This window comes from Amia ocellicauda, unplaced genomic scaffold (assembly GCF_036373705.1).
Source record: "Amia ocellicauda isolate fAmiCal2 unplaced genomic scaffold, fAmiCal2.hap1 HAP1_SCAFFOLD_38, whole genome shotgun sequence".
Lineage (NCBI taxonomy): Eukaryota > Metazoa > Chordata > Actinopteri > Amiiformes > Amiidae > Amia > Amia ocellicauda.
The window spans coordinates 204,987-275,738 of record NW_027102952.1 but is presented as its reverse complement, the minus strand read 5'-3'; the positions used below and the strand labels follow the sequence as shown (position 1 = coordinate 275,738).

The window sequence follows — 70,752 nt, the reverse complement described above, 5'->3', positions numbered from 1 at the left end:
CTCAAGAAAGCACATGTAGAGGCCCGTCTGAAGTTTGCCAATGAACATCTGAATGATTCAGAGGAGAACTGGGTGAAAGTGTTGTGGTCAGATGAGATCAAAATCGAGCTCTTTGGCATCAACTCAACTCGCCGTGTTTGGAGGAGGAGGAATGCTGCCTATGACCCCAAGAACACCATCCCCACCGTCAAACATGGAGGTGGAAACATTATGCTTTGGGGGTGTTTTTCTGCTAAGGGGACAGGACAACTGCACCACATCAAAGGGACGATTGACGGGGCCATGTAGCGTCAAATCTTGGGTGAGAACCTCCTTCCCTCAGCCAGGGCATTGAAAATGGGTCATGGATGGGTATTCCAGCATGACAATGACCCAAAACACACAACCAAGGCAACAAAGGAGTGGCTCAAGAAGAAGCACATTAAGGTCCTGGAGTGGTCTAGCCAGTCTCCAGACCTTAATCCCATAGAAAATCTGTGGAGGGAGCTGAAGGTTCGAGTTGCCAAACGTCAGCCTCGAAACCTTAATGACTTGGAGAGGATGTGCAAAGAGGAGTGGGACAAAATCCCTCCTGAGATGTGTGCAAACCTGGTGGCCAACTACAAGAAACGTCTGACCTCTGTGATTGCCAACAAGGGTTTTGCCACCAAGTACTAAGTCGAAGGGGTCAAATACTTATTTCCCTCATTAACATGCAAATCAATGTATAACTTTTTTGAAATGCGTTTTTCTTGATTTTTTTGTTGTTATTCTGTCTCTCACTGTTAAAATACACCTACCATTACAATTATAGACTGATCATTTCTTTGTGAGTGGGCAAACATACTAAATCAGCAGGGGATCAAATACTTTTTTCCCTCACTGTATATATATATATGTGATTTGATGTGTATTCTTATTTGATTTCCTCCCTCCTCAGGAATCACTGATAAAACATTGTTATTTGAAGGAGAACCTGACCACTTAATTCCCTCCATATCGGAAGTCCTGCAATGATCCATGTGCTGCTTGGAGGTGCACCAGAAACGGCCAGTCTTGATATTTATGATTGTCCAGATATTGATGTCCGTGAAACAATCAAATTAGTAAGTATTTCAATGGTTGAAACTTGTGTTTGCTCTGTATTCTAAGTTTCTGTGCCTTAGGGAACCTTTGTGACATACTAAAAGGACATACTGGTAAGATGTTGGGCACTTTTCAAACAACAAAAATGGCATTTGGTTAGTTATAAGGGACATTTATACCAGTCTGTGCAAATATCTATGCATATTCCAATGTTTGCTGCAGGACTTACAGATTGAGTGAGGGGGTCAATATGTTTGATTCAGAACTAACCACTGCTTCTTCAATTTTGTTTTAAACATAATTTAAAAGAAAAGTGGGCTATACATTGGTCTTGATAAAAGGAGCAGTGGTCCCTGAAGCAATTATTTTAGTTTTTTGGTCACAATTCCTAAAACCCATTTTCTGTAAAATATGTTATCAACTTGCATTAATATATTATCCAAAGTACAATCATACTAATCATGAAGATGTTCGTATTATTATATTCTAAGGGTTCTAGTCTATTGTGTATTGTGTTTATTATTAGGCCCTTCTCTTATGTTTTACAGTTGTTATTATTATTCCATACAATCCCACGATTAAATTAAGTATTTTAACCACAAACTTGAAGACAAAGTCTTTGAGGAAAGCAGGGCCCTGTTCGTTCCAAGGGTCAAGTTTCTTAAGACTCAAATAGCTATTTAAATGACTTTCGTATTCAGTCGACTTAGTCAATTGTCCAGCTGGATGGCTGGGCACAGGCGGGCAGCGCAGTCTGTAAAGTTCTTTATTTAATAAAGTCCTTTAAAAGAATTCTTCCTACGGCTCAATCTCCTTCTCCCAGTTTAACCCTTCTGTTGCTGGCAAAGACTTAGTTGGTTTCTGGTTCCGGTTCTGGCAACAGAGATACAAGTTGAGCTGTGGCAGCGAGTTACTGGTTTAGGTGAGAGAGAGAGAGAGATGCCGTGCGTTACCCTTTATACGCCTGTCAGATCAATAGGTGATTGGTTCTTTAGTTTGTGAGATTGGATTTCGGTTTCAGCCCCCAGTGTCCTATTGGAGGGGGGCTTGATTTATGACTGATGTCAATCCATGCCATCTTTTGGAAATGCCGGTTGGCACGGGTTCGTAGCTCTGTGTCGGGATTTCGGCTCTCGTCCATTTCAAAGAGTTTTTATTTCCTACAGGCCCCCTTCCCCAGACATCTCACAGCAGGGATTCCAAGCTATTTGGCCCATTCTCGGTGCCATCCTCCCAAGACTGTCACTTTGATGTAAACCAGTTCACATGCTGATGAGTTAAGGAAATCTGATAAATTTGGGGGGGAGAGGTCTTCTTTAGATCAGTGCTTCAGCTCAGAGCTAAAATGCTCTTATCAGAATACACCCAACATAACGCTACACTGGTTAATTCTGTTCTGGGAAAACCACAATCCTGCAGGTTTAATAAGTCTCTCTACACATCAGTCCCTGAGTACCTTCAACCAATGGTCATTTTGACCAATTAAGCCCAAGAATTGAGTCAATTAAGTTGTCATGGACTACCCAGTGAAGACGTGAACTCACGACTAGGTCACACTGTGAGCTCACCAGAGCAGACATTACACTGAGCTCACTGTGAGCTCACTTAGCGCTTTTCCAGCGACATGGTGCCGGTGCTGGAGCCGGAGCTGCTGCTCGGCCTGGGATCCAGCTGATCTTTTTTGAACCGGCCCGCTTTTCCACCGGTTTTGACGTCACTGGATGTGGGCGTTCCCAAGCATGGAGTAGAAGTGGAGAAACACAGCAATAGTAATCAGCACCGAGGCGACTGCGTCTTTAAACCCCATTTAACATCACAATCAAACTCATTCCGCGTCTATGGCAAATCGTAACCCTAATGTTACAAATGTTCCCTAAATATGTGTTTTGCAGAATACACAAGCAAACGTTATGGAATATCAGCATTTTATCGACACACATGATAGAACTTATTGTTCTTTAACATTGATGAGAATAATTAACATGAATAAACTTACTGCTGAAGATGTAACCCTTACCCAGTGGCTAACCCTAACTATGTTACAAATGTTCCCTAAACACTTATTTTGCAGGATCAATAAAAAATTGTTAGGATTTTTTAAACTTTTACTGACACACATAGTTAATAGCAATGTGTTATAACTTTACCGAAAATAATAATCTGTATATCTTTAATTGTTTAGACGTTATTAAGATATAATGCATCTTTCACATAGGGAACATTTGTAACATGTTAGGAAAAACAAACAAATGATTTGAAAATATTCATAATTACAGCATACAATTTGTCAGGCTTCATAAGAATGGTATTTATAACATACTCTGTAAAAATCAAGCAAATAGCATTTGTGGTTCACGAGAAAATATATATATATAATCAAAGCTATCAGACTATAGCAGCCGGTGTATGAAGACACATACGATTATACAGCATTATTTGGCAGCTTCGCAAGACCTAATTTTAAACGTTGTTGGTAAGTTAGATAATTAGTGGGGACCCGCTATTTGCAGTTCTTCCCCTCCATAATTGCTAAAATAAAGTTTTACTGACATTTTATTGACCCTACCACTGCATAGGGCACATCTGTAACATGAACGCTACTGAATGGCACATACATTGAAAACTACGGAGAACTGAGACAAATCCACTTTACACTTCATAAATAATCTTAAAACGTTTCCAACCAAGGCAACACCCACTTGAAATACGTTCATTCTCATTTTTGGTAAACAAAAAGAGAGATTGTTACATATGTTCCCTATGATGCATCTACAGAGAGAGAGAGACAGACAGACACTAACTCTCTCTCTCTCTCTCTCTCTCTCAGCTGGGAGTGTGTGGGAGGGGTCTGCAGTGAGCGGGAGTGCTGCTGAGAGCTCTGTCCTTTGGCTGCGTTTTTTTGTTGCTTTACTTTTTTCAGTTTGTTTATTTTGTCTTCTGTTTTCAGTGCTTTTCTTATTGTGGGGGAACAGGGGAGGGGAGGGGGGAGTACCGGTAGTTCTTCCCGGGTCGGGGGGTCGGACCCCCTGAATGCGTCTTTTGAAAAACTGACCCGACGCCATGGAGTCAAGATCGCTCCGGTGCAGTTCTGCCCCCTAGAGCAGTGTGTGTTAGCGGTTGGGGAGGTAGCAGGGTGTGAAAATATCAAGTCTGCTGCCATTGTTATCTTCTTAAAAACCACTGATCTGCTCAATCAGCTAGTGGCTAATGGCACAGTGTTAGACGACACTTTCACCCCGGTGTTGCCGCTCGCTGCTCCTGCCCGGAAGGTAACGCTGTCTAACGTCCCTCCGTTCATCCGCACCGGCTCGGGCAGCTGATGTCCGGCATTAAGAGGGTCCCGCTGGGCTGCAAAGCCCCGCAACTGAAACACGTCGTGTCCTTCCGAAGGCAGCTGTATATGATCCTCAATAACATCAATGAGGATCTTAATGTCATTTTTAAATTTAAGATCGACAATACCGACTACGTCGTGTTCGCTACTTCGGAGTCCATGAAGTGTTTCAGGTGTGGGAGCGAGGGGCATGTCGTGAGGAACTGTCCCGAGCAGGACAGGGAGCGGGAGGAGGAGCGGGGCGACGCGGGGAGGAATAGAGACACCGGCCCGCAGCCACAGATGCAGCGGGCAGACAGAGATCGAGCCCCGGCGGAGGAGACAGTCGCCGGTCGGACCGATGGTACCACTGATGCCGTGACGGGGGAAGAGCTGCCCGGAGGCGATGACGCACAGCTGGGGGACGGGGTCGAGGCAGCGGGGGATAGTGACGACCGAGACGCCGGGGGGAGATGGTGTTGAGGCGGTGCACGGGGCGCTGGTTAGTGACGAGGAACAACCTCGGCAGCCAGCAGACGGGCGGACAGACACACAGGGTGTAGCCGAGGAGGAGGCAGGGCCAGGCTCGGCGGTACAAGCCGAGGCGCCGGGTGGAAAAAACGCACTAAGAAGGTGCTGGGAGGGAGCACGGACGGTGTTGGTAAATAGTGGCAGTAAAAGAAGTGGTGGCACAGTAGTGAAGCTGGGGTAGCGAGCGGCTTGGTGGGGAAAGGTCCGGCTACACGCTGGAGCATCGCGGCTCGGAGTGACAGTGAGGGCGGCTTCACGGATTCCTCTCTCGCCTCCTCGTCCTCGGTGAGTCAGAGCTGCAGTGAAGGATATCAGGAGGTTTTTAGAGAAAACGAAGGGAAAGAGGTCTGTTGTAGTGGAGCAGTTTTTCCCAGATCGTGCACGCCTGCTGGCCTCTATTAAGTTTTTACAGAAACCCTGACCTATCAATTTGTACAACACTCACTGAAAACCATGGTTGGGGTCAATTCCTGTTTTTCAATTCCAATTCCTCCTACAAATCAATTCAAAATTGCAATTACTTTTTGCATTCACATAATATTCTTTATTGGAATTGAATTGAAAAGGGAATTAAAAATTTAATTGGAATTGACCCCAACCCTGTTGAAAACAAAACAAAAAATACAGATCTGGTTCTTCAAATCTTCACTCTGGTTTCATTCTGTGTCGTAGTTCATTTATCTTGCTGTTAATTGCACCACCAATTACACTCTTTGGGGTACTGGGCAATTTTTTCAAGGTAGCCCCTAAAAAACATGTATCACATAGATTTAATGACTTGCACATAGATATATAAAAATCTTTTAATAAACATACCACATATCTTTGAGAAGGGTTCATTAGTTACATATTGCCACAGTAAATCAACATTTTTGTGTGTGGGTGTATTTAAACGTTTTGGTGTATGCTCTTAAACTTGTCTTACACTAGTTCATAGTAAAATCTGTACTTGGCGAAGCAGCTATGCAAAGGCAGTCTTTTCTCCATTAATACCTTGCTTAAGCATTACATTGATGTGGCACAACTGGACTGAAATGTGAAGTATTTGCTCAAAAGTCAAATTTAAATGAGACATGAAAGTTTATATTGTCAAGGATCCCATGGCACTATTCATTATTATTATGTATTAATATGTCTGAAGCATTAATCCAAGGTGATTTACAAGGTGTTGTTGAAAGAGTGACGTGGCTGAATTCTAAGTCAGGCTTCCCTCAATCAGGTCTAACAAATTTGTTACGACTCCACCTTTACTGCTGTGTAGTAATCTGCTGGTACAAAATGGCTGCACCCCAGAGGGTGGTGGGTGAAGTGAGTCTGTAGAGCACTTTGGGATCTTTCCAGCTGCTACATGTAAGGTATTATTATTTATTAATAAATTAACTCTAGTCTCTGAAACTAAAACAAAGGCCAAAGGAACATTTCAAATGCTAACCCTTTGTGTTCTATACAGTTAAAAAGGAGAGTTAGAAATTTTGTACAACAGCATTTACATACCATATATGGCTTCCACCTTTAAGCGATCCAGAGGTGTCTTTTTCTCCGAAGTTGGATCTCTCTTGCTGCCACCACCACGAAGATTGCTCTTTAATAATGTTGGAAAGTCAAAGACAGCAACCGTCAGGGTTCTTGCATATGACGTATTCGTGCTGCACCTCTCTGCAAGGATCCAGGACAGTTTGTCAATGTAAACTCCAGTGCCTGGGAATATTTCCACCTAAAAGACAATGGTAAATAAAAAACAAGTTTATCCCCAAACTATTCTTATATTATGTTAAGTGGAATACATTATCAGTAAGGCTGTGATTTTGTTACAGAAATGTGTTATTAAAGACCACAGTATGTCTCAATTCTAAGTTTATTAATTTACAGACATAATAAAGTCAGTGAATCTGTGACACCCATAATTCAATTACATTCTTATTATCAACTATAACTATGAATATAACTGATAATGTAGCATCATTAGATTGTTTACAACCAATATTTGTTTTCAATATATATATTTTTACCTTGTCTTTGTAATATTGTAGACCAAGAGTGTTATACCTGTTTTGGTGATTCTTTGTCAGATTCAGAACAATTTGCTGTGGGGCTGTCAGAACCACTTGATGGTGACACACTTTTGTCTTCATCGCTGATAAATGTGGCTTTTGTTAAAAAAATTTTCAGATTATCCAAAAGGTCTGGAATCTCTGGAGAAAAAAACCTTAGTATTAAATGATAATCATTTCTAGTCATATATTTAATACAAAGTGAAAACAAAACCATCAATGCCTGCAATTATACTTGAGAGACTTGCTCTATGTTATTGGCAAACTGACCTTTTTGTGGGTCATTAACATTAGCTACGAAAAAAATAAAAAAGATAAAATACAAGAATTACCAGGTCTAATGTAATGCATATAGTCATTAATGTAGGATTAAGAAGTTATGTTGAAAAACTTTATTTAATAATCAGTATTATTATACTATTAGACAGTGCACATTAAGAGTCTGTATTGTGGTTCTAGATTACTTCAGTATGATCAACTATAATACATTACTCTGGAATCTAAATTACTGAAGAATAACATTTATCAAGGTAAGGAATTATTTGCTATAAATAAAAAAACTTACCATCAACCATACGGTTTCGAAGACATTGGTTTTCATTTTTAAGTCTTGTGTTTTCCTTTTCGAGCTGCTTAACTTTTTGCTGTAGCTCAACTTCACTGGACTCTTTAAATGTCTGTAGAATATGACGGGATCTAATTCTTGAAGCTCCATCGGTTTTCTTTCTTATTTTGTGCTGTATTCAGAGAGGAAAAGAGTTTAAAATGAAAATATATATATATATGAATATGATTAAAAAAAAACAATCCTGCAATACATTTATTTAATATTTGCAGTAATTATCTCACCGGTAACTGTGGTTCATCAAGGTCACTATCATCTGAAATTTGAAGTTTTTTGTTTGGTTTAGGTACTCTCTTCATTTTAGGACAGGGCATTTTTGTTAGGTCATTAAGTTTTCTTCTTAGTTCGCCTTCTTTTCCTAAAATAAAAATAAAATAAATAAAACCCTGCATTATGTCCACAGATATTTGGGGATTATATTTATGTGTCATAAAAATACTGTGCTTTGATCATACAAATTAAGATGAACAGCCAACACTGAATCAAAACTGAAGTTAAATTATATCTGGTTTAATTTATTTTGTGATTTGGGGGATTTTATTGTAAAGCACAACACACAATAAATCGTTCTTACAAATGCCAGTCAAGTATGACGAGTTTTTAGCGCCCTCACCACCACCTACCATGTTATAAGAGTATGTTAGAAGTACAACACATTAATAACTTAAACATTCATTTCAAATATACTGTGATTGTATATATCAAATAGCATGTAAAGACTTTAATGTTTTTTTTTTTTAAATAAACATTGTTACCAGTCATAATGATCTGCGCTTCATGGACAGGCCATCCACCTTTTGGAGGTTTGTTCGTGTCTCTCCACTCTGCTCTGAAGTTTCGAGTCGTCTCTTCGTCATCATCAGCAATGCTGAATAAATCAAAATTGCGAAAGCAAGCAGTGGGAATCACGCTGTAAGAGTCTTTGTCGACCCCGCTTTCCCACTTCACCAACGCGTGCATCACCGCCATACTACCTTCACCTTCTCGTCCGTTTTTTCTGCGCCTTTTTCCCCCGACAAGTCACGGCACAAAAAACAGTCCCGCTCTGCATTCTGGTACTTGGCATTCTTAATAACACCAACAGGGTGTAATCGCATAGACCACTCGAGTATAAAGTACTACATATCCCATCAGTTACAGGTTTTTTTCATCTTCTGAAACTGCAATTTAGCACTTTCAACTGTTTCTTAGTGATTCCTAGAATTACTAACCGGTATTGTAGTCAATGTGTTTATAACCTTTTTTGTTTAACGATTTGTGTGTTATCCTATGGGATCCCATGGTCTTTGATTTGGTCACGGAAGTGATTTGTCTTTGATTTGTTGATCTAGAGTTGAATTTTAATTAGTTTTTCCCTTTTGTATAATTAGTGTAGTGCTACATTTAGTCTTTGTTTTTAAATAAATTTGACAATTTATATCTTTGGAATTGGTGTCTGCGTCCAATTATTACAGAAATTGAGTTCTACAAGACTCCAGGATTCGTGATAAGGTGATACTATGAATTCACTTCTTTAATTGAAATGTATAAGTGTACCTTACGCTACATATATGTATGTATGTATGTATGTATGTCCAATTGCTTTGACAATACAAATGAATTGAATTGAGAGGGAGAGAGAGAGAGAGAGAGAGAGAGAGAGAGAGACAGACAGACAGACTGACAAACAGAAAAACAGACAGACACAGACACACACACACACAGAGCCAGCCAGCCAGCCAGCTCAGCGATGACATCACGAGCCTCTCTCAGCTGACTGCTATGACATCACAGAGCACGTACATTCCGTTGCTTGCCGTCTGTCAACCACTCAGTCACTGCCAGCCAGACTGGCTGGCTGGCTGGATGGGGGGGCTGCTTGCTGCTGCTGCGTACCTTAGCAAGCTTATTTGCTTGACCGGCCTTCCTACTCCTCTGCCCACATGCCCACCTATGCCCGATCTGCTGTTCACCTGGATCACAGCTCCGCCCCAACAAGGCAGAGCCCCCCAAGAATGGTACAAACTCACCCACGATCCCCTCCACGGAAAGCTTTAGCAAAAGGCAAAAGCGTTATACGTAATGAAGAGGAACCCGAGTCCAAGACGCATCCGACCAGCCATACATATTTGTGTGTATTAAAGATCACATTTTCTTACATTTAGTTTTTCTGTACTTTATTACATCTTATTGTGATTTATAAAAGTATTGTTTCTTTTCCATATGTATGTATGTATGTGTGTGTGTGTGTGTGTGTGTCTGTCTCTGTGTGAAAGTTAGTGTGTGTGTCTGTACGTGTGTGTGCCTGTCTCTGTGTGAAAGTGTGTGTGTGTGTGTGTGTGTGTGTGTATATGTCTCTCTGTGAAAGTGTGTGTGTGGGTGTGACAGTGTGTGTGAGTGTCTGTCTGTCTGTCTGTCATGTAACTCGCACATCTGTGAGGGCACCATTTTTGCAGAAGAGATGTACACATTTTGGAGCAACATATGCTGCCATCCAGACATCATCTTTTCCAGTGACGTCCCTGCATTTTCAAACAGATCACATTTTATTACACTTTGTTTATCTGTACTTTATTACATCTTATTGTGATTTATACTTGTAATGTTTCTTTTCCATATATATGTATGTACAGTGGGGGAAAAAAGTAATTGATACCCTGCTGATTTTGTACGTTTGCCCACTGACAAAGAAATGATCAGTCTATAATTTTAATGGTAGGTGTATTTTAGCAGTGAGAGACAGAATAACAACAAGAAAATCCAGAAAAATGCATTTCAAAAAAGTTATAAATTGATTTGCATGTTAATGAGGGAAATAAGTATTTGACCCATTTTCAATGCCCTGGCTTAGGGTTCTCACCCATGATTTGACGGTACATGGCCCCGTCCATCGTCCCTTTGATGCGGTGCAGTTGTCCTGTCCCCTTAGCAGAAAAACAGCCCCAAAGCATAATGTTTCCACCTCCTTGTTTGATGGTGGGAATGGTGTTCTTGGGGTCATTCCTCCTCCTCCAAACACGGCGAGTTGAGTTGATGGCAAACAGCTTGATTTTGGTCTCATCTGAGACCACTTTCACCCAGTTCTCCTCTGAATCATTCAGATGTTCATTGGCAAACTTCAGACGGGCCTGTACATGTGCTTTCTTGAGCAGGGGGACCTTGCGGGGGCGCTGCAGGATTTCAGTCCTTCATGGCGTAGTGTGTTACCAATTGTTTTCTTGGTGACTATGGTCCCAGCTACCTTGAGATCATTAACAAGATCCTCCCATGTAGTTCTGGGCTGATTCCTCACCGTTCTCATGATCATTGAAACTCCACGAGGTGAGATCTTGCATGGAGCCCCAGACTGAGGGAGACTGACAGTTATTTTGTGTTTCTTCCATTTGCGAATAATCGCACCAACTGTTGTCACCTTCTCACCAAGCTGCTTGGTGATGGTCTTGTAGCCCATTCCAGCCTTGTGTAGGTCTACAATCTTGTCCCTGACATCCTTGGACAGCTCTTTGGCCATGGTGGAGAGTTTGGAATCTGATTGATTGATTGCTTCTGTGGACAAGTGTCTTTTATACAGGTAACGAGCTGAGATTAGGAGCACTCCCTTTAAGAGAGTGCTCCTAATCTCAGCTCGTTACCTGTATGAAAGACACCTGGGAGCCAGAAATCTTGCTGATTGATAGGGGATCAAATACTTATTTCCCTCATTAACATGCAAATCAATTTATAACTTTTTTGAAATGCGTTTTTCTGGATTTTCTTGTTGTTATTCTGTCTCTCACTGCTAAAATACACCTACCATTAAAATTATAGACTGATCATTTCTTTGTCAGTGGGCAAACGTACAAAATCAGCAGGGGATCAAATACTTTTTTCCCTCACTGTATGTATGTATGTATGTATGTATGTAAGTGTGTGTGTGTCTGTCTCTGTGTGAAAGTGTGTGTGTGTGTCTGTCTGTGAAAGTGATTGTGTGTGAAAGTGTGTGTGTCTGTCTGTCTGTCTGTGAAAGTGTGTGTGTGTGTGTGTGTGTGTGTGCGTGTGTCTGTCTGTGAAAGTGTGTGTTTGTGTGTGTGTGTGTGTGACAGTGTGTATGAGTGTCTGTCATGTAACTCGCACATCTGTGAGGGCACCATTTTTGCAGAAAGAGATGTACACATTTTGGAGCAACATATGCTGCCATCCAGACATCGTCTTTTCCAGGGACGTACCTGCATTTTTCAGCAGGATAACGCCAAACCACATTCTGCCCAGATTTCAAGCGCATGGTTGCATAGGCAGAGAGTGCGGGTGCTAGCATGGCCTGCCTGCAGTCCTGACCTGTCTCCGAATTGAGAATGTGTGGCGCACTATGAAGTGCAAATTAAGACAACGAAGGCCCTGTGCAGTTGCGCAGCTGAGGAAATGCATAATGGATGAATGGGGGAAAATCCCGCTTGCTAAACTTAACCAAGTGGTGTCTTCAGTGCCCAAGTGCTTAATAAGTGTTATTAAAAGAAAAGGTGATGTTACATAGTGGTAAACAGTCGACTGTCCCAACTTTCTTGGTTTCTTTTCACTGCTAATGAGATGCTGTAGAGTGAGTTAGTTATATTGCTTTCAGGAGCTCTAATCGTATTGATGAGTTCATGCAGCATTTGTAATTGAATTTCAAAAAGAAATCTTTGCTGTCTGGCCTGTGTGTATGAGATGTACTCTGTCAATCTTTGGCTAACAACTGAAACATTGGTAGAACAGAAATGGCAACATAAAAAAGAAAAGTACATTTTAAAAGAGCACATTAAATAGGATGAATATACAGTTTTTTACAATCACTTTGTCACTAATTTCAGAACCTTGATGTCATTTTTCAAAACTCTAGACACAAAACTCAAAACGGTCATCACTTGTAACACAGGCTGTCCAATGTTCAAAACATTGCATTGTGCATTCATATCTTTAAAGAAACCTTGCACTTGCAGACTTGTTGGTTCAAATAACTCATTTATCATGAAATACCATAGTAACATAGTAACACAGAAGATACCGATAGTTTCACTGTGTAGTTGTTCGTACAATCATTAAATATTGTAGTACAAAATATGTGATACATGTTTCATTATGGTACTACACATAAATACATCACTGTAAAAGGACTAGTAGAGAGAATACTACAGACACAGTGGAATCATTGAACAAAATCTGAAATGTATTGATGCAATACAATCAAATCACACCATAGGTTTCTTTGAATCCATGCAACAATAATTAGCTACAAAAAAGAACAAAACTACAGTAAAATGTCAACTGCAGTGTTCCTCACCTGGCTTAGTGTAAAAAGCAAAACAAAGGATTGATTACTGTACTTCTAAATTTCCATCAGCCCTGTGTTCAGGTTCAGGTTCTCACAACCATTTTTCACAAGAGGCATCTTGAAACTGAACATACCTGAACATACTCAGTCATCAGCTGCTTCACTCTGTCTGCATTTCTTTCAAAAGGCACACTATACTCTGTGCTACACATTGGTATGCAGTATACAGTCATTTGACAATTGAGAGTAGCCTAATGTTTAGTGCATGCTGAAGACTTGCCGCTTCTCAGTACGGACATTTCTGATGATTGAGGCCACAGTTGATCCTGAGTTGATTCTGAGGTTTGATTGAATCATTGTAGCTGCCTCAGTCATGGTCATGCCATGATTTACAACATGTTCTACAACTATTTCTCGGATTTCACTGGACACTATTTGCTGTTGCTGCCGCTGTCTGGTCCGTGGCCTTGTCCTCTACCACGTTCCCCCAACACCTCTCAAATGAGGCCCATGGCTGCCTCTCTGGTGAGGCCTAAGCCCTCCTCTATGACGAGGCCCACGACCACCTCTCAGAAGGGGTGCATGTCCCCTTCCATTCCTTTGACCACCACGTCTTCCTCCTCCCACTGCTTGACCTCTATTGTGACCTGGATGACCTGCCGGCTCCATGTTATCACTGTGTTGCTCGGGTGGATAGCACTCATTTCACTCGATACTCGTACCACAATGTGAAATCAATCATCAATAACCAGTTGGCAGTATTGGAAAAGCAATTACAAGGGCCTGCATACATACAGTAATGTCAAATCTGATGTGGAAGAACAATCATCTTCAACCAGGTTGGAGCGTTAGTTGCAATGCCTTTAATACACGCAGCGTGGAGAGGAACAGTGACTCAAGAAGATCCCAAAGTCGCTCTGCCTTCATTTTAACAGTCAGAGCTTTTATACACAAAAATCAAAGAGCTGGTTATAATCAGAAAGTCATTACTATGTTATCTTAAAAGTTAGCTAAGCAGAATTTATATCATTATAGGACAGAGTTCATAGATCAACACATGGATTAGGGAGCAGGCACTTCAATCATACTGTTTGACATTGTCTCCAAGATTCTCATCGTAAATAACAAGCAGAAATCAAACTACCTTCTGGCCTGACCTTCTAGCTTGACCTTATCTTTCTTAAGTATACAAGAGAGAAAAACAGGTATTAGAGAAAGAATTTCTAACTTTCCTTCCACACTGAAAACATGGTGTGGAAAAGTGCTACATGATGATGAATGATGATGAAATATTACATCCATAGATAATGTAGTCCAACTGGTTCATGCTCCTCGGTTATTGGTGTCAATGGATCTCATTATCCTGAAACTTTCATGATCGAAACATGGAATACTGTTCGTCAGTTTCCATAAAACTATGAATTAAGAGTAATGCAACAGTCACTTATCATTTTGAGCAGCTGTATCAATTGATAGTTAGATCTTTGTAATGAAATGAATAGACAGTGATCTCAGATGTAATGTGTGAATTGCATTTTGAAATGGTAATACTTTGACGTTAAGTTGTATCATTTTAGTTCAATGAACAAATGATCTGAGGTTGATGTGTATTGTATCCAAGCAATTGAAAAATGTGCATTTTGATCATCGGGTGTGAGTTTTGTGTCTAGAGTTTTGAAAAATGACATCAAGGTTCTGAAATGAGTGCCAAAGTGATTGTAAAAAAGTGTAATATCAGGGGACAGTGGCTATTACTGATCTGGCCTTCCGTGGCCTCTGTATTAATGTAACAGGTCACATTGTATGTGTACACTGATACTTGATAGTATAATATAGTACAAGTAAAAAACATACATAGGTATCATAGAAGTATTTTGCAGAAATGATTATGGATACTTATCAAAATGGAGAGGAAATGCTAAATCCAGTCTCCCCAGGCTGAGCTTCTATTGCTACACCTGCTAAGTGGCTGCTGGCCCCACTATATGGATAGAGCCACACCAAGTACAAGAGTCTCCCCATTGCTATTTATATCTCCCTATCCAGTCTTCTATACGTGTCAGGTATACAAGTGTGTGTGTGTGTGTGTGTGTGTGTGTGTGTCTGTCTGTCTGTCTGTCTGTGAAAGTGTGTGTGTGTGTGTGTGTGTGTGAAAGTGTGTGTGAGTGTCTGTCTGTCTGTCTGTCATGTAACTTGCACATCTGTTAGGGCACCATTAATGCAGAGATGTACACATATTGTTTATTTTCCATATATATGTATGTATGTATGTATGCATGTCCAATTGCTTTGACAATACAAATGCACTGAATTGAGACAGAGAGAGAGAGAGAGAGAGAGAGAGAGAGGTGCTAAGGCACATTTGTAACATAAATTAGGGAACATTTGAAACATGCTTAGGGAACATTCATAAGAACATAAGAACATAAGAAAGTTTACACACGAGAGGAGGCCATTCGACCCATCATGCTCGTTTGGTGTCCATTAATATCTAAGTGATCCATGGATCCTATCCAGTCTATTTTTAAATGTTCCCAAACTTTCAGCTTCTACCACTTTCCATCTTGAATGCCTTGAAGCCCAATTTCCATTTGTTGTCCCCTGGTGCGTGTGTCCCTGCTGATCTGGAAAAGCTCCTCTGGTTTGAGGAACCTTTCATGATTTTGAAGACTTGGATCAAGTCCCCACGTAATCTCCTCTGTTCCAGGGTGAAAAGGTTCAGTTCCCTCAGTCTCTCTGAGTAGGACTTTCCCTTCAGACCTGGAATAAGTCTGGTTGCTCTCCTCTGAACTGTCTCTAAAGCAGCAATATCCTTCTTGAAGTGTGGTGCCCAGAACTGTACACAGTATTCCAGATGAGGTCTAGCGCATTGTACAGTCTTAACATTACTTAAATTCTACACTTTTGACGATATACCCTAGCATTCTGTATGCCTTTTGTATTGCTTCCCCACATTGTTTGGATGGAGAAAGTGAATCCACATAGATTCCTAGGTCTTTCTCATGCATTACTTCATCTAGATCTGTACCTCCCATAGTGTAATTATAGTGGACATTTTTGTTTTACTGCATGTATTACCTTGCACTTGTCCACATTGAATTTCATTTGCCAGGTGTCAGCCCACAACTGAATTTATCTAAGTTCCTCTGAATAGCATGTGCTGCCAAGATTGTATCTGCTAAGCCACCTATTTTAGTATCATCTGCAAATTTGACAAGGTTGCTAAGTATCCCAGAGTCCAGATCATTAATATAGATTAGAAAAAGCAAAGGCCCTAGTACTGATCCCTGTGGAACTCCACTAACAACCTCACTCCAGTTAGAAGTGACTCCTCTAATCTGTTTCCTATACATCAACCAGTTCATAATCCATCTACTTACATGACCCTGAATGCCTACAGCTTCCAATTTGAGGATCAGTCTTTGGTGTGGAACCTTATCAAAAGCTTTTTGGAAATCTAAGTATATCATATCATATGCTTTCACGTGATCTACAGCTGCAGTTGCATGTTCAAAAAAATGTATTAAGTTAGTAAGACATGATCTGCATCGTCTAAACCCATGTTGACTATCTCCAAGAATATGGTTTTCATTGAGATGCTCCTCTATTTTCTGTCTAATCATTTTTTCCAACATTTTACAGGTGATGCAGGTGAGACTGATTGGTCTGTAATTTCCTGGCTCAGTTTTGTCCCCTTTCTTGTGGATTGGTATGAAATTTGCTGTCTTCCAGTCAGTGGGAACATCCCCTGTTCTATGTGTCATTTGAAATAATCGAGTTAACGGCCTATACATAATTTCCCTCATTTCTTTAAGTACTGTTGGAAATATCCCATCTGGCCCAGGTGATTTGTTTGATTTTAATTCTGCTAGTCCCTTTAGTACCTCCTCCTCATTTATCCTGATCTCTCTTAGGGTTTGACTGGATTGATTGTCAACCTGTGGCATGTCATCTGTTTTTTCTTTTGTACAAACCTCTGTGAAATACTCATTTAGAATATTTGCCACATCTTGTTCGTTTTCCAAGATACCTCCATTTTTGCCCTTTATCTGTTTCACCTCCTCCTTAATTGACCGCTTGCTGTTGTAATTTTGAAAAAAGCTCATTGCATTGGTTGTAGCTCCAAGAGCTATGTTTCTTTCTATTTCCCTCTTTGCTTTCCTGATCCCTTTCTTAAGATCTCTTTGCAGCTCAACATATTCTATGTATTTTGTTTCATCACCATCCCTTTTGTATGTGCTATACAACATTTTCATCCTCTTTATATTTTTTTGCATGCCTCTGGTTTGTATGTATGTATGTATGTATGTATGTATGTATGTATGTATGTATGTGTGGAAGGAAAGTTAGAAATTCTTTTCTCACAACTGTTTTTCTCTCTTGTATACTTAAGAAAGATAAGGTCAAGCTAGAAGGTCAGGAGGCCATAAGGTATTTTGATTTCTCTTTGTTATTTACAATGAGAACCTTGGAGACAATGTCAAACAGAATGACCTACGTGCCTGTTCCCTAATACCATGTATAGACCTATGAACTCTGTTCGATAATGATATATGTTCTGCTTAGTTAGCCTTTAAGATAACATAGTAATGACTTTCTAGCATGTATGTATGTATGTATATATATATATATATATATATATATATATATATGTATGAATGTATGTATGTCCAATTGCTTTTGACAATACAAATGAATTGAGAGGGAGAGAGAGAGAGAGAGAGAGAGACAGACAGACAGACAGACTGACAAACAGAAAAACAGACACACACACAAACACACACACACACAGAGCCAGCCAGCCCGCCAGCCAGCCAGTCAGCCAGCCAGCTCAGCGATGACATCACGAGCCTCTCTCAGCTGACTGCTATGACATCACAGAGCACGTACATTCCGTTGCTTGCCGTCTGTCAACCACTCAGTCACTGCCAGCCAGACTGGCTGGCTGGCTGGATGTGGGGGCTGCTTGCTGCTGCTGCGTACCTTAGCAAGCTTATTTGCTTGACCGGCCTTCCTACTCCTCTGCCCACATGCCCACCTATGCCTCTACTCCAAGATACTTATACAATAGAAAAACTATGGTAATAATAATATAGCCCAAGACAAAAAATATTAATCTTTCTAGACTGTATTAAAGTTCAGCACTTCGGAAAAATAGAATTATTTTGTATTTCAATAAAACAAAAATTATTACTGCTATCCACACACCCAACCAATGTAAATGTCACGGACGGTGTTAATTAGCTCCTTAATCACCATTACTTATTATATTTATATTTCACTTCACTTTATGCAATATGGCTTGTGTATTTTGTTTGGTTCTATATTGCCATTATTTTGTGTGTTGATTATCTTTCACTTTATTGTTTAATTTGTTATTCACTTAGTATTATTTTGATTGTTTGCACGCGTGCCTTATTATTTTTGTTTCTTCTTTCTTTCACAACTCACCTGGGTCCACCTGCACTCTTCACACGCGTCCCCACTTAATCACCCTGCCCTGGGAGAGGAGAGGATTATCTGCTGTAGTCCACTTTCCAATGTGGGAGGTCTCTGCGGCTCATATCTCATTCAATTATTTATTCATTTATCCTACATCAAGTTTATTTATTTTCCCACGTTTCATTCAATCACCATCAGAAGCTCTCTGTGCTAAAAGTGGCAGCACATTTGTCTCACACACATCAAACTCGCCTTTTCCTGCTTCCCAAGCCTTATCAACTTACTCAGACCCTCGTCAACTTACTCAAACCCTCTTCAACTTTGGTTAACATTGCTCTGCATTCTAACAGCTATTCTTTCTCCTATTCTTAATTTCTTACAAGAAATGTATTCAGGTTTTTTTATCAATATGTTTTATTTATATTTATACAGATGTCACTCCATTATTCGTTTATTGAAGTCATATATGTACCTAACAAAATATTAGCCAATAGGCCATTGATCTCAATAATGATTCCCATAATCCTAGGACACCTTCTCTTTTACTCTTCCTTTCCATTCTTACTTTTCTCCTGTAAAGCATTTTATATTACTTGAGCTTACTTATTCTATAGTTGTAATCTTATACTTCTGCGGTATCTTACCCTTTTCCTACATCACTCATCTTAAAACCATGGTCTACTTTGACTTTCATTTCAGGTATTATATGCTAGGCACCAATAACCAAACATTTTCTGAAAGACTGTAACATGTCACCAGACTGTTTACATTCTCCTGCTTTCACAGGCTGTCAGGGCTGCACCAGGCTCTCTTCTAGCCTTTCGTTTCCTTGAATTTGACTTTTGACAGAGCTTGTCCATAACATGATGTTTAACAAACAAATTCTGGTTCTTCTTGTGGAGACACCATGACTATTTATGTATTACTATTATTATCCATCTGTTTATTCAATGTATATTTTGGATTACTTTTCTTATAATAGTCTTTCTTTCTGATTTCTGATGCTTGAGGCACTCTGTATAGAGCCAAAGATCCTCATGAATATGATAAATCTGTTGTTACATTTTTAAATATAATTCTAAAATGATTGCCAAAACATAGATATTTACCTTATATCACCTTCAAACTATACATATTCATAAACACACAAAGCACATACACATTGATATCTAAAGATAATTCAGATATCCGATCTGTGGCATGTTTTATTGACCCTGCAGTGTCTCAAACAGCCCTTATAACTTATTATTTAAGCTTATGATTATTTAGAATAAAATGTCAAATAATCCCACTCGATTATTTCATTATTTCACTATCTCAGTTTTCTTGATCCATTGTGAAAAAGTTCTGTTATTTCCTCCTCATCTGTAGAGGCTACATTAGCCCACTCCCCGGTCTGATATTCTCGTAGTAACTGTATCCAAATGTTGGGCGGACATTTAGCCTTCACGATGATGTGTACATCGTGCGGGTGAAGGAGGTGAATAACCATCTTTTCATCTAGAATATCCCAAAAAGTTGTGTTACCCTGGTTTGGTTTTAATTTTGGGAGGGACGCCCATATCATTTCTTTTTCTCCTGGGGAGAAGGGGACATGGGTTTTAGTCGTATAGACTATTGATTGACCTTCCTCTTTACTCTGTCTAGTTTTGACTTGCATGGGTGCAGCTGGGACCGTTTTCAGAGCGGTCAGATCTGGATACAATGTATTATTATAACCAAAATCAGTGATTGATTTATATTCCGGATTATATGGGGGAGGAGTGCTAGCAAAACCTCCTTTTTCATATTCCCATGCTTTGCGATCTAAATCATCCCAATCGGGCCTGTCGTCCTCGGAGTGATCTGTGTCGCGACGCGCTCCTAACACGGCAGCACATCGCGCACCTACACCTTCACCTTTTCTGACCACTTTTCTTGCCCTTCTAATTTGCCTTGTAGTTCTATTAATTCTATCGTATTTTTCACAACTTCTGCTCTCAATTCACATTACTGTTTATGATGATCTTCCATTTCTGTTATTTTCTTTTCTTGATTCTCACCAACCTGACACAATATCACAATTCCTTTCTCTGTCTTATCTGGTTGTTGTTGCTTCCACCAGTCCCGGTGCTCCTTCGGAGACCAGTCTTTCTCCCAACTTCCTTCCAACATTTTCTTCTCTACATTCTGTTTTTTTATTTCTCAAAAAACCAATAATGCTGGTGTCACTCACTGTGACGATTTATCTGAAATATTACATTATTATATATTATATTATGTATATATATTATAATAAAAACAAACACTCCAGTAAGGTACGGACACCCGTACATGACACTGGCTAAGGTAAGGGAACCCATAAACAACCATAAGCACCCCCGGACCTAGGACAGACTGTAACTTGCTAACTTGCTAACTGTTTTGTTTGCTTCACATCGTTTGCTGCTAGTTGCATGCCAAACGAGTTCGTTCTGTCCAAAATATAAGCTTTTTTCTTCTAATAAACTCAATAAAAATACAGTGCACTAGCAACTATTTCCCTTTCAAAAGTTGTAGTCCCGTTTCAGTTAAAACAAAATGTGTTCTTCAAACAAAGAAAATACTTGTGTTTCTTTTCCCTCTTTACCTGCTCTTATCACAAAGCTTCTCAACACAATCTCAGGTGCAGGTGCACTCTGCGCTATCCTTTGCCCGAGCTTTGTCCAGGAAAACTCACTGTAGCCATCTTAGTTCAACACGGGCTCTCCTTACCTGCGAGTCACACGGGTCCAGTTCACTTTGCAAGTGAACAATCTCTTCTCAGAAACAATAAGGAAACTTGGAAAGAAACACAATCCCAGGTCGGTGTTAAAAAAAGTTCTTTGTTTTCATATTAAAAGAAAACATTTGTATTTTCTCTGCACACTTCACAGCTCCAATTAGCACACTCAACTAATCCCTGCCCCCCTCAGAACCGTCACTAAAGAAAGGTACTCACAGTCATTTTAAATATGACATCCTGTAGTGTTTGTTTTCAAAATATGATCTTATTATCACTTGAACCAAATAAATCCTTTGACCCACTAATACCAAATTACAGTTATGGGGGCCACAGATGTGATTTGAAAATACGATCTTCCATGTCTTTCTGTTGTGTTTTGACCTGGGGATCTGTAATTGTCCAAGTGGCTACTGCACATGTACTTATTTAATATTAAATGTGTTATTTAATTAGGCTTGGTTCTGGTGAGCATGTACAAGACGTCAGCTTTTTAAATAACTGTGTGTATTGGATCATACACATTTTAGAAATACTCTCTCAAACTTCCCGCATTGGTACCTCACCAGGGAGGTAGAAAACAGCAATAGCATTGAAAAAGTGTGATTGTAGTTCTGCTCTTCTGCAATATATTTCTACAATATCTTTAACATCTTCTTTAACATTGTTTTAAAGGCTGGGACCAATATGGTGGAATATCTCCAACACACGGACATTGAGAGACTCGACCCCTTTGTGCTGCTGCTCAGAGACCAACTCTCAGTTGTCTCTGAGTAGGCTATGGATCAACTTCCTATCCTAATATGAAGGAGACCATGGATACAAAACCTATGAAAAACAGGTGATTATTGTTATTCTTCTCATTATAAACTACTTAATACATCTCTCCCATAAAGTACAACAGGATAGTGGTGACGTCATTCAGGATTGGATTGCCATTGGTCAAAAGCCCTCTGAGAGAAATTGTGTGGCGACACTCCACACTCTTAGAAGAAATTGTTCTGCACAGAACCATAAAGGGTTCCTCGAGTAATCGCTCTGGTGGATCCCTTTATGGTTCTATGTAGAACCCCTTCAAAGGGGTTACATGAAGAACCCCCAAACATAGCGTTCTACACAGAACCATTCGTTTTAAAATGTTATATATAGAACCCATTCAAAAGGGGGACACGTGCTATACCTGAATTTGTTTTCCAAATACAATCTTTAAAAAATGTATGAGTTCATATATACAAACACACATACACAACGTAAAAATCGCACTACTAGTGAAGTAACTTCATTTACATTATATGCCACAACTCCTCAATTTGGAACGCAAAAACAAGACATCTGATGTAAAAGTGTAAACTAATTACGAACAGCACTTTTGATTTTTATCTTCAATTCAGGGGCTACTTATTCGAACAGTAAACTGTATTCTCTCTTCAGAGTGACTGGAATGTTTTTGCCTACATTCAACTTAAATATGAAAGTTTCCAAAAACGGCATAGTTTTCTTTAAGGCTATTCAATGCCAAACACAAAATTCTCTCTGCTTTCAGTGCTTGTCCTTCAGCACAATTACACAGGTTCATGATGTTCTCATTTCAATACATTGTTTTCTTATTTAAACTATTTGACTTTGAGCTTACATTGAGAATAAAATCACTTTTGCAAGTAAAACCTGGCCAAGAAAGGAAGCAGCACTACAATAAAACAATACACAGAATACAAAGCAGTTCCTTCAAAAGTGAAAGTGATAAAGAGTGATGTCTGTCAGTAAATTACGTTGAGATACATATTGGTTATTTTGAATTAGGAGTCCAACTTCAATAACTTCTATTAACAAGCCAAAATACAGATCAGAATTACGGGTAATTGAAAATAATATGTAGCGCCTAGGTAAGCTTGGATGTGTTCAGAGAAACACTAAAAACGGACCTTCCTCACACCCGTCTTGTTGAGGTGGACGTGGTCATACCGGTGATGTGGCTGGATGTCTCAGTGGTGTGCCAGGTGGACGTTGGGGAGGAGGGCACATCTTCGGGATACTTCTGCGTTGATGGCCTGGATGATGTGCAGGGGCACGTCTGTGCGGGGCAGCAGTGTGGAGATGGTGATTTTGGCAGTTTGGAATTCCTCTGTGGCTTTCTTTGCCACCTGTCTCAGGGCTGAGGCCACATCGCCCCTGCGGGCACTCAGGTCGTTAGTGCCGGTGTGGATGAGGATGTGTTTGACCTGGCACAGCCTCCTCTTGGAGAGCAGCTCCAGGGCTCTCTGTGCTGTCGGGCACCAAAGCTTTTTCACTTTTCGCCCAGGGAAGAGGCGCCTCTCATCCAGGAACTTCCCATTGGAGTCGCTCAGAATGACCACCTCTGTGTTGACCTGCCACTCCGGGTTTTGCATCGGGAGTGGTGGGGGCAGCGGGTGTGTTTTAGGGGAGTGGCGTTTCAGGGGTTTGTGTATTAGTGGCAGGTCTGGTGATAGTGGGGGTGTCAGGAGTGGTGGGGAGTGTGGGTGGATCAGTGGGTGCGTCAGTGGGTGCGTCAGGGGTTGTAGGTGTTGTGGGGTCAGTGCAGTGCAGTCTCTGTGCTCCTCTCTTAGCTTCTCCAGCTGGCTCTGCAGGCTCCTCAGCTGGCTGTGCTGGGGTGTCCTGGTCAGCTCCTCCCTCGCTCTGTGCAGCTCCGTCCTCAGGGTTTGGCTCTGCTCCTCCTGGTCTCTCACTGCTGCTCTCAGCTTATGGATCTCAGCCTTGTGGTGCATCTTTAGTCCCTGAACTCCGCAAACTTCAGCTCCAGCACTGATAGGCATTCCTTTAGTGTTTTAATGTTGCTGGAGAGTTTTGGGGAGACAGGGGGGCAGTCTGTGGGAGATGGGGCACTGTCTGGCTCCGTGTGGCTGGGGGCAGACTGCAGGGTGGCCGGCTCTGGCTCGTGTTTCTCTACCTCAGTCTGCTGCTTTGAGGTGTGGAAGCCGAGAGATAATTGGTCCAGGCTGCTCTCGCTGTCCTGCACCATGATGGTCCCGTTGTGGTATACATTAAAAGTGAGCATCACACTGTCTGTGTCTTTCTCTACCAGCACTGAGATCTGCCTGCCTCTGCTAATGCCCCTCTTGTTGTTATTGGGGTATGTCTGGCACAGGGTTTTGTGAAAGGCGGTGTAGAACAGTAGATTGTTCTTGACCCTGTTTTCTCCTTTACCGGTGTAGTCTAGGATGAGGGTCTCAGGAGATGCTCTCATCACAGCTTGTTTGTAGTCCTTCTTAGCCTGTGCAGAGCGAATGTCTTCAGGGTATCGGATTTCAAAAGGCAGCTCTGCAGTCAGACTGCTGTTCGATAGATTTCTATCAGTCTCAGTGGCAGTTGGGCTCTCTCCTACTGTCACTCTATTCAAATCGGAGCTCTGCATTTTCATTGGCTGAGTCAACTACTGAGAATGCTTATTTATTTTATTAATACATATTTTTTTGTTTAATTATTTGTCTCTATAGGTGAAAGGTCTTACCTCCAATTCTTGTCTTCAGCTTTTCTTTTCTGACTTTTCTTCCTGAACTGTCTCTCTGCTTTCTTCTTTTTGTGTTTCTCTTAAAATTATTATTTTTTGAATACTTTTTCTTCTGAATTTCTATTCCATGTCTTCTGTGTATGTTTATAGTGCTATATATTCATTTGTAAATGACAAATTAAATCCGCTTATGTATAAAAACAAATGTTTTTTAGGAGCTCATATTCCTCTCTCTCTCTCTCTCTCTCTCTCTCTCTCTTTCTCTCTCTCCCTCTCAATTCAATTCATTTGTATTGTCAAAGCAATTGGACATACATACATATACATACATACATACATACATACATACATACATACATACATACATACATCTACACGGAAAATAAATAATAGAATTATGAATCACAATAAGATGTAATGAAGTACAGAAAATGAAAATGTAAAAAAATGTGATCTTTAATACATACAAATAAAGAAAATAGGTTTACTATTTCCAGATTCCTTTTTTGAAATACAATGACATGCATAACAAACAAGTATTTACATTATATTTACAGCCGGTGCTCGTGTGTCACTGTGTCCCTCAGGCTGTGGTAGGCGCTGACATATTGGGCAGCCAGGGTGGCTGTGTGTCCCTCCCCCAGGAGGACTGGCGTTTTTCTTTTTTCTCAGTTTTGTCACAGGTTGGGTGGGCATCCATTATGTTGTTACAGAATTTGTCCCTTATTTTGGGCTAAAGCTTTCCGTGGAGGGGAACGTGGATCAGTTTGTACCATTTTTGGGAGAATCTGCCTTGTTGGGGCGGAGCTGTGACCAGGTGAACAGCAGATCGGGCATAGGTGGGCATGTGGGCAGAGGAGTTGGAAGGCCGGTCAAGCAAATAAGCTTGCTAAGGTACACAGCAGCAGCAAGCATCCCCCACATCCAGCCAGCCAGCCAGTCTGGCTGGCAGTGACTGAGTGGTTGTCAGACGGCAAGCAACGGAATGTACGTGCTCTGTGATGTCATAGCAGTCAGCTGAGAGAGGCTCGTGATGTCATCGCTGAGCTGGCTGGCTGGCTGGCTCTGTGTGTGTGTGTGTATGTCTGTGTGTGTGTGTGTGTGTCTGTTTGTCTGTTTTTCAGTCTGTCTGTCTCTCTCTCTCTCTCTCTCTCTCTCTCTCTCTCTCTCCCTCTCAATTCAATTCATTTGTATTGTCAAAGCAATTGGACATACATACATGCATACATGCTAGAAAGTCATTACTATGTTATCTTAAAGGCTAACTAAGCAGAACATATATCATTATAGAACAGAGTCCATAGGTCTACACATGGTTTTAGGGAACAGGCACGTAGGTCATACCGTTTGACATTGTTTCCAAGGTTCTCATCGTAAATAACAAACAGAAATCAAACTAGCTTCTGGCCTGACCTTCTAGCTTGACTCTATCTTTCCGCCTTATATACTTGGTGAATAATTGAGGAAGTAGCACCAAGTGACCACATTAGGCTGCCTGAGGGTTTCTGGGGAGTGTAGTTGTCTAGGGTCGGTTTTCTTCCCTAGAGTGCAGACCTTGCAGCAGACCTGGCCTGACATGTCTGCCATGTATGACCCTGCCCCTTGGTTTGTCCCACATCCTCCCCCCCAGCTGCGACCCCATAGGTCGAGCGACAGCCGCAAAAAAGCATGCACCCGGGACAGCCCATCAACATTCCCCATGGCCTTCCCTGGCCTGTGCTGCAGGGTGAAATGAAAATGTTGGAGACTCAAAAACCACCTCATCACACGGGCATTCCTGTCTTTCGAACGATGCATCCAAGTGAGGGGGGCATGGTCAGTGATCAGGGTGAAGTGCCTGCCCAACAAATAGTATCGAAGACTGTCCAAAGCCCACTTCACTGCCAAACATTCTTCTTCAACTACCAAATAATTTATTTCATTGGATTCCAACTTTCTGCTAAGGAACAACACCGGGTGTTCGTGATCACCCATTCTTTGGGACAAAACCACTCCGATCCCCACCTCAGAGGCGTCCGTCTGGACTATAAATTCTTTCTGAAAGTCAGGTACCATTAAAACGGGGTTGCGGCAGAGCGCCTCCTGTAGGCTCCGGAAAGCCCGGTTTGCTGTATCACCCCATCTAACCATATTGGGTTCTGTAGCCTTAGTCATATCAGTCAGAGGGGCCGCTAAGGTAGCATAGTTGGGAATAAACCTCCGGTAATACCCAGTTAACCCTAAAAATGCCCTAACCTGCTTTTTATTGACAGGCCTAGGCCAAGAGTTTATGGCTTCAACCTTGGATATTTGGGGTTTCACCATACCCCTCCCTACTGTATAGCCCAAGTATTTGGCCTCTTCCAACCCCAAATTGCATTTGGTTGGATTAGCCATCAGGCCTGCTGCATGTATTGAATCCAATACCGCTTGGAGCTGAGACAAATGTGATTCCCAATCTGGACTGTGAATGACCACATCATCTAAATATGCTGCCGCATACGTCCTGTGTGGTCTAAGTATGTGGTCCATCAACCTTTGAAAGGTGGCAGGAGCACCATGCAGGCCAAAGGGCATCACTGTGTAGTGAAACAGACCATCTGGGGTTGCAAAGGCTGTTTTTTCTTTGGCACCCGGGGTCAAGGGAATCTGCCAGTAGCCCTTGGCTAAGTCAATAGTTGAAATATAGCGAGCATTCCCAATATTCTCTAACAATTCATCTACTCGGGGCATTGGGTATGCATCAAACTTTGAAATTTCATTAACCTTTCTAAAATCATTACAGAATCTCCAGGAGCCATCAGGTTTGGAAACCATGACTATAGGGCTGGACCACTCACTGTGGGATTCTTCAATAACCCCTGCCTCCAGCATTTCCTTAACCTCATTTCTAATAGTGTTCCTGCGAGCTTCTGGTACCCTGTAAGGCCTCATATTTACCTTCTTTCCTGGGAGAGACACAATGTTGTGAGAGACTAAATGGGTACGCCCCGGTATGCCTGAGAAAACTTCCCTATTACGTATTATCAAGTCGTTCACCTCCTTCAACTGGTCAGGTGACAAGGCAGCTGCAATATTCACCTTCGGTGTCCCTAGTGGCTGAGGGGGGTAAGTCAACATCAACACTTCCCTGTCCTTCCAGGCTTTTATTAAGTTGACATGATATATTTGTTCTGGGGGTCGGCGGCCGGGTTGCTGAACCTTATAGTTCACTTCCCGTATTCGCTCTATAATCTCATAAGGTCCCATCCACGTAGCCAGAAATTTACATTCTACAGTGGGAACCAACACCAACACCCTATCACCAGGCTGGAACACCCTCAGTGTAGCCTGACGATTATAGGCGAATTGTTGGTGTTCCTGTGCCTGCCTTAGGTGCTCTCTCACAATGGGAGTGACTGTGGCTATTCTCTCTTGCATAGCATTGATGTGCTCGACTACACTCCGGAAAGGAGTGGACTCGTGTTCCCACGTTTCACGGGCTATGTCTAATATCCCCCTGGGGTGCCTCCCATATAACAGTTCAAAAGGCGAAAAGCCCAGGGAAGCCTGTGGGACTTCCCTAATGGCAGACATCAAGTAGGGCAGCATGAATTCCCAATTTTTCCCATCCTTATCGATTACCTTTCTTAGCATGGACTTCAGGGTCCTATTAAATCTCTCAACCAACCCATCTGTTTGTGGGTGGTAGACTGATGTTCTCAACTGCTTAACCTGCAACAATTTACACAGATCGGTCATAACCTTAGACATAAAGGGTGTGCCCTGATCTGTTAATATCTCCCTCGGTATCCCCACCCTACTACACATCAACATTAGCTCTTTTGCAATACCTTTTGAAGCCATGGTCCGCAGTGGAATGGCTTCTGGGTACCTGGTGGCATAATCCAAAATAACCAGTATATACTGATGCCCTCTGGCTGATTTCGGGAGAGGTCCCACCACATCCATAGCTATCCTAGCAAAGGGGGTCTCTATGATGGGCAAAGGGACCAGTGGGCTTCTGAAGGCTGGTTTAGGAGCATGTAGTTGACATTCAGGACATGAGCTACAATGTTCTGTCACGTCTGCATGTACGCCTGGCCAGTAAAACCTCCTCAGGAGTCTATCCTTGGTTTTGTCCATCCCCAGATGTCCCCCCAGGATATGCCCATGTGCCAGATTGAGAACTGTTCGTCTGAATGGGGTGGGAACTAGCAATTGCTCCACAATGTCCACCCCTATCTTATTTACACGGTACAATAGGTCATTTTTTACCATAAAATAAGGATAAGCTGTTGGCGGGTCTGCAGTAGTCATAGGGGTCCCATTTACTACCTTCACATTTTCTTTAGCATAGTGTAGAGTGAGATCTCGCACCTGTGCGCTGCCAAAATCAGTGGGGAGTCCCTCTAACACTGACACTTCTACATTGTCAGCTTCAGGGGTCTCTATGAATGGATTCTCACCCACCCTGCTAGTGCTGGGTTCCTCACCCTCCATAGGGTCATCTACGTCACTACATTCCACCCCTATGTTTTCAGTTTAATTTTCCCCAACCAAAACCTTCACTGTCGACTCAACTGGAACCAGGTCTACTTTTAGCTCTAGTTGTGGGATCGAGGCAACTTCTGGCTTACAGTTTTCAGTGTGCATTTCCAATTTACTATGTTTTCTATCTAGTTTTCCAAAATTAGGAAAATATCGTCCCAGTATCACATCATATGGCATGTTGGGTACCACACCGACTTCGTAATCTAGTTTCCCGGCCTCTGTCTGTATGTTTACAAGGGCTGTGGGATAGGGGCGTGTGTCACCATGTGTGCATGTGATACTGAGCTCCTGATGTCTATCCAGCTTGTTGGTCGCTACTAATTTTTCTGTGACCAGTGTAACCATACTGCCAGAGTCGAGTAGAGCAGCCACTTCTTTCTCATCGACTATCACTGTACACATGTGTTTTGGATTAGGTACTCCGCCTATGAAAACATCCGTCCCAACAGGGCAGGCATAAAATACCGGTTTCTCTTTCCCCATATCACACACATTACATTGCATTGGTTCCTCTCTACCTGGGCAGTGGGCCGCAATATGTCCTACTTTGTCACAATTGTAGCAGACAATTGGTTGTGATGGTGACCCCCTATAACCCTTAGTCTCGGCTTTAGGCCCCACCTTTGCCCCCCCCAGTCTTGCTCTTTTCTTCCAATCCAGCGCGTCATGTTTCCCAGAGTACTTTGGAACCATCTTACCCGGTCCGCTGGTTCGTCATGGCCTGGGGAACGAGTTTTTAACCTCCGGTACATGCTCTGCTGCTCCGGCTGTATAGAACCGCTCTACAATGGCCACCAAGGTGTCAGCGGACAGCACCTCATTCTGGCCAACCCAGCGTCGAACGTCCTTGGGCAAACAGCGTTGGTAGTTGTCAAGGACTATGGCCTCCACCACCTCGGCTGATGAATGGACCTCTGGCTGTAGCCATTTCCTGGCCAGATGGATCAGATCAAACATCTGCGTTCGGATTGGTTGTCCTGGTTGGTAGGCCCACTGCTGAAACCGATGTGCCCTCACTGCGGTGGTCACGCCAAATCGGGTCATTATCTCCGCTTTCAATTTATCATAGTCCTGGGCGTCCTTCAGCTCCAGATCAAAGTACGCTTTCTGTGCATCCCCTGCCAGATAAGGTGCCACAAGCCCTGCCCAGGAATCTTTTGGCCATCCCTCTCTCTGCTGTCCTCTCAAAGGTCATAAGGAAGGCCTCAACATCGTCCTGTTTTGTCATTTTCTGCAGAAAGTGATTGGTGCGGGGAGTGGAATGGGTTGCAGCCCCCTGTGGCCCAATCCTGGTTGCAAGTGCTTCAACACTCTCTTTCAGCTCTTTAGTCACCTTTTCCTGCTCTTCTCTAAACATTTTATTTTTATCATGCTGGACCTGCAGTGCTTCCTGATGCATCCGCATAGCATCCTGGTGAGCCACCTGCTGCACCCTGGTCGCTTCCTGTTGGGCTATTACAGCCTGTAGTTTTTTTTTTTTTGGATAAAAAAATTCACTCAGCCAGTCTGGGTTTCATGAGGTGCTGCCCGCATTCTACACCAAATGTGACAAAACGCCTTGGCTGTACACATGTGCGGGTCTTCTCTGTGATCTTCTTAGGAGTAAAAACCAGTCATGACCCAGGGAGGAGGTTGCAAATACAGGGCTGTGCCTGTATGTTTACTTCAAACAAAACAAATCTGAAAACAAAACCTAACTCACACTGGAGTTGTAACTAATCTTACATAATCATTCTATTTTAAACAAAGTCTGGAATAAATAAGTCTTGGCTTTCTCCTTATGAGCTACCTCTCTTTTCCAGATAACTCACCCTATTGTCTCTCACTTCTCTCTCTCTCAGGCCCGCCTTATATACCTGGTGAATAATTGAGGAAGTAACACCAAGTGACCACATTAGGTGCTAGAATGGCTGCCTGAGGGTTTCTGGGGAGTGTAGTTGCCTAGGGTCGGTATTCTACCCTAGAGTACACACCTTGCAGCAGACCTGGCCTGACATATCTGCCATGTATGACCCTGCCCCTTGGTTTGTCACAATACATACATACATACATATACACGGAAAATAAATAATAGAATTATGAATCACAATAAGATGTAATGAAGTACAGAAAAAGAAAATGTAATAAAATGTGATCTTTAATACATACAAATAAAGAAAATAGGTATACCATTTCCAGATTCCTTTTTTGAAATACAATGACATGCATTACAAACGAGTATTTACATTATATTTACAGCCGGTGCTCGTGTGTCACTGTGTCCCTCAGGCTGTGGTTGGCGCTGACATATTGGGCAGAATGTGTCCCTTATTTTGGGCTAAAGCTTTCTGTGGAGGGAAACGTGGGTGAGTTTGTATCATTCTTGGGGGGCTCTGCCTTGTTGGGGCGGAGCTGTGATCCAGGTGAACAGCAGATCGGGCATAGGTGGGCATGTGGGCAGAGGAGTAGGAAGGCCGGTCAAGCAAATAAGCTTGCTAAGGTACGCAGCAGCAGCAAGCAGCCCCCCCATCCAGCCAGCCAGCCAGTCTGGCTGGCAGTGACTGAGTGGTTGACAGACGGCAAGCAACGGAATGTACGTGCTCTGTGATGTCATAGCAGTCAGCTGAGAGAGGCTCGTGATGTCATGGCTGAGCTGGCTGGCTGTCTGGCTGGCTGGCTCTGTGTGTGTGTGTGTGTGTGTGTGTGTGTGTGTGTGCGTGTGTCTGTCTGTCTGTCAATTCATTTCAATTCAATTCAAAGGTGCTTTATTGGCATGATCTATCACAATATTGCCAAAGCAGATACAAATGTTCTATCAATCAAGACAAAACATTGCAATACAAGATTCAGTGGAACAAATATAGTACACATTGAAATAAAATTAAGTAGGATATAAACCATTTTTGTTGTTTGTATCAAAATTTGTGTCATGACATCAGAAAAATCACTGTTTTTATTTTGTTTTGCAAATGGAGTGCCACAGGCTGGTGTCTACACACTGTCTCGCAGGCTGTGGCAGGTGGATACATATTGCGCTGCTAAGAAGGCAGTGCGCTCCTCCTCTCCCAGCAGGACGGGGAGTTTGCAGCAATCGGGGATCATGCTGAACTCAGGGATATGCATTTTTAATATTTTAAAGTATGTCTCCCTGATTTTTGTGTATTTAGGGCAGGACAGCAGGAAATGCGCCTGTGTTTCGACCTCCCCTAGGTCACACTGGCTGCACAGCCGCTCTTCTCTGGCAACCCAGAATTTTCTGTAGCGGCCTTTTTCAATGGCGAGGCTGTGGTCACTGAGCCTGTATTTAGTTAGATTTTGTCTCTCTTTTATATTTTGGATTTTTAAGTATTCAGCCAATGTAATGTTTCTATTCAGGGCCCGGTAGCATTCCAATTTGTTTTGTAATTCTAATTCGTGTCTCTAATCTTTTGTGTATTTGCTTTTCAGGTACATGTCAATTTTCCCAATTGTTGTTGTTTTGGTCATTGTGTGTTCGGGCTCTGTGAGCCTCAGAGCCGTGGGGGCGTTTCTGTGTACGTGTAAGATGTTTTTATTAAATTCTAGGTGGAATATTTCCATGGGGCTTTTGTCCCAATTGTTGTTATTGAGGTTCATGAGGGGACCCCACACTTCGCTCCCATATAGCAGGATTGGTTGGATGATGGAGTTTAATATTTTAATCCAAATAGTTATTGGTATTGTTGTTTTCCCAAATTGTGTCTTTATGGCATAAAATGCCCGGCGTGCCTTGTCTTTTAATGCGTTTATAGCCAGGCTGAAGCTCCCTGACGCACTGATGGTCAGGCCAAGGTAGTTGTATCTGGTGCAGTGCTCTAATCCAGTGCTGCCCAGAGTGAAGCGGTACCTGTTTCCCTGAGATGGGGCTTTTTTCTGGAAAACCATAACTCTGGTCTTGTCCAGATTGACTGCCAGGGCCCATTTCTGACAGTACTGCTCTAGCAGCGCCAGGTTCTGCTGAAGCCCCTGCTCTGTGGGCGACAGCAGCACCAGGTCATCTGCGTAGAGCAGGAACTTGATCTCTGTGTCATGGAGAGTTAGGCTGCGGGCGTCAGACTGCTCCAACACTGTGGCCAACTCGATGATGTAGATGTTGAACAGTGTTGGACTCAGACTGCAGCCCTGTCTCACTCCCCGCCCCTGAGTGAAGAACTCTGTTCTTGAGTTGCCAATTTGAACTCCGCATTTGTTTTCAGAATACATTGATTTAATGATGTCATAAACTTTACCCCCTACACCACTCTGTAGAAGTTTATAAAATAATCCCTTGTGCCAGATTGAGTCAAATGCCTTTCTAAAGTCTACAAAACAGGCAAATATTTTTCCTTTATTGTTTTGGGTATATTTATTTATGAGGGTGTGTAGAGTGTAAATATGATCGGTTGTGCTGTGTTTTGGTAGGAAGCCAATCTGACTCTTATTCAGGACACTGTGCTTGGTAAGGAAGGCCAGTATCTGGGCGTTGATGATACTGCAGAACACCTTCCCCAGGTTACTGCTCACACAGCTGCCCCAGTAGTTATTGGGGTCTAATTTGTCTCCACTTTTAAAAATCGGGATGATCAATCCTTGATTCCCGACCTCAGGGAAACACCCGGCTCTCAGCACCAGGTTAAAGAGTTTGAGCAGAGCCTCCTGCAGCTGCGGGCTGCTGTGCTTCAGCATCTCAGGGCTGATGCTGTCGGGGCCGCTGGCTTTCCTGGGTTTGAGGATTTTGAGTTGATGTTTTAGTTCCTGTATTGTAAATGGGTTATCTAAGGGATTTTGGTTATTCTTAATGATTTCTTCCAATTTATTTAGGTTTTTTAATATTTTAACCTGTTCTGGCTTTGGATTGTTTTCAACATTTTGGTAAAGTTTTTCAAAGTGTGTTTTCCAGATTTCTCCATTTTGAATTGGTATTTCATTTTTTGTTTTTGGGGTATTTATTCTGCCCATATAGTGGTCTTTTTTCTTACTGAGGAGTTGCTTGTAGTGCCGCAGGGCCTGGCAGTAGCTGAGGCGAGCCTCCTGGTTGTCGGGCTCTCTGTGTTTAGTGTTGGAGAGATGTCTCAGGTGTTTCCTAGAAGTTTCACACTCCTGGTCACACCACTGTTCTTTTTTTCTTTTAGACGATTTCATATTTTGGTTTTTAATTGTTTTAATGTTTGATTTTAAAGCCAGTCTCTCAAATATTTCATTCAGTGTTTTGGTGGCTGAGTTTATTCCGTTTTGGTTTATTTGATAGTGTGAGGATTGATATCTGTCTAACATGTTTTCAATCTCATCACTATTCAGGGCTCTTGTGTAGTTCTCTGTGCTGGGCTCTGACCATCTCTAACTGGGTGGCAGGGAGACCAGTTTTGTGGGAAGTTTGGCTCTGACTTGTGGCTGCGCTGATCTTTTTAGGTAAAGTGTTATTTGGCTGTGGTCTGATAGTGGAGATTGTTGTCTGACTATAAACGCATTGTTGGCTTGTGGGTCCAGGTCAGTTATGGCGTAGTCCACCACACTGCTGCCCAGAGCCGAGCAGTATGTGAATCTCCCCAGAGAGTACCCCCTGGTCCTGCCATTGATGATATATAGACCCAGGCTTTTACATAGGCGCACTACCTGCTTCCTGCTCTTGTTTACCACGCTGTCGTGGCTGTGTCAGTGTGGAGGTGTGTGTGTGGCACAGCGGGGAGTCTCCGAACAGGTGTGTGTTCCCCTCTGTATTGATGTAGTCCATCTCTCTGCCAGTCCTGGCATTGAGATCGCCACACAGCAGTACAGAGCCCAGGGTCTGGAAGTGGCAGATTTCGTTTTGAAGCTCATGAAAGCCTTCCTCATTATAGTAGGGGGAGTCTGCGGGTGGCATATAAATTGCACATAGGTATATATCTGTGTTATTTTGTAGGGTGTCTTTTATGATTTTCATCCACAGGTGTGTGTCTCCTCTCTGTACTGGGCATAGGGCTGCTCGGAGCTCCTCCCTGTACCACACGATAATCCCCCACGAGGCCCTGCCACACCTGACTTTGGGTTTTTTATAGGAGGGCACAATCAGCTCCCTGTATCCATTGTATCCATCCAGTGTATAGACATATCTGCACAGCACCAAGTCTCTACAAGAATGAAAACATCTGAACTATTTACAGTGTTGATCAGTTCAGGGCCTGTGCTCTTCATTCCAAAAGTTGAGGAGCGTAAACCCTGCATATTCCAACTGCTTATTTTAAAGGACATGTTCATATATTTTATTATACTTGTCTCTTCTACATAAGAAAGTTTAATTTGTGGTCTACAACTGATATTATATTACTATTAATAATTATATATGGATATACATAATAATCACTCAAAGATTTTATCTTTGCATCAAAATATCAGAATAATTAAATCACATTTTTTCTTACTCTCCATCTCCACAACCATATATATGTGTGTTGAGGCTCAGTTAACTCAGAAGTGTGGTACAGATGACACTGAGGAGTTGCCTTATCTGGGCCAGCTGGGCAGCATCGGGCCTCCAGGCTCTGGAAGCCGCTGCTGCGTGGCTGTGTGGCTGTGCTGGTCCCCGGCTGTCCGCTCTGCTGTGCTGGACGGGCCCTCTGGGGATGGGGGGGTGGGGAATGGGGCCGCGGGGTCTCAGGGGCTGGGGCTGGGGTGGAGCCGGTGGCTGGGGATGTGGCCGGGGGCTGGGGGGTTTGCTCCTGGTCTCGAGGTGGGGGTGTGTGGGGTTTCGGCCCAGGGTTGTGTCCTTGAGGACCTTTGAGATGATCCTCACACCCGTCTTGTTGAGGTGGACGTGGTCATACAGGTGATGTGGCTGGATGTCTCAGTGGTGTGCCAGGTGGACGTTGGGGAGGAGGGCACATCTTCGGGACACTTCTGCGTTGATGGCCTGGATGATGTGCAGGGGCACGTCTGTGCGGGGCAGCAGTGTGGAGATGGAAATTTTGGCAGTTGGGAATTCCTCTGTGGCTTTCGTTGCTACCTGTCTCAGGGCTGAGGCCACATCGCCCCTGCGGGCACTCAGGTCGTTAGTGCCGGTGTGGATGAGGATGTGTTTGACTTGGCAAAGCCTCCTCTTGGAGAGCAGCTCCAGGGCTCTCTGTGCTGTGGAGCACCAAAGCTTTTTCACTTTTCGCCCAGGGAAGAGGCGCCTCTCAACCAGGAACTTCCCATTGGATTCGCTCAGAATGACCACCTCTGCGTTGACCTGCCACTCCGGGTTTGCGTCGGGAGTGGTGGGGGCAGCGGGTGTGTTTTGGGGGAGTGGCGTTTCAGGGGGTTGTGTATTAGTGGCAGGTCTGGTGATAGTGGGTGTGTCAGGAGTGGTGGGGAGTGTGGGTGGATCAGTGGGTGCGTCAGGGGTTGGAGGTGTTGTGGGGTCAGTGCAGTGCAGTCTCTGTGCTCCAGTGATGTGTAGCTCCTCTCTTAGCTCCTCCAGCTGGCTCTGCAGGCTCCTTAGCTGGCTGTGCTGGGGTGTCCTGGTCAGCTCCTCCCTCGCTCTGCGCAGCTCCGTCCTCAGGGTTTGGCTCTGCTCCTCCAGGTCTCTCACTGCTGCTCTCAGCTCATGGATCTCAGCCTTGTGCTGCATCTTTAGTCTGTGCATCTCATCCCGGAGCTGATCACACAAGGAGGTCTGGGCCAGGGTGCTCAAGGTCTGCTCCCTGAACTCCGCAAACTCCAGCTCCAGCACTGATAGGCATTCCTTTAGTGTTTTAATGTTGCTGGAGAGTTTTGGGGAGACAGGGGGGCAGTCTGTGGGAGATGGGGCACTGTCTGGCTCCGTGTGGCTGGGGGCAGACTGCAGGGTGGCCGGCTCTGGCTCTTGTTTCTCTACCTCAGTCTGCTGCTTTGAGGTGTGGAAGCCGAGAGCTAATTGGTCCAGGCTGCTCTCGCTGCCCTGCACCATGATGGTCCCGTTGTGGTATACATTAAAAGTGAGCATCACACTGTCTGTGTCTTTCTCTACCAGCACTGAGATCTGCCTGCCTCTGCTAATGCCCCTCTTGTTGTTATTGGGGTATGTCTGGCACAGGGTTTTGTGAAAGGCGCTGTAGAACAGTAGATTGTTCTTGACCCTGTTTTCTCCTTTACCGGTGTAGTCTAGGATGAGGGTCTCAGGAGATGCTCTCATCACAGCTTGTTTGTAGTCCTTCTTAGCCTGTGCAGAGCGAATGTCTTCAGGGTATCGGATTTCAAAAGGCAGCTCTGCAGTCAGACTGCTGTTCGATAGATTTCTATCAGTCTCAGTGGCAGTTGGGCTCTCTCCTACTGTCACTCTATTCAAATCGGAGCTCTGCATTTTCATTGGCTGAGTCAACTACTGAGAATGCTTATTTATTTTATTAATACATATTTTTTTGTTTAATTATTTGTCTCTTACCTCCAATTCTTGTCTTCAGCTTTTCTTTTCTGACTTTTCTTCCTGAACTGTCTCTCTGCTTTCTTCTTTTTGTGTTTCTCTTAAAATTATTATTTTTTGAATACTTTTTCTTCTGAATTTCTATTCCATGTCTTCTGTGTATGTTTATAGTGCTATATATTCATTTGTAAATCACAAATTAAATCCGCTTATGTATAAAAACAAATGTTTTTTAGGAGCTCATATTCCTCTCTCTCTCTCTCTCTCTCTCTCTCTCTCTCAATTCATTTCATTTGTATTGTCAAAGCAATTGGACATACATACACATACATACATATACACTCACCTAAAGGATTATTAGGAACACCTGTTCAATTTCTCATTAATGCAATTATCTAATCAACCAATCACATGGCAGTTGCTTCAATGCATTTAGGGGTGTGGTCCTGGTCAAGACAATCTCCTGAACTCCAAACTGAATGTCTGAATGGGAATGAAAGGTGATTTAAGCAATTTTGAGCGTGGCATGGTTGTTGGTGCCAGACGGGCCGGTCTGAGTATTTCACAATCTGCTCAGTTACTGGGATTTTCACGCACAACCATTTCTAGGGTTTACAAAGAATGGTGTGAAAAGGGAAAAACATCCAGTATGCGGCAGTCCTGTGGGCGAAAATGCCTTGTTGATGCTAGAGGTCAGAGGAGAATGGGCCGACTGATTCAAGCTGATAGAAGAGCAACTTTGACTGAAATAACCACTCGTTACAAACGAGGTATGCAGCAAAGCATTTGTGAAGCTACAACACGTACAACCTTGAGGCGGATGGGCTACAACAGCAGAAGACCCCACCGGGTACCACTCATCTCCACTACAAATAGGAAAAAGAGGTGAGACATTCAGATGGTAGAGTCAGAATTTGGCGTAAACAGAATGAGAACATGGATCCATCATGTCTTGTTACCACTGTGCAGGCTGGTGGTGGTGGTGTAATGGTGTGGGGGATGTCTTCTTGGCACACTTTAGGCCCCTTAGTGCCAATTGGGCATCGTTTAAATGCTACGGCCTACCTGAGCATTGTTTCTGACCATGTCCATCCCTTTTTGACCACCATGTACCCATCCTCTGATGGCTACTTCCAGCAGGATAATGCACCATGTCACAAAGGTCGAATCATTTCAAATTGGTTTCTTGAACATGACAATGAGTTCACTGTACTAAACTGGCCCCCACAGTCACCAGATCTCAACCCAATAGAGCATCTTTGGGATGTGGTGGAACGGGGGCTTCGTGCCCTGGATGTGCATCACACAAATCTCCATCAACTGCAAGATGCTATCCTATCAATATGGGCCAACATTTCTAAAGAATGCTTTCAGCACCTTGTTGAATCAATGCCACGTAGAATTAAGGCAGTTCTGAAGGCGAAAGGGGGTCAAACACAGTATTAGTATGGTGTTCCTAATAATCCTTTAGGTGAGTTCATCGTAGCTCTTAATACTCTCTTTCTGTCTGGAGGAGATATAATTGAAGTATTGTACACGTACCCGGCTACTTTCAACACCCATTGCTGCACTGATATTTTTCCCTCCATTTTTCTTTATCCATTTTTTTTTTGCTGGAAGTTCCGTCAATACCCGTCAGCCTTTAAGAGACATCATGCAGCCAGGCCTCTTGGCTTGCGGCCACACCGTCCTGAACGCGCCCAATCTCATCAGATCTCGGAAGCTAAACGGGGCAAGGGTTCGTCAGTACTTGGATGGGTGACCTCCTGGAGATATCAGGTGCTGCAAGTTATTTCGTCTCCTGGGTAACTTTATCGTAGCTCTAAATACTCTCTTTCTGTCTGGAGGAGATATAATTGAAGAATTGTACACATACCCGGCTACTTTCAACACCCATTGCTGCACTGATATTTTTCCCTCCATTTTTCTTTATCCATTTTTTTTTTGCTGGAAGTTCCGTCAATACCCACCAGCCTTTAAGAGACATCATGCAGCCAGGCTTTTTGGCTTGCAGCCACACCGTCCTGAACGCGCCCGATCTCGTCAGATCTCGGAAGCTAAACGGGGCAGGGCCTGGTCAGTACTTGGATGGGTGACCTCCTGGAAATACCAGGTGCAGCAAGCTTTTTCGTCTCCTGGGTAACTTCATCGTAGCTCTTAGTACTCTCTTTCAGTCTGGAGGAGATATTATTGAAGAATTCTACACGTACCCGGCTACTTTCAACACCCTTTGCTGCACTGATATTTTTCCCTCCATTTTTCTTTTTTCTTTTTTATTTTGCTGGAAGTTCCGTCAATACCCTCCAGCCTTTAAGAGACATCATGCAGCCGGGCCTCTTGGCTTGAGGCCACACCGGCCTGAACGCGCCCGATCTCGTCAGATCTCGAAAGCAAAACGGGGCAGGTCCTGGTCAGTACTTGGATGGGTGACCTCCTGGAAATACCAGGTGCTGCCAGCTTTTTACGTCTCCTGGGGAACTTCATCGTAGCTCTTAATACTCTCTTTCTGTCTGGAGAAGATATTATTGAAGAATTGTACACGTACCCGGCTACTTTCAACACCCTTTCCTGCACTGATATTTTTCCCTCCATTTTTCTATTTTTTTTTTTTTTTTTTTTTGCTGGAAATTCCGTCAATACCCGCCAGCCTTTAAGAGACATCATGCAGACAGACATCTCGGCTTGCGGCCACACCATCCTGAACGCGCCCGATCTCGTCAGATCTCGGAAGCTAAACGGGGCAGGGCCTGGTCAGTACTTGAATGTGAGACCTCCTGGAAATACCAGGTGCTGCAAGCTTTTTACGTCTCCTGGGTAACTTCATCGTAGCTCTTAATACTCTCTTTCTGTCTCCAGGAGATATAATTGAAGAATTGTACACGTACCCGGCTACTTTCAACACCCTTTGCTGCACTGGTATATTTCCCTCTATTTTTCTATTTTTTTTTGCTGGCAGTTCCGTCAATACCCGCCAGCCTTTAAGAGACATCATGCAGCCAGGCATCTTGGCTTGCGGCCACACCATCCTGAACGCGCCGGATCTCGTCAGATCTCGGAAGCTAAACGGGGCAGGGCCTGGTCAGTACTTGGATGGGAGACCTCCTAGAAATACCAGGTGCTGCAAGCTTTTTACGTCTCCTGGGTAACTTCATCGTAGCTCTTAATACTCTCTTTCTGTCTCCAGGAGATATAATTGAAGAATTGTACACGTACCCGTCTACTTTCAACACCCTTTGCTTCACTGGTATATTTCCCTCTATTTTTCTTTTTTTTTTTTTGCTGGAAGTTCCGTCAATACCCGCCAGCCTTTAAGAGACATCATGCAGCCAGGCATTTCGGCTTGCGGCCACACCATCCTGAACGCGCCTGATCTCGTCAGATCTCGGAAGCTAAACGGGGCAGGGCCTGGTCAGTACTTGAATGTGAGACCTCCTGGAAATACCAGGTGCTGCAAGCTTTTTACGTCTCCTGGGTAACTTCATCGTAGCTCTTAATACTCTCTTTCTGTCTCCAGGAGATATAATTGAAGAATTGTACACGTACCCGGCTACTTTCAACACCCTTTGCTGCACTGGTATATTTCCCTCTATTTTTCTTTTTTTTTTTGCTGGCAGTTCCGTCAATACCCGCCAGCCTTTAAGAGACATCATGCAGCCAGGCCTTTCGGCTTGTGGCCACAGCGTCCTGAACGCGCCCGATCTCGTCAGATCTCGGAAGCTAAACGGGGCAGGGCCTGGTCAGTACTTGGATGGGTGACCTCCTGGAAATACCAGGTGCTGCAAGCCTTTTACGTCTCCTGGGTAACTTCATCATAGCTCTTAATACTCTCTTTCAGTCTGTAGGAGATATTATTGAAGAATTGTACACGTACCCGGCTACTTTCAACACCCTTTCCTGCACTGATATTTTTCCCTCCATTTTTCTTTTTTCTTTTATTTTTTGCTGGAAGTTCCGTCAATACCCGCCAACCTTTAAGAGACATTATGCAGCCAGGCCTTTCGGCTTGTGGCCATACCGTCCTGAATGCGCCCGATCTCGTCAGATCTCGGAAGCTAAACGGGGCAGGGCCTGGTCAGTACTTGGATGGGAGACCTCCTAGAAATACCAGGTGCTGCAAGCTTTTTACGTCTCATGGGTAACTTCATCGTAGCTCTTAATACTCTCTTTCTGTCTCCAGGAGATATAATTGAAGAATCGTACACGTACCCGGCTACTTTCAACACCCTTTGCTGCACTGGTATATTTCCCTCTATTTTTCTTTTTTTTTTTTGCTGGCAGTTCCGTCAATACCCGCCAGCCTTAAAGAGACATCATGCAGCCAGGCATCTCGGCTTGCGGCCACACCATCCTGAACGCGCCCGATCTCGTCAGATCTCGGAAGCTAAACGGGGCAGGACCTGGTCAGTACATGAATGTGAGACCTCCTGGAAGTACCTGGTGCTGCTAGCTTTTACGTCTCCTGGGTAACTTTATCGTAGCTCTTAATTCTCTCTTTCTGTCTGGAGGAGATTTAAATGAAGAATTGTACACGTACCCAGCTACTGTCAACACCCTTTGCTGCACTGATATTTTTCCATCCATTTTTCTTTTTTTTTTTTTTTTTTTTTTTTGCTGGAAGTTCCGTCAATACCCGCCAACCTTTAAGAGACATCATGCAGCCAGACATCTCGGCTTGCGGCCACACCGTCCTGAACGCGCCCGATCTTGTCAGATCTCGGAAGCTAAACGGGGCAGGACCTGGTCAGTACTTAAATGTGAGACCTCCTGGAAATACCAGGTGCTGCCAGCTTTTTACGTCTCCTGGGGAACTTCATCGTAGCTCTAAATACTCTCTTTCTGTCTGGAGAAGATAAAATTGAAGAATTGTACACGTACCCGGCTACTTTCAACACCCTTTGCTGCACTTGTATTTTTCCCTCTATTTTTCTTTTTTTTTTTTGCTGGAAGTTCCGTCAATACCCGCCAACCTTTAAGAGACATTATGCAGCCAGGCCTTTCGGCTTGTGGCCATACCGTCCTGAATGCGCCCGATCTCGTCAGATCTCGGAAGCTAAACGGGGCAGGGCCTGGTCAGTACTTGGATGGGAGACCTCCTAGAAATACCAGGTGCTGCAAGCTTTTTACGTCTCATGGGTAACTTCATCGTAGCTCTTAATACTCTCTTTCTGTCTCCAGGAGATATAATTGAAGAATCGTACACGTACCCGGCTACTTTCAACACCCTTTGCTGCACTGGTATATTTCCCTCTATTTTTCTTTTTTTTTTTTGCTGGCAGTTCCGTCAATACCCGCCAGCCTTAAAGAGACATCATGCAGCCAGGCATCTCGGCTTGCGGCCACACCATCCTGAACGCGCCCGATCTCGTCAGATCTCGGAAGCTAAACGGGGCAGGACCTGGTCAGTACATGAATGTGAGACCTCCTGGAAGTACCTGGTGCTGCTAGCTTTTACGTCTCCTGGGTAACTTTATCGTAGCTCTTAATTCTCTCTTTCTGTCTGGAGGAGATTTAAATGAAGAATTGTACACGTACCCAGCTACTGTCAACACCCTTTGCTGCACTGATATTTTTCCATCCATTTTTCTTTTTTTTTTTTTTTTTTTTTTTTGCTGGAAGTTCCGTCAATACCCGCCAACCTTTAAGAGACATCATGCAGCCAGACATCTCGGCTTGCGGCCACACCGTCCTGAACGCGCCCGATCTTGTCAGATCTCGGAAGCTAAACGGGGCAGGACCTGGTCAGTACTTAAATGTGAGACCTCCTGGAAATACCAGGTGCTGCCAGCTTTTTACGTCTCCTGGGGAACTTCATCGTAGCTCTAAATACTCTCTTTCTGTCTGGAGAAGATAAAATTGAAGAATTGTACACGTACCCGGCTACTTTCAACACCCTTTGCTGCACTTGTATTTTTCCCTCTATTTTTCTTTTTTTTTTTTGCTGGCAGTTCCGTCAATACCCGACAGCCTTTAAGAGACATCATGCAGCCAGGCATCTCGGCTTGCGGCCAAACCATCCTGAACGCGCCCGATCTCGTCAGATCTCGGAAGCTAAATGGGGCAGGACCTGGTCAGTACATGAATGTGAGACCTCCTGGAAATACCTGGTGCTGCAAGCTTTTACGTCTCCTGGGTAACTTTATCGTAGCTCTTAATACTCTCTATCTGTCTGGAGGAGATATAATTGAAGTATTGTACACGTACCCAGCTACTGTCAACACCCTTTGCTGCACTGATATTTTTCCATCCATTTTTTTTTTTTTTTTTTTTTTTTTGCTAGAAGTTCCGTCAATACCCGCCAACCTTTAAGAGACATCATGCAGCCAGGCCTTTCGGCTTGTGGCCACACCGTCCTGAATGCGCCCGATCTCGTCAGCTCTCGGAAGCTAAACGGGGCAGGGCCTGGTCAGTACTTGGATGGGAGTCCTGCTAGAAATACCAGGTGCTGCAAGCTGTTTACGTCTCCTGGGTAACTTCATCGTAGCTCTTAATACTCTCTTTCTGTCTGCAGGAGATATAATTGAAGAATTGTACACGTACCCGGCTACTTTCAACACCCTTTCCTGCACTGATATTTTTCCCTCCATTTTTCTATTTTTTTTTTTTGCTGGAAATTCCGTCAATACCCGCCAACCTTTAAGAGACATCATGCAGCCAGGCCTCTCGGCTTGCGGCCACACCGTCCTGAATGCGCCCGATCTCGTCAGATCTCGGAAGCTAAACGGGGCAGGGACTGGTCAGTACTTGGATGGGAGACCTCCTAGAAATACCAGGTGCTGCAAGCCTTTTTCGTCTCCTGGGTAACTTCATCGTAGCTCTTAATACTCTCTTTCTGTCTCCAGGAGATATAATTGAAGAATTGTACACGTACTAGGCTACTTTCAACACCCTTTGCTGCACTGATATTTTTCCCTCCATTTTTCTTTTTATTTTATTTTTTTGCAGGAAGTTCCGTCAATATCCGCCAGCCTTTAAGAGACATCATGCAGCCAGGTCTCTTGGCTTGTAGTCACACTGTCCTGAACGCGCCCGATCATATCAGATTTCGGAAGCTAAATGGGGCAGGGCCTGGTCAGTACATGGATGTGTGACCTCCTGGAAATACCAGGTGCTGCAAGCTTTTTACGTCTCCTGGGTAACAGCATCGTAGCTCTTAATACTCTCTTTCTGTCTCCAGGAGATATAATTGAAGTATTGTACACGTACCCGGCTACTTTCAACACCCTTTGCTGCACTGGTATATTTCCCTCTATTTTTCTTTTTTTTTTTTGCTGGCAGTTCCGTCAATACCCGCCAGCCTTTAAGAGACATCATGCAGCCAGGCATCTCGGCTTGCGGCCACACCATCCTGAACGCGCCCGATCTCGTCAGATCTCGGAAGCTAAACGGGGCAGGACCTGGTTAGTACATGAATGTGAGACCGCCTGGAAATACCTAGTGCTGCAAGCTTTTACGTCTCCTGGGTAACTTTATCGTAGCTCTTAATACTCTTTATCTGTCTGGAGGAGATATAATTGAAGAATTGTACATGTACCCGGCTACTTTCAACACCCTTTGCTGCACTGATATTTTTCCCTCCCTTTTTCTATTTTTTTTTTTTTTTTTTTTGCTGGAAGTTCCGTCAATACTAGCCAGCCTTTAAGAGACATCATGCAGCCAGGTCTCTTGGCTTGCGGCCACACCGTCCTGAACACGCCTGATCTCATCATATCTCGGAAGCTAAACGGGGCAGGGTCTGGTCAGAACTTGGTTGGGTGACCTCCTGGAAATATCAGGTGCTGCAAGCTTTTTACGTCTCCTGGGTAACTTCATCGTAGCTCTTAATACTCTCTTTCAGTCTGGAGGAGATATTATTGAAGAATTGTACACGTACCCGGCTACTTTCAACAGCCTTTGCTGCACTGATATTTTTCCCTCCATTTTTCTTTTTTTTTTTTTTTTTTTGCTGGAAGTTCCGTCAATACCCACCAGCCTAAAGAGACATCATGCAGCCAGGCCTCTCGGCTTGTGGCCACACCGTCCTGAATGCGCCCGATCTCGTAAGATCTCGGAAGGTAAAAGGGGCAGGGCCTGGTCAGTACTTGGATGGGTGACCTCCTGGAAATACCTGGTGCTGCAAGCTTTTTTGTCTCCTGGGTAACTTCATCGTAGCTCTTAATACTCTCTTTCTGTCTGGAGGAGACATAATTGAAGTATTGTACACGTACCCAGCTACTGTCAACACCCTTTGCTGCACTGATATTTTTCCCTCCATTTTTCTATTTTTTTTTTTATTTTTTTTTCTTGGATGTTCCGTCATTACCCGCCAGCCTTTTAGAGACATCATGCAGCCAGGCCTCTAGGTTTGCGGCCACACCGTCCTGAACGCGCCCGATCTCATCAGATCTCGGAAGCTAAACGGGGCAAGACCTGGTCAGTACTTGAATGTGAGACCTCCTGGAAATACCTGGTGCTGCAAGCTTTTACGTCTCCTGGGTAACTTTATCGTAGCTCTTAATACTCTCTTTCTGTCTGGAGGAGATATAATTGAAGTATTGTACACGTACCCAGCTACTGTCAACACCCTTTGCTGCACTGATATTTTTCCATCAATTTTTTTATTTTTATTATTATTTATTTTTTCTGCTGGAAGTTCCGTCAATACCCGCCAACCTTTAAGAGACATCATGCAGCCAGGCGTCTTGGCTTGCGGCCACACCGTCCTGAACGCGCCCCATCTCGTCAGCTCTCGGAAGCTAAACTGGGCAGGGCCTGGTCATTACTTGAATGTGAGACCTTCTGGAAATTCCAGGCGCTGCAAGCTTTTTTCGTCACCTGGGAAACTTCGTCGTAGCTTTTAATACTCTCTTTCTGTCTGGAGGAGATTTAATTGAAGAATTGTACACGTACCTGGCTACTTTCAACACCCTTTGCGGCACTGATTTTTTTCCCTCCGTTTTTCTTTTTTTCTTTTTTTTTTTTTTTTTGCTGGAAGTTCCGTCAATACCCGCCAGCCTTTAAGAGACATCATGCAGCCAGGCCTCTCGGCTTGCGGCCACACCGTCCTGAACGCGCCCGATCTTGTCAGATCTCGGATGCTGAACGGGGCAGGGCCTGGTCAGTACTTGGACGGGTGACCTCCTGGAAATACCAGGTGCTGCAAGCTTTTATCGTCACTTGGGTAACTTCATCGTAGCTCTAAATACTCTCTTTCTGTCTGGAGGAGATATAATTGAAGTATTGTACACGTACCCGGCTACTTTCACCACTCTTTGCTGCAGTGATATTTTTCCCTCCATTTTTCTTTTTTCTTTTTTATTTTGCTGGAAGTTCCGTCAATACCCTCCAGCCTTTAAGAGACATCATGCAGCCAGGCCTCTTGCTTGCGACCACACCGTCCTGAGCGCGACCGATCTCATCAGATCCCGGAAGCTAAACGGGGCAGGGCCTGTTCAGTACTTGGATGGGTGACCTCCTGGAAATACCAGGTGCTGCAAGCTTTTTACGTCTCCTGGGTAACTTCATTGTAGCTCTTAATACTCTCTTTCAGTCTGGAGGAGATATAATTGAAGAATTGTACATGTACCCGGCTACTTTCAACACCCTTTCCTGCACTGATATTTTTCCCTCCATTTTTCTATTTTTTTTTTTGCTGGAAGTTCCGTCAATACCCGCCAGCCTTTAAGAGACATCATGCAGCCAGGCCTCTTGGCTTGCGGCCACACCGTCCTGAACGCGCCCGATCTCATCAGATCTCGGAAGCTAAATGGGGCAGGGCCTAGACAGTACTTGAATGGGTGACCTCCTGGAAATACCAGGTGCTGCAAGCTTTTTACGTCCCCTGGGTAACTTCATCGTAGCTCTTAATACTCTCTTTCAGTCTGGAGGAGATATAATTAAAGAATTGTACACGTACCCGGCTACTTTCAACACACTTTGCTGCACTGATATGTTTCCCACCATTTTTCTTTTTTCTTTTTTTTTTTTGCTGGAAGTTCCGTCAATACCCGCCAACCTTTAAGAGACATCATGCAGCCAGGCGTCTCGGCTTGTGGCCACACCGTCCTGAATGCGCCCGATCTTGTCAGATCTCGGAAGCTAAACGGGGCAGGGCCTGGTCAGTACTTGGATGGGTGACCTCCTGGAAATACCAGGTGCTGCAAGCTTTTTACTTCTCCTGGGTAACTTTATCGTAGCTCTTAATACTCTCTTTCTGTCTGGAGGAGATATAATTGAAGTATTGTACACGTACCCGGCAACTTTCAACACCATTTGCTGCACTGATATTTTTGCCTCCGTTTTTCTTTTTTTTTTTTTTTTTTTTTTTTTTGCTAGAAGTTCCGTCAATACCCGCCAGCCTTTAAGAGACATCATGCAGCCAGGCCTCTCGGCTTGCGGCTACACCGTCCTGGACGCACCCCGTCTCGTCAGATCTCGGAAGCTAAACGGGCCAGGGCCTGGTCAGTACTTGGATGGGTGACCTCCAGGAAATACCAGGTGATGCAAGCTTTTTACGTCTCCTGGGTAACTTCATCGTAGCTCTTAATATTCTTTATCTGTCTGGAGGAGATATAATTGAAGTATTGTACACTTTGTCTTAGGGACAGTCTGGCTAGCAGTGACTGAGTGGTTGACAGACGACAAGCAACGGAATGTACGTGCTCTGTGATGTCATAGCAGTCAGCTGAGAGAGGCTCGTGATGTCATCGCTGAGCTGTCTGTCTGTCTGTCTGTCTCTCTCTCTCTCTCTCTCTCTCTCTCTCTCTCTCTCTCTCTCTCTCTCTCTCTCTTCCTCTCAATTCAATTCATTTGTATTGTCAAAGCAATTGGACATACATACATACATATATATATATATATATATATATATATATATACATACATACATACATCCATACATGCTAGAAAGTCATTACAATGTTATCTTAAAGGCTAACTAAGCAGAACATATATCATTATAGAACAGAGTTCATAGGTCAACACATGGTTTTAGGGAACAGGCACGTAGGTCATACCGTTTGACAATGTCTCCAAGGTTCTCATCGTAAATAACAAACAGAAATCAAACTATCTTCTGGGCTGACCTTCTAGCTTGACCGTATCTTTCTTAAGTATACAAGAGTGAAAAACAGGTGTAAGAAAATAATTTCTAATTTTCCTTCTACACATATATACATACATACATACATATGTAGCGTTATTTTGGGTGTATTTTGATAAGAGCATTTGGGCTCTGAGCTGAAGCACTGATCTAAAGAAGACCTCTCCCCCCCCAAAGTTATCAGATTTCCTTAGCTCATCAGCTTGGAACTGGTTTGCATCAAAGTGACAGTTTTGGGGAGGATGGCACCGAGAAGAGGCCAAATAGTTTGGAATTCTGCTATGAGATGTCTGGAGAAAGGGGCCTGTAGGTGATAAAAACTCTTTGAAGTGGATGAGAGCCGAAATCCCGACATAGAGCTACGAACCCAGGCCAACCGGCATTTCCAAAAGATGGCATGGATTGACATCAGTCATAAATAAAGCCTCCCTCCAATAGGACACTGGGGGCTGAAACCGAAATCCAATCTCAAGAACTCAGGGACCAATCACCTACTGATCTGACAGACTATAAGGAACAGCGGACAGTCTTTCTCTCTCTCTCTCTCTCACCTGAACCAGAATCTCGCTGCCACAGCTCAACCTGTAGCTCTGTTGCCAGAACCGGAATCAGAAACCAACCAAGTCTTTGCCGGCAACAGAAGAGTTAAACTGGGAGAAGGAGATTGAGCGAAGAATTATTTTAAAGGACTTTATTAAATAAATAACTTCACAGACCCACCTGATCAGTGGAGTTTTACAGCTGGACAATTGACTAAGTCGACTGAATACGAAAGTGTCAGTCACTTAAATAGCTATTTGAGTCTTAAGAAACTTGACCCTTGGAACGAACAGGGCCCTGCTTTCCTCAAAGACTTTGTCTTCAAGTAACTACGGTGGAACCCTGCTTACAAAGAAGATTTTGTGCACAACCTTGGAGCCTTCAAACCAGTGGAAAATCTGTTTGGAAAAGACTCTACATTCGCGAAACCCCAACTTCCAGGTGCATCGACTGAGTGGAAGTTCTTGGACAAAGCCGAACCGGACTGCCTTTGTTCCAAACCACACGGACCTCGTGCCGTGTGCTGTTATCTGAGCCCGAAGCCAGAGAGGCCTCTCTGCGACGAAGTTCACATAAGTTTAACAGTTTGGAGTTCATTATTCATGACATTTGAGAAATCAATTAGAAATGTTAATCTGTGATTCATAACTCTAGAATGTGTAATATCATTTAGTTTTCTTAAATATAAATGTGTGTTGCATTCAACTGTTTTGTTGATAATTTTAGAAATAAAATCTGTCAACGCCGAGAAATATCTTCTCATTCCTGTTTAACTGTTTAGTCTGAAATTGACACAAGTTAATAGACACCAGATTATAGGTGGCCCTGCCTATCCTTAATCATTGAATAATAATCAGTTAAGGGAAATTGTGGTAACAAGTAATGATAGGATCTTTCTCTCCACCTAAACGTTAATGAGACTGATATATATATAACGAGAAGTTACCTGACATAAATACTAACCTGCGTAGTTATTGAATGTCTGACTAACAATACTAATGAGAGACTCACCTTCGTCTTACTAACCGGTATTGTAGTCAATGTGTTTATAACCTTTTTTGTTTAATGATTTGTGTGTTATCATATGCGATCCCATGGTCTTTGATTTGGTCACGGAAGTGATTTGTCTTTGATTTGTTGATCTAGAGTTGAATTTTAATTAGTTTTTCCCTTTTGTATAATTAGTGTAGTGCTACATTTAGTCTTTGTTTTTGAATAAATTTGACAATTTATATCTTTGGAATTGGTGTCTGCATCCAATTATTACAGAAAATGAGTTCTACAAGATTCCAGGATTCGTGATAAGGTGATACTATAAATTCACTTCTTTAATTGAATTTTATAAGTGTACCTTACGCTACACCTTTGACCACCACGTCTTCCTCCTCCCACTGCTTGACCTCTATTGTGACCTGGATCACCTGCCGGCTCCATGTTATCGCTGTGTTGTTGAGGTGGATAGCACGCATTTCACTCGATACTCGTACCACAATGTGAAATCAATCATCAATAACCAGTTGGCAGTATTGGAAAAGCAATTACAAGGGCCTGCATACATACAGTAATGTCAAATCTGATGTGGAAGAACAATTCCTTTATCCCTCTGTTCTCCACCAGGGTTGTGCTGATCGCCTCGATTGGCAAGTTTGCAGTGTGAGGAGTGGATCCATGTCGTCGTTCCTAGGCACTTCACAGCTGTGTGGGTGGTCAGGAGCACCTGGTAGGGCCCTGTCCACCTGGGCTGTTGGGAGGACTTTCTCTTGTGTGCTTTGATATACACAGTCATCTTGCTGGAAGGGGTGGTAAACCTGCTGGGATGGTTCAGTCTGGGCGGCTTTCATCTGTGAATGGACAGCTTCGAAAGCACGTGTTAGTCCCATACAAAAAGACAACATAGCATCATCCATCAAGTGGATGTCCATTTCCCTTACAGACAATGGAGGAGTGATGGAGAGTCTCATAAGTCATCCCATAATAATCTCACACGGAGAAAGACCTGTTTTTCTCAATTTGCTGACGATTTCATTGTCATTAGGACTATAGGAAGGGGATCTGGACGTTTGAGTCCTGTTTGTTTGCATATATTAGACAGCTTATTCTTTAATATCCCATTTTGTTTCTCCACTGCTCCAGCTGACTGAGCCTGATGGGGCAGTGAAAATGTTGTTTACCTCGCAGGGCTTTGCATAGTTCCTGCACTATTGTCCCAGTGAAGTGAGTGTTCCTATCACTGGAAATTTCCCTGGAATGCGAAATCTACATATAACATCCCTTAACTGTATTTTTGCTACTTTTACTACTTCAGCCTTCCTACGGGATAGGCTTCAACCCATTTAGAACACCTATATATTATTACAAGTATATATTCATATCCACAACATTTAAGCTTTTGAACACAATCTATTTGCATATTGCAGGATTATGAGCTTGACAAATGTGGCAAGTTCTACAATATTGCTAAGCTGTTACTATAAAACCTGGGGCAAACCAATTTAAAAGACTGATGCACACATCCCCCCTTTGCCCGTGTGGCCAACACCATGCGCCACATGGGCAAACCAGGGAAAGAGTGCCTGTGAGGCAACCAATGCATTAGCAAATGTTTGAGCTCTCTTATGGAAGGTGCAGTGGCCAGTTGCAATTTCCTGGAGCTTTTACAGTGCATCTCAAATTAAATTTCATCCAGCCCCAGGTCATAAAAGTCAAACCCTAGTTACGACATACATAACACATACATTTTGTTGCTTCAAAGAGAATACAAAAGTCAGCAAAACATTCTTTTTTACAAATTCAGTTTGTAAACTGTATTGTACATATATTTGTTGCGTTTTGATTTATAAACATTATACATTGTACAAATCTTAAGTGAAGGGCAATGGACTGATTCTGACTTCATGGCTGTCATTCTATTCATTTGAATAATGTGACATCTCCACTAATAGTACATTATAAATTAAACTATCAATAGAAGAATATGTGCTACTGCGGACGTCATCTGAGCAGTTTCACAATATATTGTAGATTCCTATAATCTGGAAAACCTTTAATTATAGTATTTTAACTTATTTCTCCACTGAGTCAAGCATCACTTCAGCGTAGTGGACCTCAGCATTGGTCTGTTCAAGTTGCTGTGAGGCTGTCTTTAAAGCCGCGCCCTCGGCCTACTGTGTCTCAACAAGAACACCAGCATCTTCTCCATATGGGTCAGACATCGGTTCCTTCAGGACACGATTCATAATATGCATATCTGCCATGTGGAATAAATCAGTCTGAAGACACAATGTGTGGTTCACACAACATCAGAGATCGTCCTTATAAAAGGCATCTCTATCACATTAGTTGACATTCGCACAATCTATAAGGTTTCTAGTAAAGGGACAATTCAAAATAATAATAATCTTGATTCCAATTTATCTCATTTATCAAATTATTTCAGTACAGCACTCAGCTGTCGTCAGCAGCATCATATCTCCTGTGTTTATTGAATCAGCTTTACTTCCTAGTGTAGATACTCTTTTTGTGTGGAGTTGTCAAAGTTTCAAAACAATGTGCTTATCTTTGTCCTTTTATCTAACTTAAATACCTGAGAACATTACAATAACTATTACAGCAGCTCCTTCAACACCATAGTTAATAGTAGTTGGGTAAATGATGGCAGTTATTAATCTTTGTTTCTCAATTCATTTTTTACCAATAAACCATAATTTGAAATTATTTCCATACTCCTATTATTCCTATTTTCATTATTATTAGTTTTATGCGGTTGTCATCTAGTATGTGACGTATTCGTCTGTATCAACATCAATATTATTATCATTATTAATACAAGCAGTGTAAATTACCATTCATTACACTCTTGCTCTGTTTGTAATAAGTTATGAACCCTTACACGTACTTACAGTCTCTGCCTTGTCTCTGACTTCTCTCTCTCTCTCTCTCTCTCTCTCTCTCTCTCTCTCTCTCTCTCTCTCTCTCTCTCTCTCATCTCAGGCTGCTTGTCTGCTCAGGCGAACAGGGGGAGCAGAGGAGCACATACGGCCCTTGCCCCCTGCCCCCCTCTTCCTAATTGATAGGGTATTTCTGTTTGTGAAAGGACTATTTCCAAACAGTTTTATAACTTGCCATGACTATGTTTCATTAAATTAGTTATGTTACACCTTTAGTTATACCTGTAGTAACTTCATTATTTTCCCTCATATTCCAGTCAATCACCATCAGAGTCTCTCGTGGCAGTACATTTGTCTCACACAGAACAAACTCTCCTTTCTCAACCGCTTTCAATTTTGGATAACATCGCACTGCATCCCAACAGCTGTTCTTTCTCCTATTCCTAATTTCTTACAAGAAAATGCAAGTTATATTTGATCGATTTGTATTATTACTATTTATATACATTTCACTACATTATTGTAGTTAATGAATGTATTTAATCTTTGGAAAATAAGCCTTTTCATTGATCTCAATAATGATGTCCAGGTACTTCAGGAAAGCACATTTTCAAAAAATGTGTCCAGTCAATGATTTCCCCAACTAAGAACCTGCGTGGGCACTAAGACTGTCCTCCTGCGCGGCTCATGTCTTTATTGTGTCACTTCCTCCTATTGAAGTCCAATCTACACCACAGGTGTATCTACAGGTTCAGAAGAACTGTTCCCGAATCCAGATTGAACTGATCAATAGTTAATTTCTTACCTACACATTGTATTTAGGGATCTATTACTAGGGATTTAAAAACTCTTCATTGTGGAACTCATAGCTTCCAAATGAGCACATCGTTAATTTCCTGGAGTATCTGGTTATCTATTTATCAATATGTAAGAAACCTTCACCGAATGTTTGTGGTTGCCTCGGATTCCTATTTCTAAATTTGGCTCTAATTCCATTTCTAACATGTTACTTTTAACTTCTGTATTCGTAAGACCTATTTAAATAACTTAATTTTGTATTATTATTTCTGTTTGCAATAGCATTCTGTGTACAGTTAAATGCTGACTTTCTTGTAGGTCTGTTATTACAACATATTTAACTGGCGTTTTTTAGCTATCATTCTGTAACTATTTGTGACTTATGACTCTCTTAGTCATATTCTGGACTATACAGTACATGAAAAAGTCAAAATATGGACATTTACCTTGCGCAAACTGAAAACGTACAAACATACAAAGAGACACATATTAATTTATATCCATAGTAAATTCAGATACCATGGTTTTGGTTGGCATGTTATATTGACCTGCAGTGTCTCAAACTACCCTTATTTATTACTTATCTAGTAATTTTCCTTCAGTATCTTGAGGACTGTCATTTATACTGAAAAACATATATATATATTTTTTTAATTTGTCTTCGGGGCATTCAGATTGAATTATGCCTGTTGTCTTTTCTTTCTTTTCTCTAACAAATGTTTTAAGATAGCTAGCTTTGGTTTCTCATTTCTTAATGCTTTGTATTCCTATTTTGCAAAACCGTTTTTAGGTGCTCAAGTCTATCTGAATCAAAAGTCCCATCTTCTGGAAACCTTAATTTTCTGTCACCTATTGTCCAGTCAAACGCACCGCTTCACTCCATAGTTATCATACATGTACCTTACATGTGTACCTTTAAGTGGCGGGTCGCCCATCTTACTAGAGCTGTTCCCACACAGTAACACGTTTTCCCATTTTCTATGTATCGTTTTGTACACAACAACCAAGGCGTGCAAGCCCGCAAAATAACAATAAACGACAGGGGAGAAAAAATAGCAAAAAACAAGAAAACACAAATAATACTAAATCCTATATAGGAATAACAACAAACATGCTTTTCAATGTTTGCATTTATAGAACTTGTATATAACTTAATGACTTTTCTTCATTTACCATAAACACTATAAACTTCTATAAACTATAAACACGTTATTTTATATTATCACCGGCGTATCAGATATTGAACAATTAATTAGCGCTCCTTTTTTTTTTTTTTTCTAATAGTAGGTCAAACCCACTTAAGCCTGCGGGAACCCAGACAGGAAAACACAGTCCTGTTCCTTCACAAACAAGAAGACACAGTCAAGTCTATGGTAACCCTAAGAAACCATGCTCCTCGGTTATTGGTGTCAATGGATCTCATTATCCTGAAACTTTCATGATCGAAACATGGAATACTGTTTGTCACTTTCCATAAAACTATGCATTAAGAGTAATGCAACAGTCACTTATCATTTTGAGCAGCTGTATCAATTGATAGTTAGATCTTTGTAATGAAATGAATAGACAGTGATCTCAGATGTAATGTGTGAATTGCATTTTGAAATGGTAATACTTTGATGTTAAGTTGTGTCATTTTAGTTCAATGAACAAATGCTCTGAGGTTGATGTGTATTGTATCCAAGCAATTGTAAAAAAGTGTTAGAGTTTTGAAAAATGTGCATTTTGATCATCGGGTGTGAGTTTAGTGTCTAGAGTTTTGAAAAATGACATCAAGGTTCTGAAATGAGTGCCAAAGTGATTGTGAAAAAGTGTAATATCAGGGGACAGTGGCTATTAGTGATCTGGCCTTCCGTGGCCTCTGTATTAATGTAACAGGTCACATTGTATGTGTACACTGATACTTGATAGTATAATATAGTACAAGTAAAAAACATACATAGGTATCATAGAAGTATTTTGCAGAAATGATTATGGATAGTTATCAAAATGGAGAGGAAATGCTAAATCCAGTCTCCCCAGGCTGAGCTTCTATTGCTGCACCTGCTAAGTGGCTGCTGGCCCCACTATATGGATAGAGCCACACCAAGTACAAGAGTCTCCCCATTGCTATTTATATCTCCCTATCCAGTCTTCTATAGGTGTCAGGGTGGGGTGCCTATTCCCCTGCATGCTTTGAAACCTATAGCACCTGGGACGCACACTTGGGATCCGGTTCCTCTGCCCCTCACATACACATGAGGAATCCCAGGTGCTCAATACGTCATACTGTCTCTTTCATCTCATGTGTAAACTATGGACAAATACATGACTAAACGTGTTTAGTTGCTTTTCCCAGAATGCTTTGCGCCACGATATGCAAATAACGGGGACTATGATTGGCTCCCTGACATTACCCACACTGCGACTGATGCTACCCATTTCACTACCCAACAAAGACCCATAATATGCATGTGTCTGTCTGTCTGTCTGTCTGTCAAAGTATGTGTGTCTGTGTCTGTTTGTGTGTGTTTGTGTGTCTGTCTCTGTGTGAAAATGTGCCTGTCTCTGTGTGAAAGTGAGTGTGTCTGTGTCTGTGTCTGTCTGTCTGTGAAAGTGAGTGTGTGAAAGTGTGTGTGAGTGTCTGTCTGCCTGTCTGTCTTTGAAAGTGTGTGTGAGTGTCTGTCTGTCATGTAACTTGCACATCTGTTAGGGCACCATATGCAGAGATGTACACATATTGTTCCTTTTCCATATACACTCACCTAAAGGATTATTAGGAACACCATACTAATACTGTGTTTGACCCCCTTTCGCCTTCAGAACTGCCTTAATTCTACGTGGCATTGATTCAACAAGGTGCTGAAAGCATTCTTTAGAAATGTTGGCCCATATTGATAGGATAGCATCTTGCAGTTGATGGAGATTTGTGGGATGCACATCCAGGGCACGAAGCTCCCGTTCCACCTGTAGCGTAAGGTACTCTTATAAATTTCAATTAAAGAAGTGAATTTATAGTATCACCTTATCACGAATCCTGGAATCTTGTAGAACTCAATTTCTGTAATAATTGGACGCAGACACCAATTCCAAAGATATAAATTGTCAAATTTATTCAAAACAAAGACTAAATGTAGCACTACACTAATTATACAAAAGGGAAAAACTAATTAAAATTCAACTCTATATCAACAAATCAAAGACAAATCACTTCCGTGACCAAATCAAAGACCATGGGATCGCATATGATAACACAAATCGTTAAACAAAAGAGGTTATAAACACATTGACTACAATACCAGTTAGTAACATGAAGGTGAGTCTCTTGTTAGTATTATTAGTCAGACATTAAATAACTACGCAGGTTAGTATTTATGTCAGGTAACTTCTCGTTATATATATATCAGTCTCATTAACGTTTAGGTGGAGAGAAAGATCCTATCATTACTTGTTACCACAATTTCCCTTAACTGATTATTATTCAATGATTAAGGATAGGCAGGCAGGCCACCTATAATCTGGTGTCTATTAACTTGTGTCAATTTCAGACTAAACAGTTAAACAGGAATGAGAAGATATTTCTCGGCGTTGACAGATTTTATTTCTAAAATTATCAACAAAACAGTTTAATGCAACACACATTTATATTTAAGAAAACTAAATGATATTACACATTCTAGAGTTATGAATCACAGATTAACATTTCTTATTGATTTCTCAAATGTCATGAATCACAAACTCCAAACTGTTAAACTTATCTGAACTTCGTAGCAGAGAGGCCTCTCTGGCTTCGGGCTCAGATAACAGCACACGGCACGAGGTCCGTGTGGTTTGGAACAAAGGCAGTCCGGTTCGGCTTTGTCCAAGAACTTCCACTCAGTCGATGCACCTGGAAGTTGGGGTTTCGCGAAAGTAGAGTCGTTTCCAAACAGATTTTCCACTGGTTTGAAGGCTCCAAGGTTGTGCACAAAATCTTCTTTGTAAGCAGGGTTCCACCGTAGTTACTTGAAGACAAAGTCTTTGAGGAAAGCAGGGCCCTGTTTGTTCCAAGGGTCAAGTTTCTTAAAACTCAAATAGCTATTTAAATGACTGACACTTTCGTATTCAGTCGACTTAGTCAATTGTCCAGCTGTAAAACTCCACTGATCAGGTGGGTCTGTAAAGTTATTTATTTAATAAAGTCCTTTAAAAGAATTCTTCGCTCAATCTCCTTCTCCCAGTTTAACTCTTCTGTTGCCGGCAAAGACTTGGTTGGTTTCTGGTTCCGGTTCGGGCAACAGAGCTACAGGTTGAGCTGTGGCAGCGAGTTACTGGTTCAGGTGAGAGAGAGAGAGAAAGAAAGGCCGTGTTTGTCCTTTATAGTCTGTCAGATCAATAGGTGATTGGTTCCTGCGTTCTTGAGATTGGATTTCGGTTTCAGCCCCCAGTGTCCTATTGGAGGGGGGCTTGATTTATGACTGATGTCAATCCATGCCATCTTTTGGAAATGCCGGTTGGCCTGGGTTCGTAGCTCTATGTCGGGATTTCGGTTCTCATCCACTTCAAAGAGTTTTTATCACCCACAGGCCCCTTTCTCCAGACATCTCATAGCAGAATAACAAACTATTTGGCCTCTTCTCGGTGCCATCCTCCCCAAAACTGTCACTTTGATGCAAACCAGTTCCAAGCTGATGAGCAAAGGAAATCTGATAACTTTGGGGGGGAGAGGTCTTCTTTAGATCCGTGCTTCAGCTCAGAGCCCAAATACTCTTATCCAAATACACCCAACATAACGCTACACACCCCATCCCAAAGATGCTCTATTGGGTTGAGATCTGGTGACTGTGGGGGCCAGTTTAGTACAGTGAACTCATTGTCATGTTCAAGAAACCAATTTGAAATAATTCGACCTTTGTGACATGGTGCATTATCCTGCTGGAAGTAGCCATCAGAGGATGGGTACATGGTGGTCATAAAGGGATGGACATGGTCAGAAACAACGGGCCGTGGCATTTAAACGATGCCCAATTGGCACTAAGGGGCCTAAAGTGTGCCAAGAAAACATCCCCCACACCATTACACCACCACCACCAGCCTGCACAGTGGTAACAAGGCATGATGGATCCATGTTCTCATTCTGTTTACGCCAAATTCTGACTCTGAAATCGAGACTCATCAGACCAGGCAACATTTTTCCAGTCTTCAACTGTCCAATTTTGGTGAGCTTGTGCAAATTGTAGCCTCTTTTTCCTATTTGTAGTGGAGATGAGTGGTACCCAGTGGGGTCTTCTGCTGTTGTAGCCCATCCGCCTCAAGGTTGTACGTGTTGTGGCATCACAAATGCTTTGCTGCATACCTCGGTTGTAGCGAGTGGTTATTTCAGTCAAAGTTGCTCTTCTATCAGCTTGAATCGAGTCGGCCCATTCTCCTCTGAGCTCTAGCATCAACAAGGCATTTTCGCCCACAGGACTGCCGCATACTGGATGTTTTTCCCTTTTCACACCATTCTTTGTAAACCCTAGAAATGGTTGTGCGTGAAAATCCCAGTAACTGAGCAGATTGTGAAATACTCAGACCGGCCCGTCTGGCACCAACAACCATGCCACGCTCAAAATTGCTTAAATCACCTTTCATTCCCATTCAGACATTCAGTTTGGAGTTCAGGAGATTGTCTTGACCAGGACCACACCCCTAAATGCATTGAAGCAACTGCCATGTGATTGGTTGATTAGATAATTGCATTAATGAGAAATTGAACAGGTGTTCCTAATAATCCTTTAGGTGAGTGTATATGTATGTATGTTTATGTATGTCCAATTGCTTTGACAATTCAAATGCACTGAATTGAGAGAGAGAGAGAGAGAGAGAGAGAGAGAGAGAGAGAGAGAGAGAGAGAGAGAGAGAGAGAGAGAGAGAGAGAGAGAGAGAGAGAGAGAGAGAGAGAGAGAGAGAGAGAGTTGTAGTCCAGACCACTGCAAAATTCCTGCTGAAGTGATCTGGATCACCACCCAATGGCCCAAGGACCACTGCAAACTTGGATTTCAATGTATTTGTGTAATCTGTGTTGCAATAGCACCTACCATGTTCCTTTGTGGTGATCTGGTTAATTCTGATCTGGGAAAACCACAATCCTGCAGGTTTAATAAGTCTCTCTACACATCAGTCCCTGAGTACCTTCAACCAATGGTCATTTTGACCAATTAAGCCCAAGATTTGAGTCAATTAAGTTGTCAAGGACTACCCAGTGAAGACGTGAACTCACGACTAGGTCACACTGTGAGCTCACCAGAGCAGACATTACACTGAGCTCACTGTGAGCTCACTTAGCGCTTTTCCAGCGACATGGTGACGGTGCTGGAGCCGGAGCCGCTGCCCTTAGCCCGTGGCTAACCCACCTCTATGTTACAAATGTTCCCTAAACACTTATTTTGCAAGATCAATAAAAATCCTTTAGGAAATTTAAACTTTTACTGACACACATAGTTAATAGCAATGTATTATAACTTTACCAAAAATAATAATCTGTATATCTTTAATTGTTTAGACGTTATTAAGATATAATGCATCTTTCACATAGGGAACATTTGTAACATGTTAGGAAAAACAAACAAATGATTTGAAAATATTCATAATTACAGCATACAATTTGTCAGGCTTCATAAGAATGGTATTTATAGCATACTCTGTAAAAATCAAGCAAATAGCATTTGTGGTTCACGAGAAAATATATATATATAATCAAAGCTATCAGACTATAGCAGCCGGTGTATGAAGACACATACGATTATACAGCATTATTTGGCAGCTTCGCAAGACCTAATTTGAAACGTTGTTGGTAAGTTAGATAATTAGTGGGGACCCTCTATTTGCAGTTCTTCCCCTCCATAATTGCTAAAATAAAGTTTTACTGACATTTTATTGACCCTACCACTGCATAGGGCACATCTGTAACATGAACGCTACTGAATGGCACATACATTGAAAACTACGGAGAACTGAGACAAATCCACTTTACACTTCATAAATAATCTTAAAACGTTTCCAACCAAGGCAACACCCACTTGAAATACGTTCATTCTCATTTTTGGTAAACAAAAAGAGAGATTGTTACATATGTTCCCTATGATGCATCTACAGAGAGAGAGAGACAGACAGACACTAACTCTCTCTCTCTCTCTCTCTCTCTCTCTCTCTCTCTCTCAGCTGGGAGTGTGTGGGAGGGGTCTGCAGTGAGCGGGAGTGCTGCTGAGAGCTCTGTCCTTTGGCTGCGTTTTTTTGTTGCTTTACTTTTTTCAGTTTGTTTATTTTGTCTTCTGTTTTCAGTGCTTTTCTTATTGTGGGGGAACAGGGGAGGGGAGGGGGGAGTACCGGTAGTTCTTCCCGGGTCGGGGGGTCGGACCCCCTGAATGCGTCTTTTGAAAAACTGACCCGACGCCATGGAGTCAAGATCGCTCCGGTGCAGTTCTGCCCCCTAGAGCAGTGTGTGTTAGCGGTTGGGGAGGTAGCAGGGTGTGAAAATATCAAGTCTGCTGCCATTGTTATCTTCTTAAAAACCACTGATCTGCTCAATCAGCTAGTGGCTAATGGCACAGTGTTAGACGACACTTTCACCCCGGTGTTGCCGCTCGCTGCTCCTGCCCGGAAGGTAACGCTGTCTAACGTCCCTCCGTTCATCCGCACCGGCTCGGGCAGCTGATGTCCGGCATTAAGAGGGTCCCGCTGGGCTGCAAAGCCCCGCAACTGAAACACGTCGTGTCCTTCCGAAGGCAGCTGTATATGATCCTCAATAACATCAATGAGGATCTTAATGTCATTTTTAAATTTAAGATCGACAATACCGACTACGTCGTGTTCGCTACTTCGGAGTCCATGAAGTGTTTCAGGTGTGGGAGCGAGGGGCATGTCGTGAGGAACTGTCCCGAGCAGGACAGGGAGCGGGAGGAGGAGCGGGGCGACGCGGGGAGGAATAGAGACACCGGCCCGCAGCCACAGATGCAGCGGGCAGACAGAGATCGAGCCCCGGCGGAGGAGACAGTCGCCGGTCGGACCGATGGTACCACTGATGCCGTGACGGGGGAAGAGCTGCCCGGAGGCGATGACGCACAGCTGGGGGACGGGGTCGAGGCAGCGGGGGATAGTGACGACCGAGACGCCGGGGGGAGATGGTGTTGAGGCGGTGCACGGGGCGCTGGTTAGTGACGAGGAACAACCTCAGCAGCCAGCAGACGGGCGGACAGACACACAGGGTGTAGCCGAGGAGGAGGCAGGGCCAGGCTCGGCGGTACAAGCCGAGGCGCCGGGTGGAAAAAACGCACTAAGAAGGTGCTGGGAGGGAGCACGGACGGTGTTGGTAAATAGTGGCAGTAAAAGAAGTGGTGGCACAGTAGTGAAGCTGGGGTAGCGAGCGGCTTGGTGGGGAAAGGTCCGGCTACACGCTGGAGCATCGCGGCTCGGAGTGACAGTGAGGGCGGCTTCACGGATTCCTCTCTCGCCTCCTCGTCCTCGGTGAGTCAGAGCTGCAGTGAAGGATATCAGGAGGTTTTTAGAGAAAACGAAGGGAAAGAGGTCTGTTGTAGTGGAGCAGTTTTTCCCAGATCGTGCACGCCTGCTGGCCTCTATTAAGTTTTTACAGAAACCCTGACCTATCAATTTGTACAACACTCACTGAAAACCATGGTTGGGGTCAATTCCTGTTTTTCAATTCCAATTCCTCCTACAAATCAATTCAAAATTGCAATTACTTTTTGCATTCACAGAATATTCTTTATTGGAATTGAATTGAAAAGGGAATTAAAAATTGAATTGGAATTGACCCCAACCCTGTTGAAAACAAAACAAAAAATACAGATCTGGTTCTTCAAATCTTCACTCTGGTTTCATTCTGTGTCGTAGTTCATTTATCTTGCTGTTAATTGCACCACCAATTACACTCTTTGGGGTACTGGGCAATTTTTTCAAGGTAGCCCCTAAAAAACATGTATCACATAGATTTAATGACTTGCACATAGATATATAAAAATCTTTTAATAAACATACCACATATCTTTGAGAAGGGTTCATTAGTTACATATTGCCACAGTAAATCAACATTTTTGTGTGTGGGTGTATTTAAACGTTTTGGTGTATGCTCTTAAACTTGTCTTACACTAGTTCATAGTAAAATCTGTACTTGGCGAAGCAGCTATGCAAAGGCAGTCTTTTCTCCATTAATACCTTGCTTAAGCATTACATTGATGTGGCACAACTGGACTGAAATGTGAAGTATTTGCTCAAAAGTCAAATTTAAATGAGACATGAAAGTTTATATTGTCAAGGATCCCATGGCACTATTCATTATTATTATGTATTAATATGTCTGAAGCATTAATCCAAGGTGATTTACAAGGTGTTGTTGAAAGAGTGACGTGGCTGAATTCTAAGTCAGGCTTCCCTCAATCAGGTCCAACAAATTTGTTATGACTCCACCTTTACTGCTGTGTAGTAATCTGCTGGTACAAAATGGCTGCACCCCAGAGGGTGGTGGGTGAAGTGAGTCTGTAGAGCACTTTGGGATCTTTCCAGCTGCTACATGTAAGGTATTATTATTTATTAATAAATTAACTCTAGTCTCTGAAACTAAAACAAAGGCCAAAGGAACATTTCAAATGCTAACCCTTTGTGTTCTATACAGTTAAAAAGGAGAGTTAGAAATTTTGTACAACAGCATTTACATACCATATATGGCTTCCACCTTTAAGCGATCCAGAGGTGTCTTTTTCTCCGAAGTTGGATCTATCTTGCTGCCACCACCACGAAGATTGCTCTTTAATAATGTTGGAAAGTCAAAGACAGCAACCGTCAGGGTTCTTGCATATGACGTATTCGTGCTGCACCTCTCTGCAAGGATCCAGGACAGTTTGTCAATGTAAACTCCAGTGCCTGGGAATATTTCCACCTAAAAGACAATGGTAAATAAAAAACAAGTTTATCCCCAAACTATTCTTATATTATGTTAAGTGGAATACATTATCAGTAAGGCTGTGATTTTGTTACAGAAATGTGTTATTAAAGACCACAGTATGTCTCAATTCTAAGTTTATTAATTTACAGACATAATAAAGTCAGTGAATCTGTGACACCCATAATTCAATTACATTCTTATTATCAACTATAACTATGAATATAACTGATAATGTAGCATCATTAGATTGTTTACAACCAATATTTGTTTTCAATATATATATTTTTACCTTGTCTTTGTAATATTGTAGACCAAGAGTGTTATACCTGTTTTGGTGATTCTTTGTCAGATTCAGAACAATTTGCTGTGGGGCTGTCAGAACCACTTGATGGTGACACACTTTTGTCTTCATTGCTGATCAATGTGGCTTTTGTTACAATTTTTTTCAGATTGTCCAAAAGGTCTGGAATCTCTGGAGAAAAAAACCTTAGTATTAAATGATAATCATTTCTAGTAATATATTTAATACAAAGTGAAAACAAAACCATCAATGCCTGCAATTATACTTGAGAGACTTGCTCTATGTTATTGGCAAACTGACCTTTTTGTGGGTCATTAACATTAGCTACGAAAAAAATAAGAGATAAAATACAAGAATTACCAGGTCTAATGTAATGCATATAGTCATTAATGTAGGATTATGAAGTTATGTTGAAAACTTTATTTAATAATCAGTATTATTAAACTATTAGACAGTGCACATTAAGAGTCTGTATTGTGGTTCTAGATTACTTCAGTATGATCAACTATAATACATTACTCTGGAATCTAAATTACTGAAGAATAACATTTATCAAGGTAAGGAATTATTTGCTATAAATAAAAAAACTTACCATCAACCATACGGTTTCGAAGACATTGGTTTTCATTTTTAAGTCTTGTGTTTTCCTTTTCGAGCTGCTTAACGTTTTGCTGTAGCTCAACTTCACTGGACTCTTTAAATGTCTGTAGAATATGACGGGATCTAATTCTTGAAGCTCCATCGGTTTTCTTTCTTATTTTGTGCTGTATTCAGAGAGGAAGAGAGTTTAAAATGAAAATATATATATATATATGAATATGATTAAAAAAAAACAATCCTGCAATACATTTATTTAATATTTGCAGTAATTATCTCACCGGTAACTGTGGTTCATCAAGGTCACTATCATCTGAAATTTGAAGTTTTTTGTTTGGTTTAGGTACTCTCTTCATTTTAGGACAGGGCATTTTTGTTAGGTCATTAAGTTTTCTTCTTAGTTCGCCTTCTTTTCCTAAAATAAAAATAAAATAAATAAAACCCTGCATTATGTCCACAGATATTTGGGGATTATATTTATTTGTCATAAAAATACTGTGCTTTGACCATACAAATTAAGATGAACAGCCAACACTGAATCAAAACTGAAGTTAAATTATATCTGGTTTAATTTATTTTGTGATTTGGGGGATTTTATTGTAAAGCACAACACACAATAAATCGTTCTTACAAATGCCAGTCAAGTATGACGAGTTTTAGCGCCCTCACCACCATCTACCATGTTATAAGAGTATGTTAGAAGTACAACACATTAATAACTTAAACATTCATTTCAAATATACTGTGATTGTATATATCAAATAGCATGTAAAGACTTTAATGTTTTTTTTTTTAAATAAACATTGTTACCAGTCATAATGATCTGCGCTTCATGGACAGGCCATCCACCTTTTGGAGGTTTGTTCGTGTCTCTCCACTCTGCTCTGAAGTTTCGAGTCGTCTCTTCGTCATCATCAGCAATGCTGAATAAATCAAAATTGCGAAAGCAAGCAGTGGGAATCACGCTGTAAGAGTCTTTGTCGACCCCGCTTTCCCACTTCACCAACGCGTGCATCACCGCCATACTACCTTCACCTTCTCGTCCGTTTTTTCTGCGCCTTTTTCCCCCAACAAGTCACGGCACAAAAAACAGTCCCGCTCTGCATTCTGGTACTTGGCGTTCTTAATAACACCAACAGGGTGTAATCGCATAGACCACTCGAGTATAAAGTACTACATATCCCATCAGTTACAGTTTTTTTTCATCTTCTGAAACTGCAATTTAGCACTTTCAACTGTTTCTTAGTGATTCCTAGAATTACTAACCGGTATTGTAGTCAATGTGTTTATAACCTTTTTTGTTTAACGATTTGTGTGTTATCCTATGGGATCCCATGGTCTTTGATTTGGTCACGGAAGTGATTTGTCTTTGATTTGTTGATCTAGAGTTGAATTTTAATTAGTTTTTCCCTTTTGTATAATTAGTGTAGTGCTACATTTAGTCTTTGTTTTTAAATAAATTTGACAATTTATATCTTTGGAATTGGTGTCTGCGTCCAATTATTACAGAAATTGAGTTCTACAAGACTCCAGGATTCGTGATAAGGTGATACTATGAATTCACTTCTTTAATTGAAATTTAAAAGTGTACCTTACGCTACATATATATATATATATATATATGTATGTATGTATGTATGTATGTCCAATTGCTTTGACAATACAAATGAATAGAATTGAGAGGGAGAGAGAGAGAGACAGACAGACAGACTGACAAACAGAAAAACAGACAGACATAGACACACACACACACACACACACACACAGAGCCAGCCAGCCAGCCAGCTCAGCGATGACATCACGAGCCTCTCTCAGCTGACTGCTATGACATCACAGAGCACGTACATTCCGTTGCTTGCCGTCTGTCAACCACTCAGTCACTGCCAGCCAGACTGGCTGGCTGGCTGGATGGGGGGGCTGCTTGCTGCTGCTGTGTACCTTAGCAAGCTTATTTGCTTGACCGGCCTTCCTACTCCTCTGCCCACATGCCCACCTATGCCCGATCTGCTGTTCACCTGGATCACAGCTCCGCCCCAACAAGGCAGATCCTCCCAAAAATGGTACAAACTCACCCACGATCCCCTCCACGGAAAGCTTTAGCAAAAGGCAAAAGCGTTATACGTAATGAAGAGGAACCCGAGTCCAAGACGCATCCGACCAGCCATACATATTTGTGTGTATTAAAGATCACATTTTCTTACATTTAGTTTTTCTGTACTTTATTACATCTTATTGTGATTTATAAATGTATTGTTTCTTTTCCATATGTATGTATGTATGTATGTGTGTGTGTGTGTGCCTGTCTCTGTGTGAAAGTGAGTGTGTGTGTGTGTGTGTATGTCTGTCTGTCTGTGAAAGTGTGTGTGTGTGGGTGTGAGTGTCTGTCTGTCTGTCTGTCATGTAACTCGCACATCTGTGAGGGCACCATTTTTGCAGAAGAGATGTACACATTTTGGAGCAACATATGCTGCCATCCAGACATCATCTTTTCCAGTGACGTCCCTGCATTTGCAAAAAGATCACATTTTATTACATTTTGTTTATCTGTACTTTATTACATCTTATTGTGATTTATACTTGTAATGTTTCTTTTCCATATATATGTATGTACAGTGGGGGAAAAAAGTATTTGATCCCCTGCTGTTTTTGTACGTTTGCCTTGAGATCATTAACAAGATCCTCCCATGTAGTTCTGGGCTGATTCCTCACCGTTCTCATGATCATTGAAACTCCACGAGGTGAGATCTTGCATGGAGCCCCAGACTGAGGGAGACTGACAGTTATTTTGTGTTTCTTCCATTTGCGAATAATCGCACCAACTGTTGTCACCTTCTCACCAAGCTGCTTGGTGATGGTCTTGTAGCCCATTCCAGCCTTGTGTAGGTCTACAATCTTGTCCCTGACATCCTTGGACAGCTCTTTGGTCTTGGCCATGGTGGAGAGTTTGGAATCTGATTGATTGATTGCTTCTGTGGACAGGTGTCTTTTATACAGGTAACGAGCTGAGATTAGGAGCACTCCCTTTAAGAGAGTGCTCCTAATCTCAGCTCGTTACCTGTATGAAAGACACCTGGGAGCCAGAAATCTTGCTGATTGATAGGGGATCAAATACTTATTTCCCTCATTAACATGCAAATCAATTTATAACTTTTTTGAAATGCGTTTTTCTGGATTTTTTGGCTGTTATTCTGTCTCTCACTGTTAAAATACACCTACCATTAAAATTATAGACTGATCATTTCTTTGTGAGTGGGCAAACGCACAAAATCAGCAGGGGATCAAATACTTTTTTCCCTCACTGTATGTATGTATGTATGTATGTATGTATGTATGTAAGTGTGTGTGTGTCTGTCTCTGTGAAAGTGTGTGTGTGTGTGTGTGTGTCTGTGAAAGTGTGTGTGTGTGTGCATGTGTCTGTCTGTGAAAGTGTGTGTGTGTGTGTGGGTGTGACAGTGTGTATGAGTGTCTGTCTGTCATGTAACTCGCACATCTGTGAGGGCACCATTTTTGCAGAAAGAGATGTACACATTTTGGAGCAACATATGCTGCCATCCAGACATCATCTTTTCCAGGGACGTCCCTGCATTTTTCAGCAGGATAACGCCAAACCACATTCTGCCCAGATTTCAAGCGCATGGTTGCGTAGGCAGAGAGTGCGGGTGCTAGCATGGCCTGCCTGCAGTCCTGACCTGTCTCCGAATTGAGAATGTGTGGCGCACTATGAAGTGCAAATTAAGACAACGAAGGCCCTGTGCAGTTGCGCAGCTGAGGAAATGCATAATGGATGAATGGGGGAAAATCCCGCTTGCTAAACTTAACCAAGTGGTGTCTTCAGTGCCCAAGTGCTTAATAAGTGTTATTAAAAGAAAAGGTGATGTTACATAGTGGTAAACAGTCGACTGTCCCAACTTTCTTGGTTTCTTTTCACTGCTAATGAGATGCTGTAAAGTGAGTTAGTTATATTGCTTTCAGGAGCTCTAATCGTATTGATGAATTCATGCAGCATTTGTAATTGAATTTCAAAAAGAAATCCTTGCTGTCTGGCCTGTGTGTATGAGATGTACTCTGTCAATCTTTGGCTAACAACTGAAACATTGGTAGAACAGAAATGGCAACATAAAAAAGAAAAGTACATTTTAAAAGAGCACATTAAATAGGATGAATATACAGTTTTTTACAATCACTTTGTCACTAATTTCAGAACCTTGATGTCATTTTTCAAAACTCTAGACACAAAACTCAAAACGGTCATCACTTGTAACACTGCACAATACAATGTTTTGAACATTGGACAGCCTTTCATATCTTTAAAGAAACCTTGCACTTGCAGACTTGTTGGTTCAAATAACTAATTTATCATGAAATACCATAGTAACATAGTAACACAGAAGATACCGATAGTTTCACTGTGTAGTTGTTCGTACAATCATTAAATATTGTAGTACAAAATATGTGATACATGTTTCATTATGGTACTACACATAAATACATCACTGTAAAAGGACTAGTAGAGAGAATACTACAGACACAGTGGAATCATTGAACAAAATCTGAAATGTATTGATGCAATACAATCAAATCACACCATAGGTTTCTTTGAATCCATGCAACAATAATTAGCTACAAAAAAGAACAAAACTACAGTAAAATGTCAACTGCAGTGTTCCTCACCTGGCTTAGTGTAAAAAGCAAAACAAAGGATTGATTACTGTACTTCTAAATTTCCATCAGCCCTGTGTTCTGGTTCAGGTTCTCACAACCATTTTTCACAAGAGGCATCTTGAAACTGAACATACCTGAACATACTCAGTCATCAGCTGCTTCACTCTGTCTGCATTTCTTTCAAAAGGCACACTATACTCTGTGCTACACATTGGTATGCAGTATACAGTCATTTGACAATTGAGAGTAGCCTAATGTTTAGTGCATGCTGAAGACTTGCCGCTTCTCAGTACGGAAATTTCTGATGATTGAGGCCACAGTTGATCCTGAGTTGATTCTGAGGTTTGATTGAATCATTGTAGCTGCCTCAGTCATGGTCATGCCATGATTTACAACATGCTCTACAACTATTTCTCGGATTTCACTGGACACTATTTGCTGTTGCTGCCGCTGTCTGGTCCGTGGCCTTGTCCTCTACCACGTTCCCCCAACACCTCTCAAATGAGGCCCATGGCTGCCTCTCTGGTGAGGCCTAAGCCCTCCTCTATGACGAGGCCCACGACCACCTCTCAGAAGGGGTGCATGTCCCCTTCCATTCCTTTGACCACCACGTCTTCCTCCTCCCACTGCTTGACCTCTATTGTGACCTGGATGACTTGCCGGCTCCATGTTATCACTGTGTTGCTGGGGTGGATAGCACTCATTTCACTCGATACTCGTACCACAATGTGAAATCAATCATCAATAACCAGTTGGCAGTATTGGAAAAGCAATTACAAGGGCCTGCATACATACAGTAATGTCAAATCTGATGTGGAAGAACAATCATCTTCAACCAGGTTGGAGCGTTAGTTGCAATGCCTTTAATACACGCAGCGTGGAGAGGAACAGTGACTCAAGTAGATCCCAAAGTCGCTCTGCCTTCATTTTAACAGTCAGAGCTTTTATACACAAAAATCAAAGAGCTGGTTATAATCAGAAAGTCATTACTATGTTATCTTAAAAGTTAGCTAAGCAGAATTTATATCATTATAGGACAGAGTTCATAGATCAACACATGGATTAGGGAGCAGGCACTTCAATCATACTGTTTGACATTGTCTCCAAGATTCTCATCGTAAATAACAAGCAGAAATCAAACTACCTTCTGGCCTGACCTTCTAGCTTGACCTTATCTTTCTTAAGTATACAAGAGAGAAAAACAGGTATTAGAGAAAGAATTTCTAACTTTCCTTCCACACTGAAAACATGGTGTGGAAAAGTGCTACATGATGATGAATGATGATGAAATATTACATCCATAGATAATGTAGTCCAACTGGTTCATGCTCCTCGGTTATTGGTGTCAATGGATCTCATTATCCTGAAACTTTCATGATCGAAACATGGAATATTGTTTGTCAGTTTCCATAAAATTATGCATTAAGAGTAATGCAACAGTCACTTATCATTTTGAGCAGCTGTATCAATTGATAGTTAGATCTTTGTAATGAAATGAATAGACAGTGATCTCAGATGTAATGTGTGAATTGCATTTTGAAATGGTAATACTTTGATGTAAGTTGTGTCATTTTAGTTCAATGAACAAATGATCTGAGGTTGATGTGTATTGTATCCAAGCAATTGTA

The 70,752-nt window shown here is 42.3% G+C and overlaps 11 non-coding genes and 18 pseudogenes across 11 annotated transcripts; 27 read left to right on the top strand and 2 right to left on the bottom strand.

The window, feature by feature from the left end:
- Positions 1-9,551: 9,551 nt before the first annotated feature.
- On the bottom strand, positions 9,552-9,666 carry LOC136733970 (U5 spliceosomal RNA). The gene has a single exon (XR_010810350.1). It is a non-coding gene; the product is annotated as a U5 spliceosomal RNA (small nuclear RNA).
- A 29,370-nt stretch (positions 9,667-39,036) lies between these two features.
- Positions 39,037-39,155, top strand: LOC136733923 (uncharacterized; annotated as a pseudogene).
- Positions 39,156-39,370: 215 nt separating this feature from the next.
- Positions 39,371-39,489, top strand: LOC136734288 (5S ribosomal RNA). The gene has a single exon (XR_010810483.1). It is a non-coding gene; the product is annotated as a 5S ribosomal RNA (ribosomal RNA).
- Positions 39,490-39,704: 215 nt separating this feature from the next.
- Positions 39,705-39,823, top strand: LOC136734407 (uncharacterized; annotated as a pseudogene).
- A 221-nt stretch (positions 39,824-40,044) lies between these two features.
- Positions 40,045-40,163, top strand: LOC136734054 (5S ribosomal RNA). The gene has a single exon (XR_010810433.1). It is a non-coding gene; the product is annotated as a 5S ribosomal RNA (ribosomal RNA).
- A 209-nt stretch (positions 40,164-40,372) lies between these two features.
- Positions 40,373-40,491, top strand: LOC136734048 (5S ribosomal RNA). The gene has a single exon (XR_010810427.1). It is a non-coding gene; the product is annotated as a 5S ribosomal RNA (ribosomal RNA).
- A 211-nt stretch (positions 40,492-40,702) lies between these two features.
- LOC136734150 (uncharacterized) lies at positions 40,703-40,821 on the top strand (annotated as a pseudogene).
- Positions 40,822-41,030: 209 nt separating this feature from the next.
- Positions 41,031-41,149, top strand: LOC136734011 (5S ribosomal RNA). Its single transcript, XR_010810391.1, has one exon. It is a non-coding gene; the product is annotated as a 5S ribosomal RNA (ribosomal RNA).
- A 216-nt stretch (positions 41,150-41,365) lies between these two features.
- On the top strand, positions 41,366-41,484 carry LOC136733999 (5S ribosomal RNA). The gene has a single exon (XR_010810379.1). It is a non-coding gene; the product is annotated as a 5S ribosomal RNA (ribosomal RNA).
- A 210-nt stretch (positions 41,485-41,694) lies between these two features.
- Positions 41,695-41,813, top strand: LOC136734364 (uncharacterized; annotated as a pseudogene).
- A 221-nt stretch (positions 41,814-42,034) lies between these two features.
- Positions 42,035-42,153, top strand: LOC136734372 (uncharacterized; annotated as a pseudogene).
- Positions 42,154-42,363: 210 nt separating this feature from the next.
- Positions 42,364-42,482, top strand: LOC136733988 (5S ribosomal RNA). The gene has a single exon (XR_010810368.1). It is a non-coding gene; the product is annotated as a 5S ribosomal RNA (ribosomal RNA).
- A 210-nt stretch (positions 42,483-42,692) lies between these two features.
- On the top strand, positions 42,693-42,811 carry LOC136734363 (uncharacterized; annotated as a pseudogene).
- Positions 42,812-43,032: 221 nt separating this feature from the next.
- Positions 43,033-43,151, top strand: LOC136734371 (uncharacterized; annotated as a pseudogene).
- Positions 43,152-43,361: 210 nt separating this feature from the next.
- On the top strand, positions 43,362-43,480 carry LOC136734338 (uncharacterized; annotated as a pseudogene).
- A 216-nt stretch (positions 43,481-43,696) lies between these two features.
- On the top strand, positions 43,697-43,815 carry LOC136734238 (uncharacterized; annotated as a pseudogene).
- A 212-nt stretch (positions 43,816-44,027) lies between these two features.
- On the top strand, positions 44,028-44,146 carry LOC136734063 (5S ribosomal RNA). The gene has a single exon (XR_010810442.1). It is a non-coding gene; the product is annotated as a 5S ribosomal RNA (ribosomal RNA).
- Positions 44,147-44,362: 216 nt separating this feature from the next.
- LOC136733882 (uncharacterized) lies at positions 44,363-44,481 on the top strand (annotated as a pseudogene).
- Positions 44,482-44,691: 210 nt separating this feature from the next.
- Positions 44,692-44,810, top strand: LOC136734343 (uncharacterized; annotated as a pseudogene).
- Positions 44,811-45,029: 219 nt separating this feature from the next.
- On the top strand, positions 45,030-45,148 carry LOC136734473 (uncharacterized; annotated as a pseudogene).
- Positions 45,149-45,364: 216 nt separating this feature from the next.
- LOC136734123 (uncharacterized) lies at positions 45,365-45,483 on the top strand (annotated as a pseudogene).
- Positions 45,484-45,703: 220 nt separating this feature from the next.
- On the top strand, positions 45,704-45,822 carry LOC136734300 (uncharacterized; annotated as a pseudogene).
- A 223-nt stretch (positions 45,823-46,045) lies between these two features.
- LOC136733935 (uncharacterized) lies at positions 46,046-46,164 on the top strand (annotated as a pseudogene).
- A 223-nt stretch (positions 46,165-46,387) lies between these two features.
- On the top strand, positions 46,388-46,506 carry LOC136734298 (uncharacterized; annotated as a pseudogene).
- Positions 46,507-46,721: 215 nt separating this feature from the next.
- LOC136734314 (uncharacterized) lies at positions 46,722-46,840 on the top strand (annotated as a pseudogene).
- A 211-nt stretch (positions 46,841-47,051) lies between these two features.
- Positions 47,052-47,170, top strand: LOC136734040 (5S ribosomal RNA). Its single transcript, XR_010810419.1, has one exon. It is a non-coding gene; the product is annotated as a 5S ribosomal RNA (ribosomal RNA).
- Positions 47,171-47,387: 217 nt separating this feature from the next.
- LOC136733990 (5S ribosomal RNA) lies at positions 47,388-47,506 on the top strand. Its single transcript, XR_010810370.1, has one exon. It is a non-coding gene; the product is annotated as a 5S ribosomal RNA (ribosomal RNA).
- A 224-nt stretch (positions 47,507-47,730) lies between these two features.
- On the top strand, positions 47,731-47,849 carry LOC136734361 (uncharacterized; annotated as a pseudogene).
- Positions 47,850-66,491: 18,642 nt separating this feature from the next.
- LOC136733976 (U5 spliceosomal RNA) lies at positions 66,492-66,606 on the bottom strand. The gene has a single exon (XR_010810356.1). It is a non-coding gene; the product is annotated as a U5 spliceosomal RNA (small nuclear RNA).
- Positions 66,607-70,752: the final 4,146 nt, after the last annotated feature.